The sequence below is a fragment of the Eleginops maclovinus genome, chromosome 9, assembly GCF_036324505.1.
Source record: "Eleginops maclovinus isolate JMC-PN-2008 ecotype Puerto Natales chromosome 9, JC_Emac_rtc_rv5, whole genome shotgun sequence".
NCBI classification, from domain to species: domain Eukaryota; kingdom Metazoa; phylum Chordata; class Actinopteri; order Perciformes; family Eleginopidae; genus Eleginops; species Eleginops maclovinus.
This window is the reverse complement of record NC_086357.1, coordinates 1,173,879-1,229,252: the sequence shown is the minus strand read 5'-3', so window position 1 is coordinate 1,229,252 and position 55,374 is coordinate 1,173,879. Positions and strand designations below refer to the sequence as shown.

Sequence of the window (55,374 nt, the reverse complement as noted above, 5' to 3'; positions counted from 1 at the left end):
AGAAGCTAAAGTGCGCCTTTTAACGAGGTGACCGTGATTGTCAAATCTTAGCTAAGCATGTAGCTACAGTACAGCAGAGTAAAGGGTTTGTTTTAAAACCAAAATCACAACATTAAATGTTTAAAGAATCGATCTACTCTACTTTAGGTTCTTAGAGTTAGCATGTTCAGCTAACTATCTTTACTGTCTACTGTAGTAATGTAACATACTTCTAAGCCAAGAGTTAGCATATTGTTAGCTAGCTCCATTGTTTTGTGAGGTTACATATAGCATAGCATAGAAAACACCTGTTCAAATCTCTTCATTATTTCTGAAATGTTATCTGGTCTCTGGTTTACAATCTTTAATCCTCTAATCTTTGTACTGCGTCTGCTGCTCAACAATTACCCAAGGAATAAATAAAGATCTATCTTATCAACATTATGCTTCTGCAAAAAGTTACATTCATGGCTTGGCCCAAGATACGCAAATAAGATATCAGTGGAGTATTCCTCTATTATAATATAGGTGGAATGGTTGATGGTTGATATGTAAGTGTGTCGCAGCCACAAACACAATCCAGTTCAGGGCCAGGGGCATCCCAGAGGCCCTGGCATCAGGGAAAGGTGGGGGGGGGGAGTCTCTATTGGAGTTCATTAGCAGACTCCCCCTCCTGCCTCCTCTGCTGTTTCCACTTCTCTACAGCGAGTCCAGCGCTCGCTCTACATGATGCTGCACTTCCCCTTCAATTTGTCGGCTCGTTTCTGTTTTCCTGAGCGCTTGCCGTCGATGCTCAGGCTCATGTCCCTCTTCTTCTCCAGGGACAGCAGCTCCTGGAACAGTTCCTTCACGTTGGAGTTTGTCTTGGCCGATGTCTCCATGAAGGCACACTTCCAGGCTGCAGCCTGAGCCTCGGCCACCTTCGTATCCACCTCGCGCTGAGCCGTCTCATCGCTTTTGTTGCCCACAAGCATGATGGGAATGGACTCCACTGTACCTTTGATGGCCAGGACCTGGAGAGAAATTTCATCAAGTCAAGACAACGTTTCTAGAGAACCTTTCTGATGCAGCTTTACAGCTTTCACATTTCTTGTTTGGTCAAAAATAATAAAACCTGAGACTAATACATATTTTTATTCATATTCTGAACTGATTGTCACCTTTACACAAAAAAGTTTAAATTGAAGACATCTGGTATCTATCCTGTTGACAACTCTGAGGTTCCTCTGAGATGTGCTCATAAACAACTTGTATTAAATATAAACGTAACGTAAAACAACCCTTAAAAGACCCTTCATTAGCTAGACAAAGACCAACCTGTTGGTATATGGGTTTCAACTCCTCCAGTGATTGGCGGCTGGTGATGGAGAACACTAGGATGAAGGCGTGGCCCTTAGAGATGGAAAGTCGCTGCATGGCGGGAAACTGATGACTTCCTGTTGTGTCAGTAATCTGCAGCGTACAGACGCTCTTATCACAGCTGATCACCTGCAGAGGGAACAGATTCTAATCAATATTACCAAAAGTCTGTTATTACACAAGTTTAAATGACACCAGAGAGTCCTACCTGTCTGTATGTGTCCTCCACAGTGGGGATGTAGGTGTCTCTGAAGGTGCCTTTGACAAACCGAAGGACCAGCGAGCTCTTCCCCACTCCACCGGCTCCAAACACCACCACCCGGTAATCATTACTCTGCTCAGGCATTCTGGGAGATAAGGTCCGCCTGCTGCTCTGGATATCTGACTTTATGCTGGAGAGGGGATGACAAGAGGAGAAGTTGTATTCATTCATTAAGTTTTACGTTAATTTAGATTCTACTTAGAATCTTTGTAATTTAGAATTTGTGGCAAATGAAGCAAATCAAATTAAAAGTAATGGAAAAGTGGAAATCAAGTAATATTCTAAAAGCAGGGTTAAAGGGAAAGCTTCTGATCACACTACAGAGCGAGGCAGGAACAGACAAACCAAATGCATGAAATGAGTGTAAGTGCCATCAACAGTAACTGGTAAATGAGAACCACTCTGCTGTTTTTATTCTGGGAGAGTCCTTCAGCTAGACACACAACCTGCTTCAAGTGCAGATCATCTCCATCATAATGAGCATGTAATAAGCGTCAGTGCTTGAGCCCCTCTCCTCATTATATATCCACTTTTAGCTAGCCCAGCTGTTGAAAGATTGCTTTCAAAAGTCAAACAGATTGGTTTAGGTTAGATTACAGTTCAGTTTAAAAAATAAAACAGGGTTTGTTTTAGCGATTATTACAGGTATAACAGGGGGTGTGGGACCAATGGATACCAGTGGCCCCCATAGTGCACTACATGCTATCCCTACTGAGACCATTACTGAGAACAACAGGCTGATCCTACAGATGTGGATCCACATAAGCCATAGATAGCAGAACCCTCCAGATCTCTGACTGATGGTAACCCAAAAAACGCACATCGTCGGGAGGCAGCAATGGTTAGACCGCCCAGGACGGAGTGCATAAGGAACTATATATATACATATATATATATATATATATATATATATATATATACAGTGCTCAGCGTATATGAGTACACCCCCTTTGAAAAGTAACATTTTAAACAATATCTCAATGAACACAAAAACTATTTCCAAAATGTTGACAAGACTAAGTTTAATATAACATCTGTTTAACTTCTAACATGAAAGTAAGGTTAATAATATAACTTACATTACACATTTTTCAGCTTTACTCAAATAAGGGCGATGCAAAAATGAGTACACCCCACTGAAAGTCTCTGGAGTAAAGCTACATTTTAGACTAAATGTCTAATTTAACAATAACCAACCACAGGTGAGTCTAATTATTCCTTACACAGGTGTCCAGCAGACAGCTGACAGTGCCCTTAATCATCATGCACTTTTCCAACATAAAAATGATCCTAAACACACATCTAAGGCCACTGTTGGATTTCTGAAGAAGAACAGGGTGAAAGTGATTCAGTGGCCAAGTGTGTCTCCTGATCTGAACCCAATTGAACACCTATGGGGAATTCTGAAGAGACAAGTTGAGCATCACGCTCCATCCAGTGTCTCTGAAAGAGGTCATTCTTGAAGAATGGAAAAAGATTGGTGTAGCAAAATGTTTCCAACTTGTTCATTCCATGCCTAGAAGACTTGGTGCTGTCAAATCATGGACGCCAAACAAAGTACTAGATGTAATAGTTTTTGTTGTGGGGTGAACTCATTTTTGCATCGCCCTTATTTGAGTAAAGCTGAAAAATGTGTAATCTAAGTTATATTATTAACCTTACTTTCATGTTAGAAGTTAAACAGATGTTATATTAAGCAGGAGTCCGTTTCTCCTGCCTCAGGTTTTTTGTGTTTTATGCCACAGCAAACTGTATTTACCCTTCTTAATAAATATCCCATCTACCCTTTTATTAATCTCATTGACAGTTTACAGCCTCCTGCTCCTCAAAGATCCAGACTGTGATTATGTCTGTGGAACAGGAGATCCTATCACACCATCATGTTCTTCCTCCCACTGCTTCCTGCTGTATGAGCCACACTCTCAGAGTACAACCTCTACATAGCATCAGAGTACCAGAGTTTCAACTCAGCTGATCAAATTCCCTCTGAAATGTTTACAGTCACAATGTCTACACCTGCATTTGATCTCCTTCAAAAGTTGCTATCTTGCAGAGTTCAATCTTTGGCGCCATATTTGTCGCTAATTGGTAATTGCAGGTTTGTTTTATAATCTCATTTCCCAGTGAGCCAAACATTGTTACCAGTAGTAAGTTGGCTCCTGGGACTTGCTATCACTTTTTTTTCCATTTGATCAGCCAAAGCAAACATTTACTTGCAAGGCTTACAGAGTTTGTTAAAAAAAAGAAAAGTCCCTTCACACACAAGTGAGCTGAAGGGCGATTAGCTCCGCCTGTACATTCTGTGGTGGAACAACAACTGGGAGATGGAAAATGCATGACTAGATTTTCATTCTGTGTTCCAGAGGGATATTTGTTTTCACAGCTGATACACGACGGGCCATTAACTGTAGGCGTCTTGTGTTTTTATCTCCAGACAGTCTAAAGGCTTTCATGAATGGGCCATAGGCTCAATCATCAGTGTGTTACCTCGTTCAGTGATATATAGTGACTTACAACATATTTTAAATACAAATATGAGTTTAAGCCTCCGTAAGATTAAAAGCAGAGAAAGAAAAAGGCTATTATACACTTGCATTCAGTCAATCTCAAAGATGCTTTTAAATCTTTGGTATCATTTAAATACCATCCTGTCATCTCTTTACAGGCAGTTTGAGAAGTATTCATACATCACACCTTGAAGTGTGAGTCCCCTCCTTTGACAAGGGGTGACACATGTTCAGGAATCTGAAAAGAAGTCCAGCTGCCTCTGACTTCTACTGAACTCTGCTGTCTTCTAACCGACCAGGAGACGTGTTGAAGAAGCTTCTCAGGTGTCACTGTCTCCTGCAGAGCACCAACGTCAGTGCTCCTTATCTCACACACAAGTTAAGACCAGTGACTAATCAGCAGCTTGCTAATCAATCAGACACACACACACACGCACACACACACACACACACACACACACACACACACACACACACACACACACACACACACACACACACACACACACACACACACACACACACACACACACCTGCTAGCATCCGTTGTATTTCTGAATGTAACCATGGGAGCATCTGAATGTACTGTGTGGGTGTGCGTGTGAGTTGTCTGGTTGCCGTGGTGACAGTGCTCGAAAGAGAGGGAAGGAGAGACAGACAGCAGAGATTTATACACACGCAGACAAGTGCAAACATGTCATCATCGGCACGGCAGTTGTCATGGTTACCCGCCTGCCCACATCTTATTACGTCACTTCCTGTGCAGAGGCGGGCGGCAGGGAAAACACCAGCGACTGAGCCAGCAGCATCACAGCTACAGAAAGGAATGCTTTCATCAATAACACTGAACAAAACCGTAAAATATCATACACAGTTTCACCTGTACATCTAACGATCTGCAGCCACAGTCAGGTTTCTACCAGGCGTTTACCTTCATCAGAAACCAGAAACTGAGCTGAGGAATGGATGAAAAATGGATGGACATCCTTAGCTTCTTCTGTGAGAGTCCCACTTCCAAAAGGAGTTCAATCATGCTTGATCATTGACAAATTTAAAAGCACCTTAAAAGACTTTACCCACAAAATAAAAGGTGAATGTAAAACAACAAAAGTGTAAAAGTATTGTAACGTTTGGTGAAACAAATAGACAGAAAATTGATCCAGAACTTTTCATTTTGCTGTAAGCAACACAATTAATTGGATATTTGTTTATCAGTCAAATGCATCCTAGTTTACTTCTCTCCATCTTGAAACAAAATAGTAAAATAACGAGCACCTCTGATTAAATACACCTGAGACTAAACCAGTAGTGAGCCCAAGACAGAACCTTGTTGAACTCCGTATAAAAACATCAGAAAGATCACAGGACATTGCTGTACCATAATGCACTGCACAAAGTTCAGACTGATGGTGGCCTTTCACTCAATGATTAAAATCAGTTCTTATGTCGCATTTCTTATATATGTAGAAGGTCATAAAGTGTAATGGTATGACACAAAATCATCAGTGTTAATAGGACAGCAGACCATTAGCATGTTAGTAAAATAATATGCTAGCTAGTCACCAGTAGGAAATAATCAACACCTGCTGTAAAATGGAAACATGTCAACTTCACAACATCGAACTAAAAGAACTCCACTGTCTCTAAGAATAGATCATATCACACACACACACACACACACACACACACACACACACACACACACACACACACACACACACACACACACACACACACAAATAGCAACGTGAGCGCGTGCAGCAGTTTCACACCTTCAGTGCGACTCCTCACATTTCTACATTTAAAAATCTCTCCATTTCATTATGAACAGTCTGCTGCAGCTTCATACTCCGTAATTCTTTCATATTTGTACGTGTTATTCTTTATTTTTATATTTAGTGAGCTGAAGACAATGACAGACTTGGGTGCACAATTAGTTCCAATACGGTTATTCAAATAGAGATAATTATGTAATGGAGTACCTTTATTTTATTTCTAGCCTGAACCAGAGTACTGATTTAATTTCTGCATTTGGTATTCCTTAGAATATTTCTGCGCTGACCCCTCCTGTGATATTTGACAGCAGTAACAGATTGTCGTGTTCTCTGTCGTCACGAACATACTTATACAACACACACACACACACACACACACACACACACACACACACACACACACACACACACACACACACATACACACACACACACACACACACACACACACACACACACACACACACACACACACACACACACACACACACACACACACACACACACACACACACTCAGCTGACCCGCTGCTTTGTTCTCAGGTTCAGTCAGCTGCAGTCTCATTATCTCCTCACATCACGTAAATCTGGCTGACTCCTTCAATATTAAGAGCAGGAACGGGCGCGCACAGCGTGGCACGTGCATTAGGTAGTTTGTCTCACACAAGCACACAGTGATGAAATTAGAGCTCCAAGACATTGGTGAAATCAGACCGATTAAGGTGCTTGGCTGCCTGTGTGTCCGCTCCCCGCTGTCGGTGTGATGTGTGCGGACTCACCGTGTCTCCTCAGGCGGGTCCTCTGTCTCTCTGTGTGCAGGGTTTCTCTACTCTGGAGCGGCTGTGAGCATCCCGAACCCTCCGCTCTCTGACTCATAGCATCATCATCATCACCATCATCATCATCAGACCTGCTTCTGATCAGCACACATCAGCCCTCCTCTTCCTACTCCTCCTCCTCCTCCTCCTCCTCCCTCCATCACCATCAACCATCACCTCCTTCCTCCGCTCCGCCGGCAAAAACAGGAAAGACCACTTCCTCTAGGGTTTATCGTTTGCTTTTCAGAATAAAAGCTTGATTTCTATAACCCTACGGCCTTAGATATTAAATATAAAAAACACGAAATTCATACACAACTGAAATGTATTATTAGTATTAGCCTGTTAGAGACAAGACCTGAGTGAAATACTCATACAATTAATAATGTTGTTACTTTAATCAATCACATAATACATGGTTTATTTTTCTTCTGAAGGATGTAATTGCCAAGCGGAAGTCTTATTTCCATCGTGTTACCTGAAATATCATCATCCCCTTCCAAAGTAAAAATACATTTTCTTTCTCACCTCCACCTCCACCAGCGTCATGCAGACACGTCATCAGCCGAGAGGAGAGTATGGAAGCGACAACGTTATGAAACCACACCACATTACAACAGAAACAGACAATGATGATGATAAATATATTTGAGTTATTATAAATAAAGTGTTGTTTGTTTAAATAAAGGGCTAATTTCAATATTCACGTAGAAAAAACATGTGTGTGACTATATGTCAGACTATATGTAAGATAAGCAGGATGGCGCCGAGGATGGCTGCCGTGTCTCGAGCTCCTCAACAACTCCACATCTTAGTGTTTTTATTGTTTTACTTTGTTGGTTGTTTCTTTATTGTTGTTATTGTAAATATTTTTCTCTCTTTTTGCACTATTTTATTTATCTTATTTGCACCATGTAGCCTATGTTGAGTTGCTGGAGGAGCATGGGACATAAGATTTTCATTGCCAACATATACGTTGTATATGCTGTGCATATAAAACCTTGAAACCTTGAAACCTGAAAATGTAGATTTGATAACCAGATCGTAATAAGAATGCATTTTAAATTGTCAAAGATATAACCAAAGCGTTCTCCTCATTTGAAAACAGAAAATATATTATTGTTATTTAACGTTAAATTGAGGATTGACAGCAGTGTGTGATCCATAACTGATTGCATTAGAAGAGACTAGAAGCTTCTGTTGTCATTAATCCTGATTATTGGAGATGTTGTGAATCTGACAGAATCTGACTGTGAAGATGATCCCAAGAACTATGGCTTCCTCTGGTGGAAGGTTTTAGTATTTCAAATAACACGTAAGTATTTACATTTACAATAGAGTATAAATATACTGTACCTATGTCCCTGCGTCACTGCCGGGGGGGGGGGGGGGGGAGAGGGCAGTAAAAGTAGAAAGTATTCTCATCTAAATGTACTTAAAGTAGCGACAGTAAAAGTAGTCAATGTTTGATTGGTCCATTTCAGAATAATATCTCTGATATGTTTTATAATTATTGATCATTAAAGTGTTCTCAGAGCTGGTAAAGGTGCAGCTAGTTTGAATGGCTTTGTATACTGCAGGGTAGCTGCTGAATTTACTGCAGGTGAACTAAAGTCTGATTTAAGGGCTGATCATATTTACCATCATTAATGCACACATGTAGTGGAGAAAAGTACCCCATTTACCTCTGAATTATAAGTAGAAGTACAAAGTAGCATAAAATAAAGTGTCAATGTCAATGTTTGAGGATCGAACAATTGTTATAACAATTGTTATATTATCCATTAGAAAATAGCAGAAAATGTTGTTCACAGCCTCTTAAATGTTCAGGTTTGCTGCATGTCTTTATAATATATTAAAGTGAACAGCTTTGGTTTTGATCTGACAAAACGACACATTTAAAGACATAATTGTGTACTGAGAAACTGGGATGGACAATTATAAACTTAACACAAAAAGTAAGGAATTGTGTGTTTGGTAGATTGTTTCTTTGATGTAACAATGCTTCTTGGCAGTAAATCTTATACCGTTGGAAAGCCTGTTTTCTTTTCCTTTCAAATGGGTCCACATTGTGATTTAATAGTCCAGTTTAGAAGGCATGTCGATTTTTAGCCGAGTGTGAGTGTTCATCAAGGGACTGTGTCTAGAAGACTTCAGAATGATGTGTAGACAGCTGACACAGCAACAGTTACTGTGCTCTCATCTTTAAAAGAGCCCTTTGTACCAGATGTCAGAATAACATCCTTACTGTAATCCTGACCTATGAGACAACATGACACCCTGGAGCTCTCGGAGGCTGCATTAGAACTGTTCTTTTTGTTCTGGTTCCTCTGGCCAGAACAAAAAGTCAGATCAATTTTTCCATGTCATTTGGAAATCAGTTGGCTTTTGTCTGTTTTTAATTGTTTCTTCCTAGAGATTTTCTTTCACAATCCTGAATAAATTAGATTTGGTAAAATAAATGATAAAAATTAGATTTTTTTTACAGATTTGAAAATGTCACCCTGTGGAGGTTTTTGTGTTGAAGTGATTGAGTCCATTAAAGGCCTGGTCGATATCTTTCATGTGATTTTGTGACACAGACATGTGTTTTTACCACATGTCTGTTCTGAGGGTCTGGCTGATCCAACCACTGCCTCCGCTTTTTAATAGGCTTCTGCTTGTGTTTACAATAGCAAGCTTTAAAGCTTCGTCATGAAATATATTCATCATCAATAGCCTCTCTCTTTCTCTCTCCCTGCCCCCCCCCCCCCCCCCCTCTCCCCCTCTCTCCCTCTCTCCTTCAGTGATCTTCAGCTCAGCTCGGAGTCATGAGGTAAGAACGGAGCTCTCCTTCTATGTATTTAATTCACATTATGATGGTATTATATGCACAGTATATGTTACCCGGGCTAAAGCGTGAATCCCGAGCCTCCTGTCCTCAATGGCTCGGCTCAGTTCGGCTCGGCTCGGCTCAGAGCTGTGAGTCACAGACAATGCGAGGCTGTCAGATCCGACGGTAGGAGGCTCTTTCCAAAACCTGCAGCTTCAAATCTAAATATGTAAGCTTTAAATCCGACGTTTATTATTTAAATTCTATTCTCAGAGCTGCGTTTTATCATGTTTTCATTCTATTCATCATTCATGCGGTTTTTTGGGGGGTGCGTCCTATTTTCTTTCTCCTCCTTCATGCGGGCAGACGATGGAGGGTGGCGGAGCTGATGAATCATAGATGTCGACACAAAAAACAACAGCTGCAGCAAAAACCCATTTCAGGGGTCAAATATAAGAATGGAAAAATGTTGCCGGTTTGATTGAGTAAGTATCCTAATTGGTAAATAGAACAGTACTCATGTCTCAGTGGGACCTCCATCACAGCCTCTGTGTCTGCGCGTCGTTGCGGGCCTCCGATTCAGGTGCGCGCTCGGTGAAGGCGGTGTGTTGTGGATCTGACCTTAGGTGGTTTATTTTCTGGCTGGTTGATAATTAGTGGCCGTGAACGTCTCCTGCGGTCTGTGTGTGTCTGTGCTGCTTTCATGGCCCTGCTGTCTCATAACTGTCTCAGTGGTGTTCTCTGTGTTTCTGTGGAAGCATGTCCTGATTGAATGTGCATGTTGTTAGATTCGGAGGCCTGTGGCTGGTGATTTGAGTTTGTATTTATCGTTTAGGCTATAACAAGACTGGGTCAGATCTCTTTAAAATATAATCAGTTACTGAGTAAAAATAACATGGCATTTTATTAATAAAGTTACCTGTATTGGAATGAAAAACTTGTAATATAATTTCAATTTCAAACATAATAAAACCTCGTAAATATTTCACCTTTTACTAAATCATTTTTCTCAAAAGATTTCAGGTCAAATGACCCTCACCACTGTGCGGATCCTGTAACACGTGGGATGCTCAAAACTTTTGTTTTTTCTACAGACATTATCATAGACATAATCAAATAATCCTTGAATATGTAACTATAATCTAAATTGTATTCCTCTTGTCACAGTAATCTGGGCTGATTATACATTATACTGTACTAAAGTCTACCCAGTCCTGTTTATTGATGAAATGATGTGATACTAAGGTGATTGAATCTCTGTAGGAAATAAGAATATTAAAGCTGTGTGCCCTGCTCTGATGTTTAGCACCAGACCTGATGAATGTTTCTGTTTTATAATGACAAGAAATAGCAGAAAATATTGTTTAAAACGTGTGAATATTCATACAAAAGATATCAACATAACAATCACTGTGTTTTTTCTCAAATTGAGCTCGTTTGTTGTTATTGAATAACTGAAAAATCGGACTATAAAGAGTTAATGTAGAAATTGTATTTTAATTGATTAATGCCATAGTGTGCAACAAGGTCAAGTATTAATAAGTCATTTCGTTTCACTCTGTCTGCTGTAGATGATGATTCTTAATTTACTTTGTATTGAAAAGCTTGTTTGTAATCATTCGAAGATGGATTTAGGAGTTATGATCACCAGCACGGTCTCACTTACTGTAGATGTTCCGTAATATTTCTCCAGGAGAGCCTTTAACAATAATTCCAACAGCAGGGTTCTCTCAGTTCTTCTCTTACAATATTTGGGGCACGTGTTATTATATTTCTTGATTGCGTCATGGAAGAGGAAACAGAGTGGAGAGGAAGTGAAGGTTAAATGTGACATTGGTGATCAGACGTGACCCACGTCATGAACACAGCACAGGCCAGCAGAAGTGTGTAGTGCTGGTTTAGTAAAGTCTGACGGCGGTCTGTAAATATGCCGGAGCCATGGTGTGGTTGGACTTTTCATAACCTCTCTTAATATAGAGTTGTATAATATCCAAAATTGCGTTGAATGCTGATATTCTGCAGATTTGAGGATTTCTCTGAACAGTGCTGATCCTAAAGCCTGATGCTGCTGACAGATGAGTGTGATGGAGTGTGTGCAGGATGCAGGACTCAGGGCGTGGCTCTCTTCTGTCTCTGTTTACTGACCAACATCGTTCAAAGGAAACGTCAGAATTTCTACCTTTAGAATCAAAGAGATGCGTTCATAATGATCAGTTCCCTGTGATTCACAGAAGAAGAAGAGGGCAGATGGTTAGGGTTGGCTTTTGTATTCCGATTGTATAATGGCTGATTGTTTTGGTTATAAAGTAAATATAATAAATAGTTTCAGTGTGTGTGGGACTGAACTCTGTGATCAAGTTGTAAAGCTAAACTTCAGGTTCTTTTTGCCGCTAACTGCAGTAAGCTTTATATGTGGCTTTACAATAAATATTCATTGATCATTTAAACCTGAATCAGTTTTTATTCAAACATACTGAGAATCTAGCAAAACCAAGTTACAATTTCACTTTTATATGTAATATACTTAGTGTTCTTCAAAACAAAGCTCCACATTGCATATGTTAAATCAAGTTTAAGTTACAGATAACGTTAGAAGAATCGGAGGATGAAACCCTCTTTATTTGTCACATGCATGCACACAGCAGAGCACACACAGTGAAATTAATCCTCTGCATTTAACCCATCCTAGTACTAGGAGCAGTGGGCAGCTATCGTGCAGCGCCCGGGGAGCAATGGGGAGGGGGGATTGGAGGTGTCCGGTGCCTTGCTCAAGGGCACCACAGCAGGGCCTAGGAGGTGAACTGGGACCTCTCCAAGTAAGATAAAGTTAGTTGTAGTCATTTTAGTCTGATTGAAAAGAGTTTGTAGCATAATCTGATTGAATGGACTCGTGTATGTATCACAGTGATATGAATACAACCAGAAAAAGAAAATGTTCTGCTTTTTCAGAAGAGGTGTTAGAATGTGTCCTTCAGGGATTCTCTGGTGTCTTTAGTGGTGGATATTCTCAAACACATTCAGCGCAGTCAAAGTGAATCTTTGGGGGTTTTGGCTGTTGTGAATTTAAGCTGTGCAGACCACAGTCTTTTTGGTAAGACAGACATGAGTCCCTTCTTCTCTGAGCTGAGGAGGCATTGATGATGTCACATTATAAAAAGTTGAATTTTAGGATTAGGACAGCTGCTGTCCAACACTGATCTGTCCTCTGTCCTGCGGCTGGAGGGTTCACTGTGCTGCTGATCTGAGGACTGAGAGCTGATCTGGAAACATAAAGGTCAACTCACGGAGCTTTTGCTCCAGAGCTTTCCTCAGTTCATGCTGGTGGACGTGTGTTTATCATGAATTCTGCTGCATGTTTTAAAAGCAGTTCAGATCTTTGTGGAGTGTGGTATAGTGTCTCGGAATTTGTAAATATACGAAAGACAAAACAAGCCCTCCGCCTTCATAAGTCACAGAGACAGAAGCAGCATATTGACGACAACAACAACAACAACAACAACAATAATAACACAGCCTTGTGTTTGCAGAGAGGAAGTGTGAGTGCTGATTCACTCTGTGATGACTTGACTGTTTGTTGTTTTGAATGAAGCTCACTGAATGTGCTGCAGTAAGTGCTTCATCCACCATCTTCCTCATCCTCCACCTCTTGTCCGTGTTTCTAACTTCCTGTCTGTGGCTCTCAGCTTCCAGCCCACATGGTTCGCACTTCACACTGAATATTAGAATCTTTAAGAAACATAAATCATAGTTTCATTTTTTCAAACGTTCAGTGATTTCTATAAAAAGCTGCTGTCTTTAGTAAACATGTTTTTACAAACATAGAGGAGAAGCTACGTTTGAGGGACTATTTTCAGCGGCAGATGACAGTGGTGCTCTAGTAAGTATTTAGGGCAGCAGGATGGTGTGTGTGGGATGTGACACAATATATTAGGCTTTGGTATCGCACACAATAGAATTCATGAATGATCCATTCACTGGGTCTTTTGGCTCTCAGGATTATTTGTTAGCTTAGCCTCTAGCATCTGTAAGGCAGTGACTGTTAGAGGAAATGCTTTTATTGTGTCAGGGAGTGTCTCCTCTCAGTCTGATGCACCACGTTCAATTAAAATGTCATCCTGGTTTTATTTGAACATTATAGTGTAGAAACATCCTGTCTGTCGCAGTACGGACTGAAGCTGTCTCAAACCCTGGAACACACTGAGAGAAGGGTATTGTGTTTTCAGTGGCAGATCTGTGTGTTCGACTGCAGTCGCTCTACACACACCGACGCCATTTTCTCCTCCTCTCTCTGCCTGAAGGATGCGGTTGCCAAGGTAACCAGACAGTCCCAAGGGGGAAATAGGAGGTACAGAGGAGGGGGAGGGGGAGGATGTGGGCGGAGCAGGGGTAAGTGAGTGATATACACGCTCTTTGTTCAGATACCTAATCCGCTTTTAATGTGTACACATTTATTATTGAGAATGTTACAAATCTGACAATCTGACAATACAAGCAAAACATTTTAAATACATCTTTAGTTTACCCTCAATATGTGCTTGGTATCTGCAGCCATCTGCGGCTGTTAAAGTATTTGTCGTTTCCATATAGGAAATGTTAAAACAACGTATGTATGGGCAGTGATGGCAAAGTCCGTAGGGGCTTGGGGCCTGGAAGGTCACCAGTTCAACTCCCCGAAAGACCAAGTGCTACCGAGGTGTCCCTGAGCAAGGCCCCGCTCCCTACACTGCTCCCTGGGTGCTGTAAATCCGGCAACCCACTGCTCCTTGACGGGACAAATGCAAAATGTACATTTCCAGTAAGGGTTCCTTCAGTTTCCTTCAACACAGACAGGAAGTCCCCTGCAGCAGGACGAGGAAGATCAGAAAGATTCAAGATTACATTATTACTTTATTGTCATTAGGTCTGAACCCACTGAACGATGTTTCTGTGTTTTCTGTTGAGTTGGTTTCTCAAATTCACTCAGTTCAATGTGCTCGTTATGATTCAGATTTCAGTGCAAAGACGAGACAAAATTTGGATTATGGATTCCATGTAAACTGTTTCTATAGACGCTCAACAAAGTGTTTTTTAAGATGTGTGTTCACGTGACCCAAAACATTCCCTCAGAATATAACTGTGGCTCCTCTGACTGTGAAATGATCAATCTGATGGAAGTATTACAGAATTAGGGCTTTTTCCAACTTTATTGACACTATGAACTTAGAATCAGAATCAGAAATCCTTTATTAGTCCTGCAATGGAGAGATTTAAAATATTAGCACAGCAAATTGTGAATACACTGAGAGAAAACACATGGAATATTGAGGGAGTAAACAATGCTGGAGATGGCCCCACACCTATCATGGAAACGGTAATTGTGTTCCTTTAGTGATTAATAAAACAGCACATACTCAGAGGCCATGCCATGTTCTGATCACCTTATGTTGCCCCACATGGGACAAACGTGCAGAAAATATACACTCCAGTCAGCAAGGTTGTTAGGTGCTAAAATGTTCCTATTGATTGGATTATTAAACGTTTACTACCCCCATACAGAAGGCACTAAGTCTCTCCAATCAAGTTGGTTACAGGAGGCTTGCTTTATACAGATTGGGTTATTCTGATTAATTGTGAAATATTTGGGAGCCAGTAAATGCAGAGTGTGAGGGTGAGGATTTGACTGTAATGATGAACCGTAACCATGAGATACTGCGGGCAGGGTAGATTAATGATTCTATTTTTATTTATCTGAATATTCAAAGTGACTGAGGCTGCAAGAAGAATGTCTGAGATGTGGTGGAGTAGAAGCAGAGCGTTTCATTATTTGTCTTCTCATAGTCTCTCTTACTTTTTATATATATATATGGGTTACATGCTTTAGATCGGCCGTTGCCATAGCAACTCCACATGTCCAAAGGTCTGTGTTAACGCTCGTTTGAACTCTCCGTCTGATTCGTTATCCTCCTGGGAGCTCCCACATTTCCTGACCCAGCGTGCTTTGCTTGAGATTTTGTGTGTGTGTGTGTGTGTGTGTGTGTGCCAGATGACATGAGAAGCCGAAAGAGACATCACTTGATGTAAATGTGTCACCATGGCGATCGTGGGCGAGTGGGATGTTTGCCTGATATCATGTTAACCGTGTCACCATGTCATACAGTCCCGGAAAAAATGAAGAGACCACTTCAGCATTATCATTTTCTCTATTTTATTATTTATAGGTACAGTATGTCTGTCCACTAACACCAACACAACTTAAATGTATTTTATTTTATTGTATTCTATAAAGTACTGACAACATTTCTCTGGGTTGGAATTCAACAGACACTTGAATGGCTGCCATACATGTAGGGATAAAGATTTAAGAAAAATGTGGAGAGGTCTCTTCATTTTTCCGAGGTGTATATATATTGAACATCTCTTCAGATTGGGCAAGCAGTTCCTGTCAGAATTGGGGGAAGGACCCAAGTGCAGAAGCCAATAGAGGAGGCCGGGGTACAAACGGATAACAAAAGGCGAGCTTTTATTTATGAAAAAGCTGATAACAAAAATACAGAAAAAGTCCAAGGCAAAGGTATCACAATAAAAACACAGACAAACCGGTGGAAAATGGAGGGCTAACTAGGGAGATCCAAATCTCTACAGGGAACAGGTAAACAACGACGACACGACAAAGAACACAAAGGAAAGCACAGACTAAATACAGAGGAGGGTAATCACAAGACAAGAAACAGCTGGGAAGGGGAGACACACAGGGGCAACAGGTGAGCACGATCAGACAATCAGACAGGAGGGAAACTAAAGACAGGAAGTAAATTAGACAAGACAGGAAGTGAACAAGCCAAGACAGGAAGAGACAAAACAAGAAACATTTCAAAAATAAAACCGTAAACTATAAATACAGAAACTGAAATCCTGACAGTTCCTCTAGTTACCGTGGCACATATGGATTAAGGCGAAAATGTGCTGGGCTTCCTAGAAAACAAGCTTCTTTATAACTAAACTGCTGCTGACTTGAACATTTCTCTGACGTGAATCCAGAGCTGTGAGTCTTTTAGTGAAGAATTTGCTGGAAAACAAACCTAATGCATCATTTCAGAGATCGTTTTCCTCATTATCTTATAGAAAAAGTAATTCAACCGGTATTATGTTTCCTTTAGGAAGTATTTGTTATCATTAGAGGAGAAACCTGGGTTTTACATGCAGTGATGCAGTGTGTGAAAGTTGCATGCCGCTTTTGAATTGAAGGATCAAGTTTCATGTTATTTACTATCATGTGCACAGCAGCTACAGAGAAGCAGTGGTTGGCAATAAAAGCTGTCAGGCTCCCACCAGCTGTGCTTATTGCTGTATGGAAAAGGTAATCCTAAAAGTATCATGGTGATGCTATCTCTGTCTCTGATCTGTTCCAGCTCCTTTCCTGATTAGCTGATGAGTTAATCTAGCGGCACTTTTACCATCAGTGGAACTGCTTTCAGCTCTCATGATTTAATGTGCATGTTGCCAAGTAAGGACAGAATCATCAGCTGGATTATATTTTGTAGCTGAAAGACAGAATGTTTGTTATGAAGGAGTGGGAATCACACAATGTGGCAGATGGTAGTGCACACATAACCCTGACACTGTGAAGGGGGGGGGGTAATAGTAGAAGAAGCTGAACTGACAGAACATGTTGCAAAAAGATAGATCAAATCAGATGTAGTAAAAGTAAAATCCAATGAAACAGCGTAACCTGAGAATACTTCCAGAAAGTCCACATTAAATGACAGTCAGGTTCCCCACCCTCTTCCTACCCACAATCCCCTGGGGTCAGCTCTTCATAATGAATGCAGCAGCAGTGACATTTGCTGCACCTACCGCCTGCTGACTTCAGATCTGCTGCACTGGGCATAAAACCCTGATGGCAGAGATACACAATCCTCTGAATAGCATCAGAAACAGTCAGTGGTTTTAAACATCGTCTCTAACAAATAAACAAAAAAACAAACAAACCGCAGCGCTGCGCTGCATCCTCCAGATGTTGCTCTGCGCTCTGACCCGTGGCCTGCACTGAAGGTCACCATTTGACTCACAGGACAGCTCCACAGAGCGCACCAAGCATGTGCAGTATGACCTCACTGTGACACAGACTCCATGTGAGCCTATTGATCGGTTTATTGTTAGATTATTCGCTCACGCTGTATGTTTCTCTAAACTGAGTAGTAACTAGACTGCTGTTATGATCATCCAGGAGGAATATAACATAACAGGTATTAAGGAGGATAATAGAATGCACAGAAAAGGCAATATTAAGATCAGTATGCAACCCTATCTGCTAAAATATTTTAGTAGTGTCAGAGTGGTTTAAATGACAGGTTTACAATGTTTCAAGTCAGGTGTTGATATGAACACGGAAGTTTGAATTGTTCCCTATGTCCATACTGAACATTATAAGATCCATCATCATTTTGGGGCAAGAATACATCAGAGCGTTTAACAGAGGGAAATGTTTTCTCATTTCATCGATAAAAACATGAGCTACATAATACTTTGTCATGTTAAAAAATCAAACAAAAGATTTTAATACAAAGCAAAACATGTCAGATATTGATCTCAACTAATTCATGTTTATGAAGTAGGTTAAAATTCATATAATGAATAGTGCAATAATATATATGTATTTTATATAAGTCATAGTTTTCAATATTTGTTACTGTTTTTAGAAAAAAACAACATGCAGCAGAAGAAGACAGCGAGAGGAAAGAGTTTGGTGTTTCAGACTGTTAGAGGATCAGATGAGTGCAGGCTGGAAACAGCCGCAGGAGAAACTTAGACAACATGTTATCTAACAGACTGACGTGGAGCCAGAGTAAGAGTGACAGACCCCTCGCTTTGAGCCATGATTTGGTTCATTTATTTTCTGTAAAATATGGACATCACAGTCATGTTGGGGAAATATGTTCCTGGGCCCATATCGATGACCCAGTTTCTCTGTCTCTCCTGCCCTCTCTGAGCTTAGGCCTGACCTTGGGCTGCTCTCAGTGTTCTGTCTCCTAACTCCTGCCTGTTGGTGTCAGCTGATGGAGGTGATAGCGCTCTGCCTGTGTTATCTTGTTATGCAGAATGTTGATTATTCTCTCAGAACCAGCGTAATACATGGGACCGGGGATAGATCCATCTTGTGACAGTCTCTCATCGATCAATCTAACACCTTCTCCTCCTCCTCCTCCACCTGCAGGAGGCGCTGCATAGTGTGAAGATGGCAAACGCTTCCTACGACCAGCTGGCCCACCAGGTGGAGGCGCTCCGTAAGGAGAACTCCCACCTGAGGAGGGAGCTGGAAGATAACTCCAACCACCTATCCAAACTGGAGACTGAGACCACCGGCATGAAGGTCAGTGTGGAGAGTACACCAACACAATCAAAACCACCAAAACCACCAAAACCAACATAAACACCATCAACACAAACACCACCAAAACCACCAAAACCACCAAAACCACCAAAACCACCAAAACCACCAACACCACCAACACCACCAAAACTACCAAATCCAACATAAACACCATCAACACCAACACCACCAAAACCACCAAAACCAACATAAACACCATCAACACCACCACCACCAAAACCACCAAAACCACCAAAACCACCAACACCACCAAAACCACCAAAACCACCAAAACCACCAACACCACCAACACCACCAAAACCACCAAAACCACCAAATCCAACATAAACACCATCAACACCAACACCACCAAAACCACCAAATCCAACATAAACACCATCAACACCAACACCACCAAAACCACCAAATCCAACATAAACACCATCAACACAAACACCACCAAAACCAACATAAACATCATCAACACAAACACCACCAAAACCAACATAAACACCATCAACACCAACATCACCAAAACCAACATAAACACCACCAACACCACCAAATCCAACATAAACACCACCAAAACCACCAAATCCAACATAAACACCATCAACACCAACACCACCAAAACCACCAAATCCAACATAAACACCATCAACACCAACACCACCAAAACCACCAAATCCAACATAAACACCATCAACACAAACACCACCAAAACCAACATAAACATCATCAACACAAACACCACCAAAACCAACATAAACACCATCAACACCAACATCACCAAAACCAACATAAACACCACCAACACCACCAAAACCAACATAAACACCATCAAAACCACCAAATCCAACATGAACACCACTAAAACCAGCACTAACACCAACAACACCAAATCCACCAAATCCAACATAAACACCACCGACACTAACACCACCAAAACCAACACAAACACCACCAAATCCAACATAAACACCACCACCAACAACACCACCAACACTAACACTAACACCACCAACACCACTAACACTAACACCACCAACACCACTAACACAAACACCACTAACACTAACATCACTAACACTAACACCACTAACACTAACACCACCAACACCACTAACACCACTAACACCACCAACACCAACATCACTAACATCAACACCCCTAACACCACCAACACCACTAACACTAACACCACCAACACCACTAACACCACTAACACCACCAACACCACTAACACCACCAACACCACTAACACCACCAACACCACTAACACTAACACCACTAACACTAACACCACCAACACCACTAACACCACTAACACCACCAACACCAACATCACTAACATCAACACCACTAACACTAACACCACCAACACCACCAACACCACTAACACTAACACCACCAACACCACTAACACCACTAACACCACCAACACCAACATTACTAACATCAACACCACTAACACTAACACCACTAACACCAACACCACTAACACTAACACCACTAACACCAACACCACTAACAGTAACACCACCAACACCACTAACACCACTAACACCACCAACACCAACATCACTAACATCAACACCACTAACACTAACACCACCCACACCACTAACACTAACACCACTAACACCAACACCAACACCAACAACACCACTAACACTAACACCACCAACACCACTAACACCACTAACACCACCAACACCAACACCACTAACATCAACATCACTAACACTAACACCACCAACACCTCCAATATCAAACATCACTAACATTAACACCACCAGAATTAACGCCACCAACACTAACACCACCAACACTAACACCACCAACACCACTAACACCAACACCACTAACACCACTAACACTAACACCACCAACACCAACACCAACATCACTAACACTAACACCACCAAAACCACTAACACCACCAACACCTCAAACACCAACATCCCTAACATTAACACCACCAGCATTAACGCCACCAACACTAACACCACCACCAACACCACCAACACTAACACCATCAACGCCATTAACACCACCGCCACCACCAACACCACTAACACCACCAACACCACTAACACTAACACCACTAACACCACCAACACCAACATCACTAACACTAACACCACCAACACCTCCAACACCAACATCACTAACATTAACACCACCAGCATTAACACCACCAAAACTAACACCACCAACACCACTAACACCACCACCAACACCAACACCAACACCACCACCAACACCAACACCAACACCAACACCACTAACACCACCAACACCACCAACACCAACACCAACACCACTAACACCACCAACACTAACACCACCAACACCACCAACACCACTAACATTAATGCCACTAACATCACTAACACCACCAACACTAACACCACTAACACCACCACCAACAATACTGGAAGCACATGGTGATTTGCAGTCGGGCTGCCTCGTCGTTTTTTTTTTTGTCCATGGTAATAAATGTTCTGGACTGGAACCAGAACATTTTGAAGCTATTTTATATAACTATAACAATTATTTAACCATCACAATTGTTGCCACTACATGTGGTAATACATTCTTCATAAATCTGTTATGTTCATTTAAAAAAAACTGATGCTGGCATGTTCCTTTAATGTGATTTACGCTGTACAAAGTAAGCTAATTGAAGATTAAAATATATGGTTATATCTACAGCTCTGGAGACCACTTCAAATGTTTCTTAAATCTCAATCTCTACATGTATGGCAGCCATTCCAATGTCTGTTGAATTCCAACACAGAGAAATGTTGTCAGTAGTTTATAGAATACAATTTTTTTTAAATCCTTGAACTCAAAGACATTCCTATAAGTAGTGAAACCAGAGAACTGATAATGCTGCAGTGGTCTTTTTCCAGAGCTGCATGAAGTCATGTCTTCTCTGTGCTGGAATTAAATGCATTTAAATGAACACTTATAATAAAATAAAAAATGAATTAATACTTATTTTATAACTATTCAGACATTTAACACATTGCAGGAAATATGAGTTACTCACTTTCTCAAATCTAAATCTAAAAAGAGCCTTGAACAAAAATAATAGATACATATAGAGCTCAGCAGAAAGAGAGAAACCTGTGAAAGCAGGCTAAGACCCAGAGCCTGCTGCACACAAATCCCATCAGCTGCTCACACATAAACACTAATGCACATGCACACCAGCCTGTGACTGCAGACACACACTCACACACACACACACACACACACACACACACACACACACACACACACACACACACACACACACACACACACACACACACACACACATACACACACACACACACACACACACACACACATACACACAATCACGTGTCCAGATGTGGACAGCAGCTAGATTATCCCACTCAGCTGGTTTCATCAGAATCAGGACATCTGACACACATACACATACACAAACAGAGTGAAACTGACAGCAGCTGGACATGACCTGCAGCAGGTGAGTCTGCAGGAGGACGGGACATTTTATTTTCACCGTTTGTGTGCAGGAGCTTACCTAGACATGAAGGAATAACCTCTGTTTATTTTCCTCTCGGATGAAGGGAGATTTTTTTTTCTGCTGCGTGTGTATTTTACCTTTTTATCTTTATGGGAGGTTTATCTGTCTTTTTGTTCTGACTTTTTTTTCAAGTTTTTTACTGCAATGATGATTTTTCTAAAAATGCATCAACTTGCGATATAGGACAATAGGATAGTTTGAAGTCAGAGGCAAAGAAGTTATGATGAACCTATCATAATACCTTGCATAATACCTTTGCCTTATCTGAATACAACCAACAGTGAACACTCTGTATGTTTCCTGTCTGTAAATCTGTGTCTGTTGCTCCTCTGTTGATGCAGGAGGTGTTGAAGCAGCTGCAGAGTAAACTGGAGCAGGAGGCCGGAACACTGGCGTCGTCCGGACGGAGCGATGTGCTGCACCAACTCAAAGGTCAGAATCAAGGATCAGTTATTGTCATAAAAAGATAGGAGGGATTCTACCGACTGTTTCTAGGCTCCGCTGGGACAAATCCTTATCCACAGAGAAATTAATCGAGTCAATCAGTTAACCTGATTGGCTGAAGGTGACTCTGCTCGTTATGACTCAATCCAATTAAACAGCCAATTCATGTCAATTAGTTTGTTTGGACTGAATTCTATTTACTACAACTGAGAGCAACAGCAGCCATTATCATAGGATAAAGTCCAATTCTGTTTGAAAATATAGACAACAAATAGATGTATGGGAGAAAGAAGAAGGAAGAAAGAAGGGAGGAAGGAAGCGGGAAAGGAAGGAGGGGAGGATGAAGAAATTATTGCAGGAAGATATCAGGTAAGAAGTAAACAAGGACATGAAGGTAGAAGGAGTGGAATATGGATGGAAGGAAGGAAGGAAGGAAATAAGGAAGGAAGGAAGGCAGGCAGGAAGGAAGAGAGAAAGAAGGAAGGAAGGAAGGAAGGAAGGAAGGAAGGAAGGAAGGAAGGAAGGAAGGAAGGAAGGAAGGAAGATTGATTGATTGATTGATTGATTGATTGATTGATTGATTGATTGATTGATTGATTGGTTGATTGATTGACTGATTATTTGTTCCTCCCTTAGAGCTCCACATGGATCTCACTAACTACTACGAACTCAAGCATCAACCCCACAATCTGAGGCTTCTAACAGGCAGTGTGGGGGGGGCAGGGCCAGGTGGAGTTGGAGGAGCTGACGTGGACGACCGCCTGGCTCTGCCTCCTTCCTCCTGCTCCTCTTCCACAGCGGTGAGCAGAGCCCGAAGTCCGCTCAGAGCGCTGTCCCGTCTGAGCTTAGGTTCTGGGGGGGAGGCCGCTGCCGCCATGCTGCCGCATCACTTCCTGGACGGAGCACCGCCCAAAACAGCTGTCATCAGTGGAGCTGATGGACGAATGAGCGACCACCACCAGGAGGAGCTGTACAAGGAGAGGTGAAGAGTTTCTGGTGTTCTTGTAGAAGTGAGGTTTCTGCTAATGTGCTGCACACAATCTCCAGATACATGTAGAGATACGCTGTAGGGAGAAAGGTTCCATTTACATGTTCCATCTGTGCAATAAAAAAACATTAAAGAGAAGGAATAAGAAAAAAAAAACCACATGTGTAAAGATACACCCAAATGTACCTATGTGGTAGTAGTCATGCACTAGTAATAAAGCAAAAACAATTATAAAGAAATGATGAGAATGATGCATCAACTTAAAAATAAATACAATTAAAAGTGTTTATTTATTTATTACAACTTAATAATAATAATCATGTTAAATAAAATATAAAACAAAGTATAGTAAAATATAAACTAAATCAATAATCAAACAATAAAATGTGAGAGGGGGTTCTGTGTCCTTGTGTTTTCTGTCTAATGTTTTAGAAGAGTGCAGAACTGTAGGCCTGTTCGGGGGAAGCTTTTACCCCCTCTCTAGTTCTACTGGTCACTGAGCACTCTTATCTGGCGAGGTGTGCTTTGATTAGAGCCGCTGTGTTAGCGTTAGCAGCCCTGAGGCTAACGTGATATCTGTGTGACGTCTGCAGGAACCTCCTCCTGGGGGAGATCGACCGCGAGGAGAGGGAGCGCTGCTGGTACTTCAGCCAGCTGGACGCGCTGTCTCAGAGACTGGCTCAACTGCCCCGCATCGACACGGTGAGAACACACACAAACACACACACAGTGCCGCCGCTCCCATAACGCGCATTACGCGCTGTGCGTAGGGCACCAAGTGTCGAGGGGGCACCACCAAAAATAGCCTAATGAAAAATCGTCATAATAATTATAAGGCCGAAATTATTTCAGTAGACTATAGAAATATGAGGCACTTTTTAGGCATACTACTCAAAGGTACCGATGGTTATTGGGGGGGGGGGGGAGGGCATCATGAAGGAATTATGCTTAGGGCACCAAAATGGCTAGCAGCGGCACTGCACACACACAGGAGCACCTGCATCAGCACTCGTGACCGAAGACGTAATGCGTATTCCCATTTCTCTAAACACAACTCAGACTACAAAATGTGATCTCTATTGCATAAATAATAATGCAATAGTATATTAACATGTTTTATGAAATTGGTCATTCTCCATACATCCTTTTATTTGGGCAGTATGAACACATTTGAAATTCGAGGCTCATAACTTTAAAATGAAAGGCGCTACTTCTACTCAAGTAGACGTTCAGATATATAATTTTAAATGGGGCCAAGGAGTTGATGTAGAGTTCAATAGATTACTTAAATGATTAATAAGTCAACTGACTGTTGTTGCTCTACACAGTGAGTAAATCAGAGGTGTGTGTGTGTGTGTGTGTGTGTGTGTGTGTGTGTGTGTGTGTGTGTGTGTGTGTGTGTGTGTGTGTGTGTGTGTGTGTGTGTGTGTGTGGGTGGGTGTGTCCTTTAGTAGTTGAGTATCATGTGTGTACTGACGTCTGTGTGTTGTTTCAGTTTTCTCTGCAGATGGATCTGATCCGGCAGCAGCTGGAGTTTGAAGCACAGCAGGTTCAGTCTGTAATGGAGGAGCGTTTCGGCACCAGTGATGAAGTGGTTCAGAGGACGCAGGTGAGAAAGAGGCTGCTGTTTGTGCTCCTTCTGCTATAGCAGATCGTGTCATTCAATCATTTTTATGAACAATTAAACGGAATCAGAATCTTAATTAATTTGGATTAATTTTATTAAATTAGTTTGATGACTCGTTGAGGATGGTAAGCAACACAGACGTGTCTGAACAGTGCATGCCTGTGTGTGTTGCAGATCCGTGTTGCTCGTCTGGAGCAGCTGGAGAAAGAGCTGCAGGAGGCCCGAGGCAGTCAAGAGACCCAGCTACAGGTCAGACATACAGACAATGCACACACATCACACAAACAATACACAAACAGATGGATCACCACAACACACATAACAGCAGACAGTAAATATAAAGGCGGATTAAGGGTTCTCTCTGGGCTTCAGAAGTGTTAGAAGTGGAATTAGAGATGAGGTTCAAGTGTTCAGCAAGTTCAGGTCGGAACTGCAGAGGTAATGATGAATCTGACCTGTGACCTTTGATAGGAACAAGTTTGATCGGGTCTATTCTGGACCAGCCCAGTTGGTGTTGACAGATACATTAAAATCATTGTGTGAAATATGTCAAAAGTATCACTTGCTGCCAGTCGTTCTGACAAATGCTTTTTCTACGTATTTGTTTGTATATACAGTATGTCTGTGTGCAGACCTTACAGCTGGAACATGTCTCCAGCTTAATGCAGATAAACAGGCACAGGTGCTGATGCATAAATACCAACAGCTATTTTTAATGTAAGGAGCATAATCAACGAATCAGCTTGATGCTGGTGCTTAAGGATGGGATCCATTGTGATCCCCTTTGTCACTGCAGCAGTCGTTCCCAGTCTAACTCCACCTGACACAGTGCCACCGAGCCCTCATAGGCCCACACCCAGAAACATGGGTACAGAGACTCAGTGAAGGTGGAGGTGAAGGTATGGAGGTGGACCATGGTGTCGTGAGAGACGCAGTAGAAAGACAGTGAGCCTACAGACCAGTTTAGGTAAACCCCGACTCTGTGTGTGAAGGGTTGTGGCGAGGAGGACCTGAACCTCTTGTTCTGGTGGCACGGCGTGTAGCTTCTTTCTGAACACTCCAGACTCCACGAGCGCTCGTTGTGTCCAAGCAGACTGCTGGCTGTGTCTCCGTCTCTGGAGATGCTGTTGTAGGAGACGCCAATATCTGCTCCGCCGCTCCACACCACCTCCCAATACACTGAGTCCAGCAGCCCCTCCCTGCACAGGACCTGAGGGCAGCGCTCAAACCGGTCTGGGTGCTCTGTGGGCCGGTGGTCCGACCACACCCGAGTTACCTTCCTGTTGCCTTCGGACAGACGGAGCTCTGAGTTGGCAGTGTTGGGGTCAAAGGTCAAATAACAGGCAACTAAAGGACAACACAAGGAACAAGATTATTCATTTCAGCAATTATTACATTCTCTGGTGCTGTTCTGTTTTAAATCGCAGCAATGTCACCCCTATAGGTTTTGAGACTGAAATAAGATTGTAAGGAATGATGCTCAGAAACAAAAGGTTAATGATATTTCAGGTTCAATCCCTGACGATTAGCCATGATAAGTTGTAGCTCTAAACATGTGACATCAATATATGTAATCAATAAAGTATATTTTTACCCATGAAAGCTAAAGTAGAGGGTACAATCCCTCAACTCTTAAGTATTTAATAGAAATAAAAGTAGCTGTGGCTCCTAATGATGTTTTAGTTGTGCTCTTATTTACTTAAATCTGGTCTGCTGAGGATGTCTTCTCATCATCACAGGAACATAATATAATGTAACAAGTTATCCTATTGTTGGAGATTACTTCCTGAAAACAGTTGATTCTGCTTAAGAGTTCCTACTAAGCCCAAGCACATAGGTATTTGCTGTAGTGCTCCAGCAACATGAGCATGACAACCAGTCATATCTAAAAGAAGACATACAGAAAATAATAGGATAAAAAAAGAAGATAACAAAATGATTGAATTTGTGAGATGTAAATGTTAACTGTCTGAATACACATAATGTTTATCAGACAGAACGACCAAATGAAGTGACTTCCTGACACATGAAGCGGAAAGGTTAAAAATCCATGTGAGCTTACAGTTTTTCAGCGACCATAAGTCTCCCCCCGGCTGACCGCTGCAGGAACAGAAACAACAACATCATTCAGACCTGACGGAAAACATTTGACTATCAGCGGAGTGTTCCTGCAGGGCCCCTCACCTCCTGTGGTCTTTGTTTGGGTCTCTCAGATAAATGATACTGCTCTCAGAAGACAGAGGCTCCCAGGAAAGAGTGTCTGATGACTTTGGTTCTTCTTCTTCTTCTTCCTCCTTTATCCTCTCATGTTCTGATGACACTGTAGTGGAGTCGTCATTTTTGTAACTTTCTGAAACAGACGTATCAAATCAAATGAAAATGGAACTTGGTCAGCAGATTGGAGAGTCTGTCTGTAATATATCCAGAATATGCACAGTAAACCTAATATATTGTATATGTTCTGAGACAGATGTAAGCAATTCTAGATTACAAATTGTTTTGAGTTACAAACCATGATCAAACAGCTTGACAGAAGCAGCGTCCGGATTTTTGACCTCAATGGCTACATCTAGCCCTCCTTATTATTTGTCTTCCTTTATTTTGAATCAAGTTATTAATTTGAGCAAATTAACCCATAATATTGCGCTGCAAAGTTAAAGGTCCCCTATTATGCAAAATGCGCTTTATGATGTCTTTTATATATAAATACAGCCCCGTCAAAAATTAAGAGACTACTTCAGCATCATCATTTTCTTACTTTTTTATTATTGCATTCTATAAACTACTGACAACATTTCTCTGTGTTGGAATACAACAGACACTGGAATGGCTGCCATACATGTAGAGATAAAGATTTAAGAAAAATGTGGAGTGGTCTCTTCATTTTTTCCAGTGCTGTATGTGTCCCCGGTGTGTAAGGAGACTCACAAAGTGTCAGAAAATACAACCCTCTCTCTTTTCCTCCTTACCCACATCTCTAAAAACGGGGGTACAAACGAGCTGATCCAGATATACTGCTGATATGATTCCTGGCAACGTCCTGCCCACGTGATACGTCCCAACTCGTCCCCCATATACATTCGGCTAGAAGATACCCCTCCCCAGCTGTTTCGGAAGTAACATGGTCTGTGTTTACATTAGCAAGCATCGCTAGCACTCAGAGCTAACGCTGCACTGGAGAGACTATCTGTAATATAAAGGTCCTGTCCTTGTGGTAAACCGGGAGAGGGAAACGTTTGAGCTCTATACTGTTTCAGAGATAATGCTGGATGTGGTTTGGAACATAATATGGCGTTTAATCACGGCAGCGTTTAGCTGAGTTTCTCCTGGTAGAAAACTCTTCAGAGGAGAGATCATGACGCTCCAAAGGGACGTGACCAGCAGCAGCACAAAAGGGGCGTGGCCAGCAGCATCTCCAAAGGGGCGTGGTCAGCAGCAGCTAGTTCATTTAAAGCTACAGTCACAGAATCAGCACTTCAGGAACAGGGCTGAAATAGACGGGGATGAGGCATGCTACAATGGGGGAATTGTTTGGTATTTTGAGCAAAACACTTTTGTATAGATATTGCCCTACAATGTATTGCTTAAATATAGTATATTATGACACCTTAAAAACATATTTAAAGTCTTATGACATATGGACTAGGGATTATCTGTAAAGGTTTCTAAATGAATGTTTGGTTTAACAGGGAAAAGATCCAGCCTACCTGCCTGTGGTGTAGGAACCATCTCCTCAGTTTGAATTGTTTCAGAAATACTTTTGTCATCAGAGACAGTTATATCCCCTTGCCTGCCCTCCACTCCGTTCATCCTGTCTTTCATGTTTTCGGAGATTTCCTCTTCGCTGAATTTCTCTTTGATGGACTCTGAGAGGTTTCCCTTAAAGCCAGCGTCCATTTGTTCCTGCTCCTTCTCTGAAAATGCATTTTTAACTTCCTGACAGTTCTCTGCTTTCAGGACCAGAGTCTTCTGGTCTCTTCTGAAAAGGCTTTCGGCTGTTATTTTAAAGGTGTTGGAGGACTCTTCCTTGGCCTTGTTGTCCCTCTCCTTTGAAGAACCAATTCGGAAGACGTTAGAAAGGTCGTCTTTAAAATTGAGAAAGCTCAGCCGGTTCATGGTCTTCTCTGCTGACTGACTTGTTTTAGTGTCTGTGGACTTGGTCTCTTTCGACACACTGAAGACACTGGTCATGTCTTCTTTAAACTGGCTCAAGTCCTCTTTCAGGAGTTTGAGCGTACCAATGGCAGGTTTATTTTCTGCCTGACTTAATGGGTTGGTGTCCTTGTCCCTAAACACCTTCCACACTTCTTCCTTAAACTGGCTCAAATCTTCTTTGATGAAACTCAGTGGGCTTATGGATCTCTTATCCCTCTGACTTGTTTGACGAAGGTCTTTCATCCTCGTGTTTTTGTCTTTTTGGTCTTCTTGTTCACCATCATCGATCACATTGTCCTCTTGGAGAGATATTTCCGGCACTTTCTGCTCCTTTTCCTGTGTAGGTTCCTCCATATGACTCAAACGTTCAGTTGTGTTGTTGGAGACTTCAGAGACCACCTGTATTATCAAATACATGTTGAATTTGGTAGTAAGTAACAAGTTATCATTAACATTGGCTTATGGTTAGAAAAATTCTTCCATTCACAATCATTCATTTTTCTTTAACTCGTTTTTGTCCCTAAAACACCAAAATTATGTTAATTAAATCACTTGGGTTCAAATAAGGTCCAACATTTTAGCGATATCATTGTGATTAGCATGTGATGTTAGCATGCTGGTGTTAGCATGTAATAGAAAAACTCCACGTTGTGTTAGTGCGGACCCACATAGCTGCCTGCATGACTCTGCATTAATCTTGCTTAATGGTTCCCTACTTCAGAAAATGAAATGTTACACTTTCAAAATGCTTATTATAGTCTAATCAACAGAGCAAACCCAAAACGAAAGAAAAAAAACCCCCAAAAAACCAAATTGAATCATTTAAAACAATGACAAGCAGAACATGCTCAGATGAGAGCAGCTGGAGCTGAGGTCTGAGGTTACTGCTGTCTCTACTCCTCTCAGCTCATGTTCAGACTTGTTCTTTTATCTGAATCAATCACAGCGTCTTAGTCAGATACTTACAGCTGCTTCAGCCTCCAAGTTTCCGGACATTTCTTCCTTTGAAAACACACCAAGAGGATGAATAAAGTATTTCTGAAGATGATTAAAAACAAATCCAAATGTGTGTATCCTCAGTCTGAGTGTTGTGGCTGCATCCTGCATCTATCTGAGTTGAAAAGGACGGTCAACATTCTTTCATGCAGCTGAACATGTTTCTGGTTCGACCAGTTTTTCTCCATTTTTCCCTTTGACTGCTCAGTTGAGTGGTTCTACTCTGGGTGTTCCTGCTTCTTTAGAAAAAGTGAGCCCTTGGCTGCTCGTCACTTCTTCAAAGCCTTAGTTTAGGTTTAGATTTTTAAGAAGAAGTACACCTCAAGATTCAATACAAAAGGCTCTAAACTGTAGGAATTAAGGTAGTGAGTAAAGTTTTGCAGAAGTACAAGTTTAAGCAGTCGTTCTTGAAAATAAAAGTTATCTAAACACAAAATATGGTAATGACTAAGAAGTTACTGCACTGATCTGTGTCTGTAAACTAAACACATCTTACATACTATCACATTATTGAAGATAAATGTACTTTAAATTAAAAAATGATGAAAGTAAATCCAAAACATTACATTTAAGAAAAAGCTTATTAAGAGATGGTGTAATAATTAAAAAACAATTGTATTTTTTGCAAATGTATTTTTTTGCAAATGCACATTTACAAAATGCTTTACAAAAAGATCTTAAACGACATAAAATGAATAAATTCAGAGACACAGAGAAAGTACTGAACTTAAGCACAAGTTTGAGGTACTATACTTAAGTTTGATTATTTTGTCATTTGTACTTCTGCTTTAATACTGTTCAGATGCATTTATTGTATTTTATTTAAACCACTAGTTCAGACCATAATAAAATAATTCATACAGATAATAATTTAACCATATAAATCATTTTCTCCTTTGGACTGTACATGCCCACCATCACCAAACAGTAAATCAATTAATATGCTTAACAGATAAATCAATATAGTTGCAAATGGAAACATAGCCTGTAATAAATTATATAAGATAATGTACCTAGGGTGACTACATTTGTTTGAACTTTTATTATCTTGTTAGTTCTTCAGAGTTCTTTACATGAAGGTTCTGGGTCTGTAGAACCTGAAGAACATGTTTCAACGTATAGAGGTCTCTCCTCCTCCTCCTCCCCCATCTCCATCTTGGCTCGTTGCTATGCAAAGACAGGTCTGAGAGCTGAGCTGTGATTGGTTGTTGCCAGGTTGCAGGGCTGGCACGGAGCGAGTCTGAGATAAAGACACAGAGTGACTCCGCTTCCCTCTGAGAATAACAACGAGGCAGCAGGGAAATAAAAACATCACTGTAAAGAGACCAGCTAATACTGTCTCCTTTCTCCAGCTCAGCACCTGAAGAACGCCGGCACAGCCTCTTTGTTTCTGTCCCCGCAGTTTACGCTCCAGGCTTTCACTCTGAGGGAAGGGAGGTTCTGTGCTGCTCACACACACCCATATTCTGGATGGTCCACCTTACACCTCATCTGGACTTACCCTAACCCTAACCCTAGGTTTCTTAAAGTGTTATATGTGTGTAACTCAGGCCAACACTCCTGTACATTTATTTAAGAATCAAATCAAGAAGAATCCCGGATTATAAGGAGACCAGAGAACTGGGTCAGACCTAGTCGAAACTAAACGGGAAGATAATCTGACCTGGGCCAGCTTTTTGTCTGTCAGAACCCAGAATGAGCTCATTTATTTTATTTGAATGTGATTAATGAAAAACAAGTATAGAACTTTAATTAAATGTAATTATATATCTTCAGAAAACAATAACTTATAAAATAACAACATTATAAATAGTCCAGAAGAAATTATGTTTATTTAAGACAGTGAGAAAAAACAGCACCTCGTTAAAATGCAGGTCATTGTTTGTATTTATGCCTAAAAAATGAGGAAAACATTTTAAGATTAAATGTAACTGAAATGTCATGCACAGGTAAATAAAATCCAGTAGAATCAAACCAGAACCAAAAGTGGAACCTCGCACCTTGCTTTATGGTCTGTTTCACTCTAGATTGAATCATACTCTACACCAGCGGTTCCCAACTTAGTGGAGTAGAAGTACAAAGTAGCAAATGTTGAAATACTTAAGTAAAGTACAAGTACCTCAAAATAAGTACAGTACTAGTACATTTACTTACTGCAGGTATGTTTTGTGTCCTAGCAGCACTGAATCCACACCATACCTAAAATAAAGCAATGTTAATTCTGTTTCCAATTTGTTCATTTTTCCCTTAAAAAAATATAAATTAGAAATGATAAAAATACAGTTAAAGTACCGGATCGATAAGCAGTATCGTAAGAGTAGTAGCGTTAAATCTTAACGATACCCCTCCATACACACAAGTCATTGATAGGTAGGCTCTGTGTGGAATACGAATAGAATAGTGATGTTGTTATTTGCAACCTGCAGTACAAATAGTTAACGATGATTAATATATTTTGATTTAGAAAAAGTAGGCCTACTAGTTTCAATCATGCCTAATTATTTAACAGTGCAAAGGATTATTTGCCAATACAAGCACTTTAGTTCATGATCAATCCATAATAACATATACAATTATATTTGGATCCTTGTGTCTTGTTATAATTAGTAGAAAAAATGTAATGTTTGTAAAACTTTATACAATTAATCCTACCAATGTAGGTTGGACCGAGTTAAGGGGGCTCGAAAATATTTCTAATTACCCAAGGGGGACCTGACTGCAAACGTTTGGTAACCACTGCTCTACACAATGAACACTCTGCTGTATTAACAAGCGCTACGAACTACTCATGAAATATTTATAACATTAGGAAATGTTTACTGTGGTAATATATCGATAGAGATTTATGGTCCTTTTTCATAGACTTCTATACATTCAGACTTCTTCTGGAAACCAGTAGTGGCCCCTGGTGGCATTGCAAGTGTAAAGCTCTTTTGCATACTGTATAAACAGCCGCTGAAAAAATTAAGAGACCACTTCAGCATTACCAGTTTCTCTTGTCTTATTATTTATAGGTTTGTTTTGAAGTTAAATGATTTTTGTATGTTTTATTGTATTCTATAAACACCTGACATTTTTTTCTCTGTGTTGGAATTCAACAGACACCTGATTGGTGTAATATGGAGTGGTCTCTTCATTTTGTCAGGGGCTGTACAGTTAAAATACTCTATATAACAGAAGCAACAGAACCAGACGGTGATGGTATTATAAGAACTCCCAGTGTAGTTTATCCAGCTCTGGACTGTCTCCTTGTGTCATCCTGCATCCAAGGGTGCGTCGGTGACATTTCCTGGCAGTCTGTCCTCAGATGTCGGTGAAGATCTCTATGAGTCCTGGCAGTGAAGTGATCCTGTTCCCTCTCGCCTCCTCTTGCCTCCTCTCGCCTCCTCTCACCTCGGTGACGTCCATTTTGTGGTCATGTGTGCAGCTGGCTGTTTAATGGAGGAGTATTGGATCAGAGCCACACATAGTCACAAACACCCAGGAAGAATTATACAGGCATCCTTTGTTATTACACATGCACACACGCGTGCATGCATGCGCGCACACTCATTTGGATTCACAGACTGAAATCCTCAGAGTCGTATCAAAGCTTTCATCCCCCTTCTCTCATCCCGTCACCATAGCAACGCCTAAGGGTGTGATGTGTGAGCCAAAGAATGTCTGCAGACAAAGAGGAGTGTGTGTGTGTGTGTGTGTGTGTGTGTGTGTGTGTGTGTGTGTGTGTGTGTGTGTGTGTGTGTGTGTGTGTGTGTATGTGTGGATTAGCGTTTTTTTGTTAAATGCTTTCAGAAAGAAACAGGCATGTCTCGATCTGATTGACCGACTCAACAAAATAAAATATAAATAAAATAAAATAATGAAAAACATAAAAAGAAAAGTAGAGAGGTAAACAGCAGTAACAAAGCAGAGGGAATACTCACGATACGTGGCCTACTTTCCACAACTACTTCAAGTACCTTGCTTTATGAAATCAGCCTAGATGTAAGACTGCTTCAGGGAGCGGTCTGTGAGTCTACAGGATGGGTGATAAGTGTAAGAAGGATCACATTGAAAGTATTTATCCTCCCTCTCTGTTTTGCTCCTGTTATTAATATAACATGATTCAGCCCATGGCTTTTAAACGCACAGAGAGCAGAAATGGGTCAGTGTTTTTTCCCTCCTTCTCTGGCATTCAGCCCAGAACTGACCTCACCTAATGCATCAGAGGATTTCTAAATAATATGAACTAAAAAAATCCATACAGAAATATGGTTAGGAGCTATGTGCAAAACACTCCTTAAATGGAGGATAATACTGTTTTTCCATGCCATATATGTAATGTGTTTTTAGGAATCTATTATTTTATGTTTATCATTTTTGTCATTGTATGTAAGCATAATAATGTAATTATTAAAGTAATAAATAAAGTAATAATAATAAAATAATAATCAGTTTAAAGAAAGAAAAAGTGATTTGTCTGCAAAGATCAATGGATATCACAGAGACAGATATGGCCATATAAATGTGGCATACATCATTATGACACCCAACACTTGGTGTATTGAAATGTCACGTTTAAAATGCTTGGATAGTTTGTGTATTGCTGCCATAACTGATCATCTCTGACAGGAACCTCACTCTACTAGGTTCTCTGTTTGAAAATGTGTTCAAATCAAATCAAATATCTTCAGTTTCTCCCCCTCATCCTCATGTGTGTGGTGTGTGTTTGTGTGTGTGTGTGTGTGTGTGTGTGTGTGTGTGTGTGTGTGTGTGTGTGTGTGTGTGTGTGTGTGTGTGTGTGTGTGTGTGTGTGTGTGTGTGTGTGTGTAGCTGTCTGGAGCTGAGAAGCCCCCTGCTGGAGAGCCGGAGAATGGAGGCGCAGCAGCAGGAACAGAAGCTCCTGCAGACGGAGGCAGCAAGGTAACAGAGAGCTTTGTTCCCTTCTCATAATCGCAGAAAGCAGCAGCCATGAGTCAGGCAGCAGGCCAGCATTATAAGAATATATATAGACCTATAATATCGGCCTCAGTCTGTAGGGGATTGTTGAAGGACGGCAGCATCATTTACAGCAGCTTGCTGTTCCCGGTTGGTGGCGCTACGTTTTTGGGTCAATGTGGCTATGTAGATGTTAACAGGGCTGGCCCCATGTAATGCTTGTCAAATTCAAACGAAGCAAAGTCACACCAATTTCCTGTTTAATACCAAAATGATGGCAAGGTCATTGCATGAAAACAATTTTAATAACTTTTCATCCACAAAGCTTGAGTTGGTCCTGACAAAATTTGAAGACTCCCCCCACAAACTTTCATGAGTTTTGTTCCATTGCAAGCATCCCAGAAACGTGTTAACATAAAATAAAGTAAAAAATATTATAATTCTATCAGTTGGACTAGGTCCTCCGCAGCGTCTCTGTCTGTGGCCTCTCCATATAACAGGTTTACTGCCCTCCCTTCAGGTGGAGATGGTGTTCTGGCTGCTCTCCATGCTCGCCAACAGAGATAAGGAGCAGATGTCTCGCACTCTGCTGGCTCTATCCAGCTCTCAGGACAGCTGCATTGCCATGAGAAAGTCTGGCTGTGTCCCGCTGCTGGTCCAGATCCTACATGAAGCCCCCAGCGGGGGGGAGACGGTGGCGGGAGGGACTGTGACGGGCTGCAGCAGGGAGGCCAAATCTAGAGCAAGCGCCGCCCTTCACAACATCATCTACTCCCAGCAGGACGAGGGCCAGGCCCGCCGCGAGATGCGGGTGCTGCACATGCTGGAGCAGATCCGGACCTACTGTGACAGCGGCTGGGACTGGATCGAGAGCCATGCAGGGACACCATCCCCTGGAGGAACCAAAACCACCGGTCAGTCAAGTTCTTAACACTCTGACAAACCAAAACCATTGGTCAGTTCAGTTCCCTCTATACATTTGGAAATGAGAACCACCACCCTTTACCGGTGATAAAACTACAAGCCTGCAGGGGGGGGGGGGGGTCCCTCTAGAATGAACCATCTCACATTCACACATTACGTTTCCATGCTTCATAACAGCTTACATTTAAATATGTTATGGCCTACACATTCTTCTTATACATTCATGGCCTCATGAGGCAGATAAAAAAATGATATTCCATACACTAATGTTTCAACATACTTTAATACCAAATATTTTTGGACAAAGCCCTACAAATAACAACAATAAAGATAATATATATATATATAAATATATATATATATATATATATATATATTTATATATAACGCTGATTTCTCCTAGATGGGCGGACCCCTTGCCTGTTCCTAGTCCAAACTATTATTGGCGTATTTTTATTGTACTAGACTGTTAAAGTTTCAGTTCAATACAAAATATACAATCAGTTTATAAATTGTTGTATGATAAAAAAATACGTTGCATATATACAGCTCCGGAAAAAATTAAGAGACCACTCCAAATGTTTCTTAAATCTTTATTCTTACATGTATGGCAGCCATTCCGGTGTCTGTTGAATTACAACACAGAGAAATGTTGTAGGTAGTTTATAGAATACAATAAACAAAGAAGAAAATTCATTAAATTTAAGACATGTCTATAAGTAATAAAACCAGAGAAACTGATAATGCTGAGGTGGTCTCTTCATTTTGCTGTAGTAGTTAAAATAAGATCTTTCTTTACCAATTTCAAAATTAAAGTGATGAACACATTAAATGCATTGAAAAATTATATTAAAAAATTATGATATTTGTTATGCTGCCACTCTGTCAAATAAGCAGTAGTTTTGGCTCTTTAAGTATATTGTGTTTCTAAATATTTTGCGCTTGTAAAAGATTATTGTTATTATTATTATTTCCACACTATAGTATCCCTTCTATAACTAAAGTAAAAGATTTGAGGACTTCTTCCTCCACTCACAGTTTTCCTCTTTGCATTTAAAACCAATTATCTGTTCCTTCATTTGTGTGCCGATGAGCTAGGAGTTTTTGGGTACAGGATGTAAAAAAGGACAGTACATTGTTTGTGTTGTTCCAGTACAAACATGAATGAACATATTTCACGGATAAGTTTTCTCATTCAGTACATTTATTGTCAATAACGTTATTTTTTTCCTCTCTGCAGACATCCCTGAGCCTGTAGACCCTCAGATCTGTCAGGCCATGTGCGCCATCATGAAGCTTTCCTTTGAAGAGGAGTGCCGGCGTGCTATGAATGAATTAGGTTTGTGAAACCACTACCAGTCTTATTTTCACCAGACACTAGTGAACCTCGTGCTCAGAGTTGGTTGTGTTGTGTTCCAGGCGGTCTGCAAGTCGTGGCTGATTTGATCCACCTGGAGCAGGACATGTACGGCATGCAGAACGACCCCATCAACATGGCTCTGCGCCGCTACTCAGGGATGGCTGTGACTAACCTCACTTTCGGAGACGTCGTCAACAAGGTACGCTGGTGTTTCATGAGCCCTGCATGTTCAGTTGGCAGGGATGTTTGAAAAAGGTTTGTCATGGAAAGGTGTAAAATTGAGAAAAGTAACCTAAAGAAGGTTGCGGACAGTAACTATATACATTTATACATTACTTCTCATTTATATACCTGATTGCATTACACTAATACTCAAGTGACCTTTTAATGCAGGAATTGTAATAGAGTATTCTTAGTTTGATAATGCTAATGTTATTTAAGTACAAGATCTAAATATTTCTTCAACAACAGATTCCCTCCTTTTTGTTAGGCCTGTTACTAACACTGGTGTCTGAAGTTTTTTAGGATTGGAGTGTAGATTGTTGCAGTCACTTCTTTTTATTGCAATTATAATGACATACTATAGTATGAAGTTTTAATGGCATTTTTATAACATACTACAATATGATTTTTTATGACATACTATACTATGACTTTTAGGAAATACTACTCTATTACTTTATTCGGATTTTCATGAAATACCATACTGTTACTTTAATGACATTTTACAACATAGTTTGCTACAATCTTTTTTTCAATGTACCATACTATAACATTTTTCAACACATTATACAAGTAAAATTGTTCATAAAAGGTCAATCAAATCATGGTTAAAAAATATATATATTTTCAAAATATCCAGCATAGCATGTCATTTGATGCCAGTAATGTCCTGAAAAAGCCTGTATTTGAAAAAAACATAGTTTAGTGTGTCATTTAAATGCTATAAAATTCATAAAAATGAAGGCCAGAAAATATGCTCTATATGGTTTGAGCACTAAACAAAAAGTTCAGAGGTTGTCTTTGACACCAGCTCTCTCAGACCGGCCTTTGTGACTGACAGATTCATTGAAAACGTCTTTGATTGATATACCAAACTAACACAATTGGGTCTGCTCTCCAACTGTTCACATTTCAGGCCACTCTGTGCTCCAAAAAGAGCTGTCTACTAGCTCTGGTTGCCCAGTTGGCATCAGACAGTGAAGAGCTACATCAGGTGGTCTCCAGCATCCTGAGGAACCTATCCTGGAGGGCTGACATCAGCAGTAAGAAGATCCTCAGAGACATCGGCTGTGTGTCTGCCCTGATGACCTGTGCCCTTCAGGCCACCAAGGTAACTCAAAAATGTCCCACCCGCACAGAGAATATGTGAGGAAGATCTTAAAGACATCTCCTCATTTAGTCATTTTATATCTTGTGCAAGTTTACATCGCTTTTACGCTTACTTTTAGTACGAATTATACACATGATATACAGCATGTTAATAAGTGTAAATCTGTGCATATGTGTTTAAAATTTGACTAAACCTATCAAGTCAGTAACTTCTCAGTTCCAATACCAAGTCGCAGTGTGATTTCTAAAACGTACGCTCTGAGTAATTTAAAATGAAAACATAATACTGTGAAACAGCTCTGAAGACATTGTGTTCAATAAGTATATCACTTTCTGCGTTTGTTTACAAAGCCAACCAAACCATATTTGTTGTTTTGCTGATTTTCAGGAGTCGACCTTGAAGAGCCTCCTAAGCGCTCTATGGAATCTGTCAGCTCACAGCACTGACAACAAGGTGGCCATATGTTCAGTGGACGGCGCTCTGGGCTTCCTGGTCAGCACACTGACGTACCGATGTCAAACCAATTCACTGGCCATCATCGAGAGCGGAGGAGGCATTCTTCGAAACGTGTCAAGTCTGGTCGCTACAAGGGAAGACTACAGGTAGGTTTCTGCAACTCAAATAATGACGGATATTGCAGTAAAGAAATGATACTAACATTAGAGCGGACTAAAACAATCTGCTCAAGGAGTTTTTCTGGAGCCCCTAACAACAGTTAATGGTTATAGTCAGAGATGTCTCAGTCGGGAAGTGACCAATTGCCATCTGTTTATAAAACCTGAAGATGTATTGGAAAATTCCAAAAAGTTAAGTTAAGACTTATTTTTGTTTTGTGTCTTTGTTCTTACGTTTGATACAACTTTTAATTGGATTCTGCCACTCAAACATTGCTTTTTGAAACAGCTGTGCACTTTTGAATGTATGTAAATGTATCAGTTTCTAAACTGTCTGATGTGATTTTTGCCAGTTACATTATTGTGTGTTAAATGGAGAACAGAGTGTTCTAGTCAAGCTACTAATGCAACTGCATTAGTGCAATATAGTTCATTATGATTAAATGTAAAACAAAACTAGAATGGTTCTTTAGTGTATCAAGTAATTTCTTCAGCCGGTGATAAGAAATATATTAAAATGTATTTTGCTCTCTTACTTCTAGGCAAATCCTCAGGGACCACAACTGCCTCCAGACTCTGCTGCAGCACCTGCGCTCCCACAGCCTGACAATAGTGAGCAACGCCTGTGGGACTCTCTGGAACCTCTCTGCCCGTAGTCCAAAAGACCAGGAGCTGCTCTGGGATCTTGGTGCAGTGAGCATGCTTCGCAACCTTATCCACTCCAAGCACAAGATGATAGCCATGGGCAGCGCTGCAGCTTTAAGGAATCTCCTCACCAATCGACCCATAAAATATAAGGATGCTGCCGTTGTATCCCCTGGGTCCTGCATGCCCTCACTTTACATGAGGAAACAGAAGGCTCTCGAGGCAGAGCTGGATGCCAAACACCTTGCAGAGACTTTTGACACCCTGGAGAAACAAAGCCCCAAGATTCTGACACTTAACAAGCCACTACGGCACATTGAGAGTCTGGCAAAGGATTATGCATCTGATTCTGGTTGTTTTGATGATGACGAGGCACCCAACGTCTCCAGTAGCCTGGACACTGGGAGTTTCTCAATGCTCTCTATGTTCCTTACAAACTCTAACTTCCTGCAAAACCAACCACGCAAGAGGGACAGTGAACCTGAGAGAGATGTAGACATGCCTCAGATGGTCGAGAAGAGACAAGCTCCTCCTGACGATGTGGTATCTGCTGCTGCGGAAAAGCTGGCAAAAAAGATCACCAACACGGTTGCCAAGATAGACAGGTTAGTGGAGGACATCACCATGCAAACATCATCAGAGGACAGTTTTAGCCTAAGCTCTGAAGACCATTTGGCAGACTGGCCTTACGGGCTGGATGAACTCAATGAAGCCCGGGCAAAATCATGCTCCCCCTGCCGTGTCTCCGATACAAGCAGCTTGAACCACAGGGAACGGCTCAGTAGAGCCCATGCCCTGTTGCGCCTCAAAACGGCCCATACAAGTGTATCAACAGACAGCCTCAACAGTGGAAGCACCAGTGATGGCTACTGTGGAAGCAAAGACCAGATGCGACCTGCTCCAAAACCTCTTACGATGCAACAGCGTCCCAACCAGCTTGATCTCAAGGTGGCCCATCAAGATTACTTCAATGTTGGACTGTCTGCACTGAATGAGACTAACCATCAATATATTCCGGAGAGAGATTCTGTGGACAACAAAGATGCTAGAGGTGAAGAGCTCAGCAGCACAGATGCAGAAAAATATCAGGATCAACCTATTCAAACGCCTGTCAGTGCATCTACTAAACTCTCCTCTGATGTCAGCATGACTTCAATTAAATTGTCTCCTTCTTATCAACCGGTTCCACTGATTCAGAGTGTGGCTAAATTTGGTGTAGCAAAGACAGCAATCAATGTTCAAGCTGCCCAAGCAATGAGGAGGCAAGCATGGATACCTACTGTAATGACTGGGGGTAGTATTACAAAATTTTCTCCAATGTCTTCCACCAGAAACCCAACTATTGGGGCGATGGAGACGGTCCAGAAATACTCGGTGGAGAACACCCCAATTTGCTTCTCCCGCTGCAGTTCACTTTCCTCCCTCTCTTCTGGCGACGGAGCATTGGATGGACAAAGTGAAAATGAGCTAGAGAGTGACTCATCATTAGAAATAATTGAAGTAGAAGATGGGGAAGTGGTGATAAGAGCTGAGGAGGATGAAACCTTGGAAGATCTGAGTGACAGTCAGTTGCTGATGACTGACTCAAAAACATTCCCCAGCAAAGAGACAGATCCCATTGAGATTCCCTGTCAGGCCAAAAGGGAAAAGGTTTTCCTTAGAGGAGCTTCACCAGCCATACTGGAAGACAGATCTCCATCCAGTTCATCTGAAAACTACATCCACGAGACCCCCCTGATAATGAGTCGCTGTAGCTCAGTCAGTTCCCTGGGTAGCTTTGAGTCTCCTTCTTTTGCCAGCTCAATCCAAAGTGATCCATGTAGTGAGATGATTGATGGAACAATAAGCCCTAGTGATCTTCCAGACAGTCCAGGTCAAACCATGCCTCCTAGTCGAAGTAAAACTCCATGTTGCATTGAGTCAAATGGACCAGAAACACAGGCCACAGGAATTGCAGGCCAATGGGAAAGCAGCCTGCGAAAGTTCATGGAGATTGCAGACTCTAAGGAGAGGTTTAACCTTCCTCCTGACTTGGACACCATGATCTACTTTACAGTGGAAAAGCCAACTGAAAACTTCTCTTGCGCTTCGAGTTTGAGTGCCCTGCCTCTTCACGAACACTACATACAAAAAGATGTTGAGCTGAAATTGACCCCCCTACTCCAGCAAAATGACAAACATCTTCCTTTCCCTGATGAGCATGAGCAAGGATTTGACCATGGTGAGAGATATAGTGAAGGCAACTCAGATGATGACATAGAAATCTTAAAGGAATGCATAAACTCAGCAATGCCCTCCAAATTCAGAAAAGTAAGACCTTCCCTGATGACCACCATCCCTCCTCACATTCTCAATTCTCAGATCCAAAAACAGATTCATGTTCCAGTGTACATGATGCTTCCAAATGGAAAAACCCAAATGTGTCCTGGAAGGAGATTTGTCATCCCCCAAAAGGACTTCATATTTGACGATTCATCCTTCACTGATTCTGCAGAAGGTACCCCAGTCAACTTCTCCAGCACAACATCCCTTAGTGATGAAACACTTCAGTATTCAGTAAAGGAGAGGGGGGCTAACGACTGCACAGCCAAAGGTATAAACAAACAGGAATTGCTTGACGATGAGGCAAAGAGGATAGAAGACTTGAGGATATTCTCACACTTCCATAAACCCAACAAGATGAATTACCCACCTGAGATACAAATGAACCGAACAACCAAACATATCATTCCCACGCAGAGGGTGCTGTTGCAGAGCAAAGAGGTAGCAGATAGGGTGGCAAACCAACGAAACCGTGATAAGTCACCAAACCAGCAAAATAAGAGGCAAAGTCAAGGTACGGTCAGGAAACTGGAATTGCCCGTCATTAAGCAAAACAAAGAAGGTAACCTAAATGTTCGATCAAAAAAAGGGAAAACAGTCGTTCGGCAAATGACACAATCTTCAGAGGACAGTAACAGCTTCTATGAGGATAAAAATGAAGCAATAAAACGAACAAGTAGAAAACAGATCAGGGAAGAAAGTACAAACACTCTCTCCCGAAGCATGACAAATATTGGCAGGGTTGATAATTGCCAAGCAATGCCAAGAGGATTTCAAAGGATTAAACAAAATCTGATTAAGGATGAATCACTGGCATGTTACTCACTCAGCTCCTCACTTAGTTCACTGAGTGATGCCGAGTTTGAGGCTCATAGATCAAAAGCCCATCAAATATGGTACAAAAACAGACATAACAAAACACTCAATATGATGAAACAAACAAAGCCTATAAACATTCACAGCCAATATGAAGAGCCGAGCTCGCCAAGTTCTGTCAGCATGGATTCAGAGGATGACCTTCTTCAGAAATGCATAACATCTGCCATGCCCAGGCAGAGAAGAAGGCTTGCTGCCAGAAAGAAAAAAGCAGAAAATAGTCAAAAACAAAACACATATGATGGGTGGAACATGAATGAGGAAATGGATATGGATGAGGAAATGGATAGTGATGACACAGCATGGGATAAAGATTCAGACCTCAATAGTGTTGAATGGAGAGCCATACAAGAAGGTGCTAATTGTGTTGTCACTGGGTTGCAGGCATCAAAGTCTCAGGACCCATCCTCTGAAGAGACTGAATCAGTCCTGTCATTTATGTCCACATCCAGCTTCACACCCAAAGAAAGGAAGTTTGCTAAAGATAAAAAGGCAAATAAACCTCTTGACTTTGCGCAGCGCAAGCCAGTTCCAAACTTACCAATGGTTTTCAGAGGCCGGACAGTGATCTATACACCGAAAAAGGAGACGGCTCCATCACAAAGACCTCCTCCTAGAAAAGTAACAACCAATACAGATGCTCCAAAGAACCCAAACCTTGCTCAGCACAGATCAAAGAGCCTTCACAGATTAGGTTGGCCCCAGGATATTGAACTGTCTTTGCCAAAGAGAAGCTCTACTCCACCTCCAAGGATACCAAAAAGTTCATCCTCTGGATCGTCACAAAGTTCTACACCATCTAAACAGTCACAGAAGAAGATAATATCCCCGACTCAGATAAATAAAACCAACCAGAAAAAGATTGCCTCGCTACCTAGTAGCCCGCCAGCTACAAGCCCCCCTGAAAGAAAGGGACGCTCTCCTGTTCTGAAACAAAATGAAAAGTCCCCACCACCTAAAACTCAAAAGTCACCTGTCCGAATTCCATTTATGCAAAGTTCAGCCAGGCCAAGACCTCTGTCACCTCTAGTAACTAACAAGATAACCACCACACAAACCAATAAGGTCAATGGCAAACGTTTGCCCCCCACCGATCGTTTTGGACTTGTCAGGATGACTTCTGTCCATTCAAGTGGTGGTGAGTCTGAGCGCAATGGATTCTTGAGACAGCTGACTTTCATTAAGGAATCACAGAATGCGCTTAGACGTGATGGTTCCGCACACAACATGTCAGGATCTCAGAATGGATCCCCGCGCAGAGCAATTCCTGGAGCTTCAGCTGTCTTTCTTTGCTCATCACGCTGTCAGGAACTAAAGGTATCTGTGCAAACTCCCAGACGGGTGCGAGTAAAAGATCTAAGACAAACAGAGCAGAGGTCAGACCGCTGCCTACAGAAGCAGAGTGCAACCCTCTCGAGAGCAACCTCCTGTGAAAGAGATCTATCTGCAAGACGCCCATCGAGAAGAACCAGCTCTGAAAGCCCTTGTAGGTTGGCTCAGCGAAACGGGCCTGGCAGAGTGTCTGGACCCAAACAGCAACAAGACAAGGATACCTTTAAACGTCATGCTTCATCGCCAAGCCTAAACATACTGAGTAGGGTGACCAGCCGTTCCTCCCTCCGTTCCTCCTCATCTGATTCAAGTGGAAGAGCAAAGAGCGAGGATGATACAAAGAAAAAAGTGCAGAGATCTGCATCAAAGCTGAATGAAAGAGTCACCTGGAGGAGGATCAGGGATGAAGATGTACCTCAGATCTTGAAAAGCACTCTGCCAGCAAATGCATTACCTTTGGTAACTTCTCCTGACGGGGAACAGCCAAAACCACTGGCACTACCAGGAAAGCTGCCAACAATTTTACTTGTGTCTCGCAAGACAAGCGATGCGACAGTCCAGACAGAAGATTTTACAAACAACAAAACCAACTCAAGCCCCTCTCCAACAGTTGAAACAGCTCGGATGATTTCAGAGGAAGTGGCACGCTTTGCGCTACTTAAGAAGATTAGTTCAACCTCTGGGAGTAACCTGCAGGATGGAGATTCTGAAGTCTCCCTGAGCCACAGCACTGTCTCCACAGGAACGTCTGATTCCCATGTCGGTGGAGTTGTCCATTTCCGCCAAGGATCCCCCAGCAAGGCTGCCCGTATCACTCCATTTAATTATACTCCAAGCCCCATTTCCTGCAACCTACAAAACATGCATAGCAAGATAGCCTCAATCAAGGAAAAGTCAGGGGAAAAAAGTGAGTCGTAAGACATTTAGTGGATTACTGGACAACATGGATTACTCTACTGTGATCCTGGATGAAACTCAGGTGGACAGCCTAGGAGTGTGCTGGCCCATATACCTCGGGTATTTACCCTTTACTTTCCCCATTCACTGCAAGTCTTTCTCTCTGAACAATTGATCAAAGCTTCCATCTACCATTCATAAAAGGTTGGATGTATGCATTAAGAGGTCTAACAAGACTCTCAATAACAATGCACTTCAGAGAAAAATCACACATGAAAAGGAAGTGCATCTTTTTGTACTTTTTTTGTATTTGTAGAATAATCATTGCCTATTAGAAAAGTAGTGGAAATATGAAGCAAAAGACAATTAACTTGATTTCAGCACATCGGTTTTCTGGATGGAATCGATAAAAGAACAATATTATGCAAATCTTTGAAAGATTACTCAGCTGGACTTTTACCTGAAATGTACAAACTGTGGCTGACTGTTGATAGACTCTCACAAATGATGCCAATACACTGAAATGTTAAGCATTTTTTACATACAGTGAATCAATGCTTTGGGCCTCTTAATCACAAATCAACGGAATTATAATAAACTGCTAGTCTTCTTTTTCATAGAGCTCAGTAGGTCTGGGGCTACATTTTAGAAAAGAACTTCAAATGAACAGTCCAATTATCTTATTTAGTGATTTCAGAATGTATTACAGGTCAGCGGTGTGCAAAATTCTAAATTCAAAAGCTAAACATTGTGCAGTTTGTACTTATTTAAGTATTTTGAACGCGCAGATAACAATTTTGAGGCAACTGTTAACTATAGTTTTACTAGTGTACATCTATATATATGATATATGATAACTACATATGTACGTAGTCATCATATCTCCCCAGCTCAACTTTGCTTAAAAAGTATTATTAATAAAGTCTACTGAGCAGTAATTTGAGGAGGAATATGATTATCCCTGACACCTACTCTACTCTAGATAAATCCCTGCTGCAGAACAAATTATAGCATCCTGTGGTTTTCTAAACTATAAGCAGATTCTGGTTATTTACACTCTCCTGTGCTGTTTGTCTTGATCAGTTTTGTAAATAACATGCAGATATACAAAATCTCCAAAGCTTCCTTGTGGGCAAAAAAATCTGTGTTGCTCGATGACAGCATGCATATACTGTATATATCATTGACTGTATACACACACCTGTTGTGGAGGGACGATGATGTTGTTATTCAGAGGTAAACTAGCATTACTCGCCATCTGTAATTAGGAGCTGAAAAGACATATAATGGTATTAACTGTCAGCGTAGCTGAACAGAGCGACTACATGCCTATTCTCATCTATTTACATGACATATTTGTTATGTTTGCTTCTAGATTCAGGCCTTATTGCTGTGGAGTATTCCTTGTCCAGAAACAAAATTATTTGATCCAGTGATGGTGCGGCTTTGAGTCAATGGACGTGTGTCCTTACTAAACTCTTTATAACTTGTTAATAATTAATAATAATAATTAACTGTGTTGCTGTAAAGTAGTGATAGGTTGAGAAGAAGTTGAATATTAAGACAATGAATATTCTCTGTAGTTGTAACATCACTCCTCTGTGTGTGCTGCTGGAAGATCAAAGACAGAACTAACATTCATCATTCATCTACATAAAGGCGCTCAATATTCATAAAACAAGCTTTTGTATTTACCACACTGACCCTACTGTATTTCCAAAGCATGTTTCGATTATCCATAAAGAACAAGTAGCATTTCAATGCAATACTTCAGGTCCCCCTGGCCATTTGAAGATATATAGGTAATACAACCCTAACATCTGCAATCACCTGGTTGGTTTGAATAAAGTTGGCTTGGGAAATTATATTTAGAAATGATGTCACTGTGCATAAACTTTTATAAAAACTCTGCATGAGTAGTCAGAGTTTTTGAAAGTGCAGATGTAGAATAATATTAACAAGAATGTGAAAACACATTATTCAAACAGAGAAAAAAGTGGATTGATCCAAGCACAGATTTAAAGCTGACTTGAGAACAAACATTTAGGCCAAGAGTAGAATGATTTGGCCTAAGTACCTTAGCCTTAATTTATGTACATATGGTGTGCTATTATGTTAAAGCTATGGTACTTGGGCCAAGTTTGAGTGTTCAACTTAAGCTGAGTAATCTATCAATTATTCAAAATGTTGAAATCAATGTGCATGTGGACAGATTGTTATCACAGCACGCACAAAAAGGTTTCTTTCAGTCAAAACGTCAGGTAGATACAACACTAGCTGTCCCGTGAGTACGCGTGAATACACCTGCAGGGGATTACAGCGCTATGTTCAGACTGTAAGAAAGGTTGTTTCATCTGTAACCAGATAAAAGTAAAGCCCCAGGAGGTTCAGCATTTTCTTAAGCACATATTTCACACATTTTAAATATGTGTGTCCCTTATTTGAACCCATAATTAAAGGCTTGAAATTAGTATTTCTAAACCGTGTTTGATACTTATCAAGACAGATCTTGGGTTTGAGAATCACTTTAACAGAAAGTAAAAATACATATTAGGAGGTAGAGTGAAAACTGTGTGAACAAGACGGACAAGGAGTTAGTCTTAAGTGTTAATATGTGGTCAGGAGTGTCCTGGAAGTTAGTCCACCCTCACCGTCAGCAACTTTGAACACGCCTGGCTGTAGACAATTGTTCCAAAATCATGCTGATGGGTTTTAAATAAAATGCCTTCTGTGCGTTCAGCATTTTCCAATTCACAAAACATGGATGGTTAAACGTATTTCAGCACAAATGACTAAATCTGTTATGAAACTAAATATTAGATACATTATAAGGACTCTTGAAACTTTAATTTTGTGGACAGTTATTGAGTTAATGTCTAGCGTCACTCATAATACTGGCGGCCCCAGCCTGTCGAGCGTGAACAAGGCACCGAGGAGTTATGGTGCCATGTGAAATAGGCAAAGCAGCAGAACTGTGTCATAATAAATGTTTTCATCCAATAAAAAGTGACGTGTTTCATTAAAACTCTGGGTCCACTTTTTTCAAACAGCTGGAGTTGTGAAATTGTTAAATGCTAAAGAGAAGACTACAAATGTGTCTTAAAGAGGTTCAGACTTGAGGCCAGTTTTAGGAGGTGAAATGTACAAGAAACCTCAACACAATAATGTAAAGAAGGGATAGATACATAGAATCGGAGGATGAAACCCTCTTTATTGTCACATACATGCACACAGCAGAGCACACACAGTGAAATTGGTCCTCTGCATTTAACCCATCCTAGTACTAGGAGCAGTGGGCAGCTATCGTGCAGCGCCCGGGGAGCAATGGGGAGGGGGGGATTGGAGGTGTCCGGTGCCTTGCTCAAGGGCTCCACAGCAGGGCCTAGGAGGTGAACTGGGACCTCTCCAAGTAGCAGTCCACTTTCTATATTTCAAGTCTGTTCGGGGACTTGAACCGGCGACCCTACAATTCCCAGTCCAAGCCCCTACTGACTGAGCCACTGCTGGACAGTGGAAGTTGACGGTTAGCGTCATCAGCACACACTATTAGTGAGCAGTGTTGAATTGGTCCGCTGGTTTTAAATACTGCTTGTTGTTTTCCTTGTAAACCTAAGCTTTATACTTTGTTTGTTATGAGGTCTTACAGTTAAGGAAAAGGTAAGGATTTAGGTTCAAATTGTTTTAAGTCAGTTAAAACCAAAGTAAGGCGTCGATCCAAACACTAAAATCATGTTTTGGTCACGATAATGTTCAATGTGGCCTTCAGCTCATACAGGCCCTGGGAGATCCAGTACTCACATAAGAAAGCAATACTTATTGAAAGGATTGTTCAGTTTCTTACACACATAAAATATTTCTGTTAGTGATTGTTGAATTTTGTCATACACTGGGAGGATCTGAAGATTGGGCTTTGAGTGTGGTTGTATTCATCTTTGCAGGATGGAGATTTGTATCTATTTTTGGACTCTGCCTAACATGCTTTTAATGTAAGTGATGGAGGACAAAATGCTCAGCCCTCTTTAATGAAAAAATACAAGTTTATTTATTGAAAAGGGCTTCAGCAGTATAGACGAGGCAGACCATGAGAGATGCATGCACTAAAAGCACTGTAAGCTTGAATGATAAATACATATATTATATACTTGATTATATTTGGTAACCTTAGGCTGCTGAAGCCTCATGATAGCTTCAAATAGCTGCAGGTTTAGTCATTCATCACTTACAGGAAGGAGATGGTGAAGATCTGATTTGCAAATAAATCACTGCAAGAAAAACCTGGTTAAAACTTTATATGGACCTGAGAAAAAAAATGTTAATATGCAATAACACGTGTCGCCCTCTTAACTGCACCAGACAATTCAAAACAATGGAGGCTCCTCAGCACCAGAGAGGTTTGATGCTGCAAAAACCTTCATCCGGTCTGTACACCTCAGAGCTCAGGATGAGAATGTTTAACATTTGCACTTTGTGGAAAATTTAGAAACTTCACTTCTTGTACAGAATAATTTAGGAAAACAATGAGATATGGGAATTTACACGACTGAACCTGGTGAAGAAAACAAGGCAAATATTGACCCTACACTCAGTCGAAACACATTGCAAAACTGTACATAGATCTGATTAACAACAAATGCTAAAATTGCTACATTTATTTTTGATTGAGTATAATCACACCCTATGTCAACTATTAAAGACTCTGTATGAGAATGTGTTAGCTGTCCGTCATAGCATGACAAATGCCAGAACCAGTTTGATATTTACTAAAGCAGCAAACTGATATACCAAACTTTATGACTGCTGCTTTAATGTCGCTCGCCTTTTTTGATGTTATGATCCAAGATGACGGTGAGCAGAGACTCAGCAGTGGTGTGGTGTGACATTGCCATGTCCTGTCCCTCCTAAAAACACAACGACTTCCCAGAAAAAAAATTAAGTAATCATCATAATCATACGATTTTAAGCTCGTACACCGGAAAAGCAAAAGTAGAAATCAACCCAATTTATTTAGTAATTGTTTGTGATTTATGTCAGTATTTCTAGTATTGATAGAAGGAGTTAACTGCAACTTCAATTGATAATGGCTGTGACTATTGTATCAGTCAAGATCTCAGCCTGATTACCTTCATTCTATTCACTCTTACCATCAGCAACAACCCTCACATGCATCCAGAGGTCAGGAGCTCCTACACTGGGCTGTTTGGCTAAAGGGCACTTAGATAGGTCTGACTGATCTAGCTGAACCAGCATCCCTCTGAACTGAAAGTCCAAGCAGAGAAGCAGAGGAGAGTCTCTGACAGAGACGGGTCAGAGAGTTTGACCTCTGACCTCTGCCACATCGCTCTGCAGCCGCTCCCCCCGCCGCTCGCAGCTCCTCCCTCTGCTGCTGCAGCCTGCCCCGAGCCTCCTGCAGTCGCTCAGTCAGGTCCAGATACTGAGCACACTGCCGGAACCTCTGGTCCACATCACCGTCTGCCCGGGACCAGTCTGAGGAGGAGCACAATCCGGCAGTAAGCTACAGGAGAACAGTCAGTAAACTACAGTAGAACAGGAGAACAGCCAGTAAGCTACAGGAGAACAGCCAGTAAGCTACAGGAGAACAGTCAGTAAGCTACAGGAGAACAGTCAGTAAACTACAAGTGAACAGACAGTAAGCTATAGGAGAACAGACAGTAAGCTATAGCAGAACAGACAGTAAGCTACAGGTGAAAACTCAGTTAGCTACAGGAAAACAGACAGTAAACTACAGGTGAGCAGTCAGTAAGCTACAGGAGAACAGTCAGTAAACTACAGTAGAACAGTCAGTAAGCTACAGGAGAACAGTCAGTAAGGTACAGGAGAACAGTCAGTAAGCTACAGTAGAACAGTAGAACAGTCAGTAAGCTACAGGAGAACAGTCAGTAAGCTACAGTAGAACAGTCAGTAAGGTACAGGAGAACAGTCAGTAAGCTACAGGAGAACAGTCAGTAAACTACAGTAGAACAGTCAGTAAGCTACAGGAGAACAGTCAGTAAACTACAGTAGAACAGTAGAACAGTCAGTAAGCTACAGTAGAACAGTCAGTAAGCTACAGGAGAACAGTCAGTAAGGTACAGGAGAACAGTCAGTAAACTACAGGTGAACAGACAGTAAGCTATAGGACATACGTGGCAAACTGAAGGCCCGCGGGCCAAATCCGGCCCGCAAACTCATTTTATGTGGCCCGGGAGAGTTTTCAAAGAACATAATGTTTATTATACGGCTACACACCGCTTTACAGAATGTCGTTCCCATAAACTACATGTCCGACAATTCATCTCGTTTTGTGACATGCACACTGAAGCGACTTCTGTCAGTGTCGAGTGAGGCAGTGAGTGACAGAGTTACAGTGGCACAGCGACAACAAACACGAAGCAAAGTCTGCTTCAGCAACCCAGACAAGAAACACCGGAACCAGAACCAACAGACGGCTGATCCTCACAGAATCACCCGCTCTGTTAGAGTCAGTCCGATGTCGCTACGGCTCATTCAGAGACACACATGGATTTATCTTTTTTTTTTAAACGTGCATTACGGTTATTTCCACTTTTGTGATATGAGAAAGATATGAGGTCTTGAGTTGCAGCTTATGAATTTGTTTTCTATATATTCAGACGATAAATACTTGTAAATACGTGTGTAAAGTTTGTGAAGGCAGGAGGAAAACTTCCGCGATCACCGTCTCCTCTCTGTTCCTCCTCACCGCCTCCTCATCCCTGACAACAATGAGTGACAGGTGATACACACCAGGGTCTGGAACATGGTTTCAAAGTCTTGGCTTTCAGACTATTCAAATATTGCAAAATTCTAATTATAAATACTTAAATACTCGTGCACCATATGTCAGTGCACAACTATGTGTTAATGCTACCAAACTCATTTTTTAAATAAATTGTACAAGTGTTGTAAGCGTTACATATTTTCCCTTGCAATTATTTTCCCTAGACTTCTGCTTTCAGATGTAGTTTTTACCAAAACCAATAATTATCCAATGCAGAGGTAATAATGCAATATAATACATTATTTTATACATATTATATATTTATATTTATATTGCCTTAAAGTGAAAACCGGCCCTTTGAGTGCAACCATAGTGCTAAGGTGGCCCTCGATGAAATTGAGTTTGACACCCCTGCTATAGGAGAATAGACAGTGAGCTATAGGAGAACAGTCAGTAAGCTATAGGAGAACAGACAGTAAGCTATAGGACAACAGACAGTAAACTACAGGAGAACAGACAGTAAGCTATTGGAGAACAGTCAGTAAACTACAGAAGAACAGTCAGTAAACTACAGGAGAACAGTCAGTAAACTACAGGAGAACAGTCAGTAAGCTACAGGAGAACAGTCAGTAAACTACAGGAGAAGTCAGTAAGCTACAGGAGAACAGTCAGTAAACTACAGGAGAACAGTCAGTAAACTACAGGAGAACAGTCAGTAAGCTACAGGAGAACAGTCAGTAAACTACAGGAGAACAGTCAGTAAACTACAGGAGAACAGTCAGTAAGCTACAGGAGAACAGTCAGTAAGCTACAGGAGAACAGTCAGTAAACTACAGGAGAACAGTCAGTAAACTACAGGAGAACAGTCAGTAAACTACAGGAGAACAGTCAGTAAGCTACAGGAGAACAGTCAGTAAGCTATAGGAGAACAGTCAGTAAGCTACAGGAGAACAGTCAGTAAACTACAGGAGAACAGTCAGTAAACTACAGGAGAACAGTCAGTAAGCTACAGGAGAACAGTCAGTAAGCTACAGGAGAACAGTCAGTAAGCTACAGGAGAACAGTCAGTAAACTACAGGAGAACAGTCAGTAAGCTACAGGAGAACAGTCAGTAAACTACAGGAGAACCGTCATTAAACTACAAATAAAAAGTAAGTTAAGTATATGGGAGAACCAGCTGGTAAGCTACAGACAAAGACAGTCAGCAAACCACAAAAGAGCCAGTCATTAACCACAGGAGAAGCTGTGGAGTGTGGACTCACTTTGTCCAGTCTTCTCCAGGATGCTAAAGACCGGGTCACTGGGGGCGGCTCTGATGATGTCCTCCAGGATCTGGTCCACAGTGGGGGGCTCGGGACGGCTGGGCAGAACCACCCGCTTTTTGTTTTTAGAACCAAGATTCATCGTGCTGCAGACCAGACTACACCTTCTGCACGTGCACACAAACATCATACATTGAGAGTTCAGCAGTGATCATAAGGGGGAAACTGACGGTTGTGCATCACTGATACCCTACACGTGACACCTTCATCTGATCTGTTTATCAGATGAAGGTGGTGGCGAAGTCCATAGGGGCTTGGCCTGGGAACTGGAAGGTCACCAGTTCAAGCCCCCGAAAGACCAAGTGCCACCGTGGTGTCCCTGAGCAAGACACTGGTTACCTACACTGCTCCCCGGGCGCCCTACCTAATGGCAGCCCACTGCTCCTAACACTAGGATGGGTCAAATGCAGAGACCACATTTCGTTGTCCTAGTACTTGTACTCTGTGCAATGACAATAAAGTTGAATCTTTTTTTTTTTTTATCCGATAAATTGAGAAACAATAATGTGATGGATTTTGAAATTAACTAAGCAATTGACTCAAATACGTAAGTAATACTCGTTAGACTTAAACTCGGCTTGAACAAATATTACCGTTACGTGATCGTCGTCTTACTTTTTTATTTTGTTTGACATTAATAATCTATAGGCTAACCCAGCGTCACAGACCGACGACATATGCTAATTGGCTAGCAAATTTGGTATGGGTATCACAATTGGTGAAACACAGTGAAATATGACAAAGCCGAATTCAACACAAAGTCCTTCAGATTCATGAGACATCTTCGGTAAAAAAACACTATTATGTAATGTTCCACTATAAACCTGTTGTTGTCTAATGTGTATAACTGTCAGACGGAGTTCCGCAGGCTGCTGAGTCAGCCGGAGGGATTAGTTAGTCGGTGCTTACTGCTAGTGTTTAGTCGTCTTTCTAAAACAAAGCGGCGGGCGTCAGGAATGATCCGGAATGTCTTCTGCAATTTAAACCGCACCGTAGGGAGAGAAATTACGAAAATACTCCTGAAAATTCAAAAATGTTCGGTATACACGACCTAGGTTAGGAGAGATGAATGGACGTACCACACCGCACGTCAACGTGACGTGTCCCTGCCACGTCAGTACGTCTGCAGTAGACGCACCCAGGCAACGCCCCCATTACACGTCATACACTAGTCTAACTCGATTCTGATTGGACATTTTTATAATCATATAGCACATTAGGTGTTCGTGTTTCACTTATAAGCAAATGCTCTCTTAATGGTTTGATTGTCTTCAGATTGAATTTATGTTACAAGGAAAAAAACATGAATTGACTTTCATCAGTCTTTGCTGTTCTGTGGTGTGTTCCATTGCAACAAGAAAGATGCTTGCTCTCGGTTTTTCTTTCTATACCTATCTTTCCCTCTTCTCGTTCTGTTTTCTGTGCCATTTTCTCAGTTTTTACTTGGTATGTGAAAGTCATTTT

At 41.3% G+C, this 55,374-nt stretch overlaps 4 protein-coding genes across 4 annotated transcripts in view; 1 reads left to right on the top strand and 3 right to left on the bottom strand.

The window, feature by feature from the left end:
• The window catches only part of diras1a (DIRAS family, GTP-binding RAS-like 1a), an 8,463-nt gene extending 1,573 nt beyond the window's left edge, over nucleotides 1-6,890 (bottom strand). The window contains exons 1-4 of the mRNA XM_063892358.1: nucleotides 6,661-6,890; nucleotides 1,547-1,730; nucleotides 1,297-1,467; nucleotides 1-992 (exon numbers count right to left, since the gene is read on the bottom strand). The exon at nucleotides 1-992 is cut by the window's left edge and continues 1,573 nt beyond it. Coding sequence (XP_063748428.1) covers nucleotides 702-992; nucleotides 1,297-1,467; nucleotides 1,547-1,684 — 600 coding nt within the window. The 5' untranslated portion in view covers nucleotides 1,685-1,730; nucleotides 6,661-6,890 and the 3' untranslated portion in view covers nucleotides 1-701. The remainder of the gene's footprint in view (nucleotides 993-1,296; nucleotides 1,468-1,546; nucleotides 1,731-6,660) is intronic.
• Nucleotides 6,891-9,514: 2,624 nt separating this feature from the next.
• Nucleotides 9,515-48,877, top strand: apc2 (APC regulator of WNT signaling pathway 2). The gene is made up of 14 exons (XM_063891480.1): nucleotides 9,515-9,740; nucleotides 18,705-18,860; nucleotides 22,764-22,854; nucleotides 23,503-23,848; nucleotides 24,448-24,556; nucleotides 25,350-25,463; nucleotides 25,656-25,730; nucleotides 35,445-35,534; nucleotides 36,070-36,463; nucleotides 37,714-37,812; nucleotides 37,893-38,032; nucleotides 38,972-39,166; nucleotides 39,554-39,768; nucleotides 40,323-48,877. The coding sequence occupies exons 2-14, from the start codon at nucleotides 18,726-18,728 to the stop codon at nucleotides 45,871-45,873; spliced, it is 7,554 nt and encodes a 2,517-aa protein (XP_063747550.1). The 5' UTR covers nucleotides 9,515-9,740; nucleotides 18,705-18,725; the 3' UTR covers nucleotides 45,874-48,877.
• On the bottom strand, nucleotides 25,558-30,815 carry LOC134869653 (zinc-binding protein A33-like). Its single transcript, XM_063891476.1, has 5 exons — nucleotides 30,603-30,815; nucleotides 29,189-30,035; nucleotides 27,666-27,831; nucleotides 27,544-27,581; nucleotides 25,558-26,828 (listed from the first exon to the last, which is right to left on the bottom strand). The coding sequence occupies exons 1-5, from the start codon at nucleotides 30,741-30,743 to the stop codon at nucleotides 26,269-26,271; spliced, it is 1,752 nt and encodes a 583-aa protein (XP_063747546.1). The 5' UTR covers nucleotides 30,744-30,815; the 3' UTR covers nucleotides 25,558-26,268.
• Nucleotides 48,878-49,870: 993 nt separating the features above from the next.
• On the bottom strand, nucleotides 49,871-55,036 carry c9h19orf25 (chromosome 9 C19orf25 homolog). Its single transcript, XM_063891479.1, is given in 4 exon segments — nucleotides 49,871-51,207; nucleotides 51,209-51,336; nucleotides 53,851-54,017; nucleotides 54,820-55,036. Coding segments are annotated over 3 exon segments (321 nt in total). The 5' UTR covers nucleotides 53,993-54,017; nucleotides 54,820-55,036; the 3' UTR covers nucleotides 49,871-51,156.
• Nucleotides 55,037-55,374: the final 338 nt, after the last annotated feature.

What these genes read in the sequence shown, in the direction of transcription:
- apc2 (XM_063891480.1), top strand. Translation starts at nt 18,726, where the DNA reads ATGGCAAACGCTTCCTACGACCAGCTGGCCCACCAGGTGGAGGCGCTC. An exon ending in TGTGCTGCACCAACTCAAAG is followed by an intron (nt 22,855 to 23,502) that starts GTCAGAATCAAG and finishes TTCCTCCCTTAG; the next exon opens with AGCTCCACATGGATCTCACT. An exon ending in GCGTGCTATGAATGAATTAG is followed by an intron (nt 37,813 to 37,892) that starts GTTTGTGAAACC and finishes GTTGTGTTCCAG; the next exon opens with GCGGTCTGCAAGTCGTGGCT.
- LOC134869653 (XM_063891476.1), bottom strand. Translation starts at nt 30,743, where the DNA reads ATGCAGGATGCAGCCACAACACTCAGACTGAGGATACACACATTTGGA. An exon ending in GGTTCCTACACCACAGGCAG is followed by an intron (nt 27,832 to 29,188) that starts GTAGGCTGGATC and finishes CGTCTGTTTCAG; the next exon opens with AAAGTTACAAAAATGACGAC. An exon ending in CTTATGGTCGCTGAAAAACT is followed by an intron (nt 26,829 to 27,543) that starts GTAAGCTCACAT and finishes GTTGTCCTTTAG; the next exon opens with TTGCCTGTTATTTGACCTTT.